This window comes from Nicrophorus vespilloides, unplaced genomic scaffold (assembly GCF_001412225.1).
Source record: "Nicrophorus vespilloides isolate i.1.1-1 unplaced genomic scaffold, Nicve_v1.0, whole genome shotgun sequence".
Lineage (NCBI taxonomy): Eukaryota > Metazoa > Arthropoda > Insecta > Coleoptera > Silphidae > Nicrophorus > Nicrophorus vespilloides.
In genome coordinates this window covers 1-72089 of record NW_017098848.1, presented here as the reverse complement: position 1 = coordinate 72089, position 72089 = coordinate 1, and the positions used below count along the sequence as shown (strand labels likewise).

Sequence of the window (72089 nt, the reverse complement as noted above, 5' to 3'; positions counted from 1 at the left end):
CGTAATTCCTTGCTCCAGTTTATATCCTAGTCTATTGTCGCGGCCGTAGTAAACGGTCCCAAAGGTCTGCAATTAATCCAGCGGCAATCCCGGAACGGTTAGCGGCGGGCTCGAATAGTTGGCGGTAAAGCCTGGGGAACGGTTAGTGGTCAAACTCTGGGGGGCTTCACAGATTCCGCAAGATTCCAACGTTACGCCGCAGCTATTCACCAGCAATGTATATATATACATCGTGTGTATGAGAGAGAGCGAGAGAGAGAAAGAAACCGCCCCTTGGATTGAGATTAAATTGCATAATTACTACCAGGACCGGCGCTAAAATTTATGCCGCCGGCAAGACATGCATTTCCTGCCCCTTATAAAATGATTTTGTACACATTTATGAAAATTTGTTGCCCATGGGGAAATACTCAGTGTGTCCATTCAGTAGCATTCACAATCGATAACATAGAGAAATTGTCCAGTTAAATTACTACTTCAATTTGTGAAAATGTTACAGTATTTGATATTTATATATTAATTGTGAAACAATGCTGAAAATAGAAGGCAAGGAATATCCAGTTTACATATCTTATAATATGCTTACTAAATTTCTAATTTGAAGAAAAATAAATGTTATAAAATTTATGTTTCATTACAAGCATTGTTTCGTAAATAGTTTTTATTTTTCAAATTTCAATTATTTTGATTAGTAAAGAATATAGGTATTGATTGACTTTACTTATCAAAATACTAGTAAAGTAAAATATATATATTAACTGTTACAAGGTCATAGATCTTTCCGTTAAAAAATACTACTTTCTTAATTATTTCATATATTTATATGCAACTTAATGCTGAAAGTTCATTATTAGTTAATTTTGTACAACAATTAATGGACCATGTATATTGTAAATCAACACAAATATTTTCGAAACAATTTTTAAATAATTAGATATTTGGATTTTTGTCTTCTAGATATCTATTACTTATCTATTTCATAATTTTATTACTATACATATACATATATACGTATATTTTTTACGATAGACAAAAATTTTGAAAATAGTTGAAATTTTTAAGTCCATGTACAAATGGACTTGGAAAAATACAATTTTCAATTGAATTCTATATTTATTTTAGAATGTTTCGTATCATTTTTATACTTTTGTATTCTATTCATTCACATTTATGGATAAACAATTTCATTTTTAATTGTACCTTTATTTTTATTCCAATTTTTGTAATTTATTGTTGCAATAAATATATATTTTATTTTGATTAACATTTCGTTTTTTTTTATTACAATTTCTTTCACATTTACGAGGAGTAACGCGAAATCCTGAGAACAGTTTGAAGTCCACTGGTTTAAATTAAAGTAAAACATATATTGATGAACGGCCGCTGATTGATTCGAACCGCGCCGACTTTTATTTATTAATTTGCATGAAATTCCAATAAATATTCTTTGAATTTTGCATGTGTGTATGTATATGTATGTGTAGAAGCGCGGATCTCACAAACACACGCGCGATCCCATAAATTGCGGATTTTCAGCGCGCGCTGACATAAATATAGAGTTAATCGAAAAATGTCAATCACAACCACCGCTAAAATGCATTTTTGACCGGCTATAAAATATTGAAAATTAATACTAGACGCGACCCGTGCACCCCTCCACCGCCATCTGCCAAATCACAAACAAACAAAAAATAAATATAACCATGGAGAATTACAAATTCATAACCGGAAAACACTCTTTAAAGCTTCCCATGCAGCTTGTTTATTTGTTTGCGTATTTATTTATTGCCGATCGGTTTATTTCAACTAATGGAAATATATTTGTATCCACAAACAACAATAACAACAAACGCCAAAAAAAAAACAAATGAAATCGCAGAAGGTTTATCGGTCGCATAAGTCCGGAAAAGCGCGCTTACAAAGCAAACAATAAATGCGCATTTACAAATTGTTGACGCGCAAATCCATGCATCGGATTTGTTATAGAAAATTATGCGAGGCGAACATCAAAAGCCGACCGCCCCCCAAAAGCACGGGACGAGGGGGGTCCGGATTTTGCGTAGACACGGAGAGAGACAATGGAATCAACTGTGAAAATCGAACGTGGCGTTCCTCCCTCGAAAACATTACAAGCGCATTACACTTGTCACGGGAATTTTCGCAATCATTACTCATTCCCATTGCACAGATTCCACGTGGGATTTGGCAAATGCGAAATGGAAATGTAAAGGAACTGGGAAATGAAAAAAAAAACTGTGCAATATGATTACGGCCTCATTACGGACGAATTCGCGCTGACCGCAGCGGGAAAACATAATGCCGCGGCATTAAATGACGGCTCCAGATGATTCGGCATTTCTCGTCGAATGGGAAACGCACGCGATTTCTATTTCGTTTCCGTTGGTAATCGCACACATCCAATCCAATGGTCAACGGTAAAACCGTTAAGTTTTCGTGCGAGAAGTCCCCGAGCCCGAAGAGGTTCCAGGAGCCGGAAGGGATGACCGACGTTGATCTCAGGCGGCTGTCTCAGATCAGCGGATGCTCCGGTAAGTAAATCATAACGACACAATAAATAGAAGAATATTTAACGATTCTTCGACAGACTCTAATTTCAAAAAGTACGATCCCAAGTCAATGAAAAAGAGGGTCTTCAAAGTTTTCTTTATTTTGGCCTCGATTGGCTTGGCTGCCACCATCCTATTCTTGTTGATCACCAATAAAGGTAAGGAAAACATCAATGATATTATTTTGTAACTTAGATATAGATTTATTTAATTTCAGTTTATTCTAAATTCAAAATCGAATTTTGGAGTTAAATTCAAATTATATTGTAGACGTGCAATCGATTACTTTAATAAACTCCTTTTTCTTTATTTTGTTATATATTTCAATATGTGTAGTTTGAGTATAATAGTTCAGTGAGCAAACTGTAAAATAAAAATTCTATTATATTTTTACAAATATAGCATATTCCAACATAACCTAATTTAAATGATATTATATACTTATACCACCACAATATAAGAAGCAACCAGCTTTTAGATTTTTTTTGTCAAGATAGGTTGCACCTTATACTTGCGGAAATACGGAACTTAATTAATAAAAAAATATGAATCTACATTTAGCATTGTAATTATTGCATATGTTACGAGCTATGCTGTTGTTGAATTTGTAATTATAAAAATTTCCCGACAGAAATTACCTAGTTTTTGTATAAACTACCTAGACCAGCACTCATCAACTTTTTCGTCTACGATCCAATGAAAATATAAGAAATATTTCGCGGACTTGTTAACATTTAAAACATAAATATAAAAAAATACGTAAATAGTACATTAAGTAAATTTGGACCTAAATCATGTAGTAGCGGTCCGGTAAAAATGACTGCAAACTTATTATTTATGCATCTAATATATAATACTAATTCTAGCTGATTTTCATTAATTAGCATTAATTATAAAATTATAGGTCCTAAATAGAAATAAAATTATAAAATAATTAATTTTCAGGTAATCAACTGCGCGCTCGCTACGAAACTGAAAACTTTAATCAGTTAGTGGCTTATTATCGCGACAAACTGCAACGATGCAAATTAACCGAGAGTCTTGAGGATTGTTGCTCTTATCTGACGGAGAATAAAAATGAAATAATCCTTCAAGACTGCTCAATTCCACAAGTTCTGCAGGCCGTGGCAGAACATGAAGCAAAATTCATAGAAACGAACGTCTTGCTGCTAGACGATGATTACTACTATGATCTGTTCGACGATGATATGTTCCCCAAATTTCTAAATAAAAAGTCCATCGGTTCAATCCTTAAAGCTCAGAGCACAATCGACGATTTTAAGGTACCAACCATTCACGATGACAATGTTAAACTGTCATTGTATAACACCTCGATCAATGTAACATCTCCAATCCAAAAGCGTCAAACTGAAGAAATTGAGAATGTGGAAAATAAAGAGATTATAAAAAGTTCTCCTATTGTTGTTGAACAACCCAATGAACGTGATGATACAAGTAATGTTAATGTCCAAGTGCACGATGCCATTGATTTTTTAAGAAGATTAGAAGATGAAAACTTAAAGTTTATCGATGATTTGAATATACCAAAAATTATTCACGAGGAGAACAATAAATTATTAAGAGTTAACAAGGAGAATATTGATAGGATAGAACCGTTTTTTGCAAATCCATCCAATGTTAAGGCATCATCTCTCAGTGATGAATCCGTTTCAATTAATTCCAAGAAAATTATTCCTTTTTTCCCTGATCAAAATTTTCCAAATGAAAATCCACAAATACGACAAGCTGTTGACTTTTTAAAGAGGTTAGAGGAAGATGAAATGAAGCTTCTTGATTCTAGGAAGAAAAGACAGGTTCAGCAAATCCTGCACCAATTCCCACCTGCAAATCATTTTCCTCCAAACCACTTTCAACATAACAGACCTGAATTTCATGGTGGTAGTAATTTTCACAAAAATCCGAGCTTCGTTCAAAGCCAGATTATACAAACAGTGCAACATAATGAATTTCCGCCACAGGAGCCGCACAATTTCCACACTCCCACTCATTCCAAATCAATGCAATTTCATGGACAAAGTCGGATGGATCCACCGCAAGAACCATTAGAGTTTACCATAAATCCTCCAAACCAGGAGCTTTTTAGACATGACGAAAATGTGCGGATGGAACATCCTAGCTTCCCGGGATTCTTTCCGCCTGCAAATGAAGAAAGGATACATCCAAAATTAGAGGAGAATAAAGGTCAAGTAATAGAGATACCAGATGAACCTGTACCTGACTCTAATTTGGGCGCTCCTCCAAAAATGATAGGATACTTTCCTCCAGGTAGCGTCGAACGGATTAAAACGACACATAATAAAAATGGCGACATCGAAATGCCGATAGAACCTAATCTTCCTTTAAAGAATGGAGATTATAATCCGAATTTAGGAGTTAGTCCGCATTTTCCATCGTACTTTCAAACAGACATTTCAGAAAATATTAAACCAAAGATGAATTTAAACCAGAACGTTCCTAACAAAAAACCCGAAAAAACTGAACCAAACTTAGGAAATGGCCCGCAGTTTTTTCAGCAGGACCTCTCTGAAGGAGTAAAACAAAAAGTTGAATCTGGGGATGACACAAATCTCTCATCCCATTTTCAATTTGACCTTTCAGAGAGGGTATCACCTAAAATTAATACAAAACAAACCAACGTCAATCAATCATTGAATTCACAAAACTCGTCGGATATTGTAGCAGCCATCAATCCAAAATTACTTAAAGAAAAGCAAAATACGTCGTTCATGGATTCAACACTGAGAATCAGCGCTGATAATAAGATGGGTCAGTTTTCACCAGGAGGAGATGATCAGATTAATCAACAGAATTCCGCCAATCTTAACTTTGCTAATCAAAGGCAATGCGTTCCGTCGTATTCACCGCCTTTGGGTTCTTCCTTGCCAATCATGCAGCAGCAAGTTCCGTTCTCCTATGACCCTAAATACGCTCAATTGATTCCGATTTCTCTATCTCGAAACCAACCAAATCCGTACGTCATTAATCCACAATACAGTTACATGTCTCCAACTTATAGCGCCATTCTCACTAATGGTAACATGATGGGTGCAAACACAGGTATTTCAACATCCGGCCCAGGTGGCCAATATTTCGTTTGTAATCCTATTCAACAACAAACTAATCATGTTGCCGGAATGCCCGGAGTTGAAGTGAGAAATGCTGATTTCCAGATATTAACTTCAATAAATAAGTAAGTTTTCTTACTACAGCATTTATGTGCTATATTGTATGTTTTCATTAGAGGTACTAGAGCTTCGGATAATTGCGCTTTTGGACAGGAGATGTGCGCTGACAACTCTAAATGCATCAAAATTGAAAAGATATGCGATGGAGAAGTCCACTGCCCCGACGGAAGTGATGAAGTCTATTGCAACTGTAAATCCAGGATAGCTCCTTTCAGACTGTGTGATGGATATTTGGATTGTCCAAATGGGGAAGATGAAATTGGCTGCTTTGGTAATTTATTCATATTATTATCATACTTTCACAAACTATATGTTTTTTGTTGATATTTAAGAGAAATCAGCAATCCATTCTATTTTATAGAATAGTTCAGAACGGGCGGCCTTTTAAATGTTTTATTATATATACAGAACAAGTTACATTTTTAGATAGTTTGAGTTGCATACACTGCTTAAGCTTTAGCTCTTTCAGAATGCTGAGTCAGAACGGTCGGTCAATAGTTCTTTGTATATTATTTTACAATAAATTTTGTTTATCATAATTACTTAAAACAAGCTTACAAATATATAGTTTGATGAATTAAATGAAAATCCATTTATAAATCTTCAATAATACCAATTACCATCCAATTGTAATTTAAATGATGTAGTTTTTCTCAAATAACTTTCTTCAATTTTTTTATGTGTTTTCATGTAATATTTAATATGTTACATATTAGATGAATATGATTATTAGTAAATTTTAAATGAATTAAGTATCTTGATGTTGGAAAATGTGGTCTAGTATCACTGACAAGTATACTAAATATATTTATCATATTTAGGATGTACTCCAGATTCATTTAGTTGCGACGATTGGACGCAACATCGTCCTGCAACTTGTATTCCTTTGAGTCAAAGATGCGATGGTTTTGCGAATTGTCCAACCGGAAAGGACGAGCAAGATTGTATCGTGCTGCTCAACGAGGTTGAGAGTTCCGAAGATATTTTTAAAGTTTCCACGACAGCTGGTTTCTTGCATAAGAACTTCAAGGGAAGATGGTATCCGGCCTGCTCGAATTCGGAAACGTGGGCTGTTCAAGTTTGCAGGAATTCGGCCGGTCCCAACACGCTGTAAGATATATCCCAGTATATTTATCCACCAGTTTCACCTGACGTTCGTGTTTTCGTCGTTCGTTTTTCAGACCGCCGCTAACGCACATGATCCCAATCAATTACGAGTACAAAGGTTCTTATGCAAATGCACTGCCGGAGGAGCAAATTGATATTGTTGCGAGCTGCGTGGCGGACAGGGCCGTTTACGTGGAATGCCCGCAGCCAACTTGTGGAATGCGAAGTGTAACAATGAATCCTTATAGGCAGGAGGAGGTGGACACGAGCGCCGAGGAAATAGCAGCTCGTTTCCGGCCTGCAAGGGCTCTGAACGAGAGCGAAACCATCGTGGGAGATGGGAGGGTAGTCGGAGGAAGAGCATGTCAGCCGGCTGCCTGGCCATGGGTCGTCTCCATTTACAAGAACGGCGCCTTCCACTGCGGAGGTGTTCTCATCAGCGACACGTGGTTAATAACGGCCTCCCATTGTGTGGAGAAGTAAGAGGATAGTTGTCGCTGCCTTCTGGCGACTTCAATTGACACGATGTTCATGTTGTTGTTGTTATTCTTATTCTTCTTCAGGTATTGGCAGTACTATTACGAGATCGAGCTGGGAATGCTGAGACGTTTCTCGTACTCCCCGATGCAGCAAACAAGATTTGCCTCGCACGTTATCCCGCACGCCGACTACGACAGGGCCAATCTGAAGAATGACTTGGCGTTGATGAGGCTTAATGCACCGGTTAAGTTCAATCGCTACGTGAGGCCAATATGTTTACCAACAGAATTCACGGCGGGGCAGAACTACGACAAAGGACCTATTCCTGGAACGATTTGCACCGCCGTTGGATGGGGTGCCACCGTTGAACATGGAATTGATCGTAAATATTATTAATGATAATGTATATACAATAAGACCTCATTTAGCGCTTTCTTGATTAACGCGGTGTACTCAATTATTTTATTTACTATATTTTAATTCATTTAACGCTGTTTCGTTTGAATCGGTAAATAATTTACTGTTTGTTTAGTATTAAAGATTGGAAAAATTCTCTTCCAGTAACAATTGTTCTTAGACGCGATTTAATAATCCTGGTTTTAATTAGCGTTTCTGGAATGAATTATGTTCCCAACCCAATAGGTATCACTGTATTTCTATGTCAGTTTTGAATATGTAGCTCCATCGATTCCTTATAACCTTTTATTTGAATGTCTAAAGTATTTCGATGACTTTGTCTGATTTTTATAAATGACATCCTTGTGATTACGCATATGTAATGTAGCCGAATCAGATATAATTGGAAGACAGTGCTTTCAGTAATACGAAATTCATGAATATATTTGCCTTTAATGATTACGGTTCTATTTTTGCGACCAAATATTTCTTATCGATCCCACTCCATTAGATATTTCTTTTTGGTCTCAATATCGTATTTTGTCATCTGACTAATTGGTACTATACTAGGCGTTTGATTTTCCTCGTTATTATGAACATTAAACTTTTCCTTTCATACCTTAGATATATATCTTAGTTGAATATAATTCAAAATAGTCTTTGTTTTAAATTTCAAATTTTCAAAAAAATCTTAATTGATCATTCATTAATATATCTGAAGGTTGCCATTTCATACAATTAAAAGTGATGTTTTTTTGTATTAAGGTATATTTAGTACTAACTAACTAACTATATTGCAGCTGATCATATGAGGGAAGTTGAAGTTCCTGTTCTGCCTATCTGCAAGCATAAAGAAGACGAAGATGGTCACGAAATATGCGCCGGGTTGCTTGAAGGAGGTCGGGACGCTTGCCAGGGAGACAGTGGTGGTCCTTTCCTCTGCAGGAACCCGAACATTCCGAACCAATGGTACCTAGCAGGAGTGGTATCACATGGTGAAGGATGCGCCAGACCAAACGAACCTGGAGTATACACCAGAATTGCACTGTACAGGAATTGGATATACGAGCACGCTAGTAAAATCCATCGAGCGATTTGTATGGTGTTATTGTTGTAATTCGCTAAATTTCAGAGGACGATATGTTGCCGCAAAGAAAACCATTGTACCATTGTCCCGGCTATGTTTGCAAAAGGATAAACAAGTGCATACCAAAGAAGAGACGATGCGATAAGATCGTGGACTGTTTGTATGGTGATGATGAGGTGGACTGCGCCAAGCGTAATTCTATTTCGTCGCTGTTCAAGCACGCCGTGCGACACATGATGCTGGACGACCTATCTAGATCTAACGGAGAAAACGCCAGCGTGGAAGTGACTTCTCCGATCGGAGATAGCATCGCCCCGACGGCGTTCCAAATGGAAAACACACCAATAACGGATCCGGTGAATGGCTTGGCTTCTGTAAAGGATGACACCTCATTTGCAAGTCCGGCCGGCCTATCTGATCGGAACGAGTTCATAAGTAACACTACTGCTTCGCTGCAGCGGCTAGATGAATCTTCCGTGAAAGCGGTCCGCGATCCTTTGCAGGATGGTCGCTTCTTGTGCACCAGGTTAGCTTCTGCTGATCATCGTAGATCTATGATCTATATACTACTACTGACTGCTGACTGTCCGCTCTTTTCTCTCTCTGTCTCTTCTACAGGATGCTCGAGATCATACCGCTGGCGAAGAAGTGCGATAAAGTAATCGATTGCCAGGACGGCACCGATGAGGAGTTCTGCACTTGCTCGGATTACTTGAAAAATACCCATCCCGAGGCCATCTGCGATGGAGTTACCGATTGCAAAGACCTATCCGATGAAAGCAATTGCGGTTAGTCAACTTCATCTTTCATTAAGCTAAAAGTAAAATCGCGTACACTATTTCCATTCCAAAATATCGAATATAAAAATATATTTCCAAAGTTCGGATAATATAAAATTGGAACGACCACAAAATAAATTAAAATGAAGGGAACACATTTTACTTATTATACCTTGAAAATTTTATAATTAAGAAACAATTAATTTAACAATTTGGATAAAATACAAAATCGTGTAGTAATCTAATTTGAATTTAATTTGTGATTGAAAATGCCTTCTAGTTCTACTACTCTAACTTATCATCTGCAAATCTTTTTTACCTCGCGACATACTGGGCGAGAATTAAATTGTTTCGCGACACACCAAATAAAAATTCCAACAAAATTAAAAGGACTAAATTTTCTGATCCTGATAATGATTTGGCAGACACTGTTCTAACTGTACCTGTCTAATAGAATCAATAAGACCAATCTAGACAACTTTAAGTTTAAATTAAAGGTTATTTATTTATATTAAAGGATATTTTGATTCTTACTTTAGAAATAATTCAGTTTGGTAGTAAAACATTTAATTTATAACTGCTGGAAATAATTAGCTCATTAAAACCATCAGCAAATTATACATGGGACGCATATTACAGAACTGAAATAAGCAATTATTATAAAATTATATATTCTCATAATCCAATCCATTAATAATTACAATTTGATTGGAACATTGTATATAATATAGCAGTAACTCGTCACATATTCGTGAAAAAAGTACATAAAACTTTGTGGTTTCATTTTCACTTTTTTATTTATAGTTGCTTTTTCTGGAAAGCGGCTCGGTTTCCATTTCAAAGAATGCAAAGTAAATTTTAATTAGTTTCGACGAGCTGTGTTTCTGGTTCGCCGCGAGCGCGCGAATCCATAAAATTCGAATTCCGCGCGAAACATGCGGCGGCCGCGAGTATAAGTCGGCGTGAATTAACGCTAATAAAGAGAGGCTTTACACTTAATCAATTCGCGATGAAAATGAACTGTTTCAGGGAACTGCGCGTCAGATGGAGAGTTTTACTGCCGGCTCAGCAGGATTTGCATACCGCTCGAGAAGAGGTGCGACAACACTGTCGATTGTCCGCAAAATGAAGACGAATGGGATTGTTGTAAGTATATCTTTTTTATGAACTTTCAAGTTACGATAAGTATATTTAGAAATTATTATATTATTATATTTGTGAAAGCTGAAAGCTTTTAGTAAAAATTCGACATGAAATTGAAATACTACTAACATTATTTAATTCAAGATATTGTATTTCTTTATCAAAGGAGATTTCATTGATTATTTTTTTAATAAAGATAAAGAAAAATAATTATTAAAGATATTAAAAAAAGTTGCAAGAAATTATATATATATATTGTTACATTAAAACGTAATCAAAATTCATTCAAAAAACAGAAAATTTATTTAAAACTTTACTTTAAGAAAACTTGAACCAATGTTAAAATTGATCTTCATGATCAGGAGAAAACAGAAAGTAACATGAATAATTGTAGTCACGTTGCTTCAAGAGGTATAGCCATTTCTATAATATATTATAAATCCAAATACCGTCTTTATTGTCTAATATCTAGTTTTATGTTAGTGTTACTAATATTGGTAATCGTTGGTAGTCCTGGGTATTAGTACACCGTTGTTCGGAATGCATTCATTTTGGTAAATACATGGCAATTTCTGTTCTGGAGCCCCGTAATTGCGTGAGGCCCTGATTTGAGAGGTGCACAGCTATAATTCTACGTTTTGTCTGTAGTTGCCCTGAGCGATAAACATAGGATGGTGCTGGACGCTGACCTCCGACCCGAGCTGAACATAAAAGGTGTTCTGGCCTTTAATCGCGTTGGAAATTGGACCCCGGTGTGCGGTAATTTCACGGGCATCGAGGGAAGAATAGCGGCGGACGTTTGCGTAACGTTGGGCTTCGCCGATTACGACAAGTACTTGCAGATGGTCGTGGCCGATGGACCCTTGCCAATTGCCGGAGCAGGCGAACGCCCGGAAACGGAAGCTACCGCCAACAGCACCACCTCCTGCACGGGTTTGTACGTAAAGTGTTCTAATGTGACGATAAGCGCAAATGAAATTGGAACGGAAGATCAACTGAACGTTGCGAACGACATCCACAATTCGCCCTGGAACGCCGCAGTTTATGCTAACGGCGATTACAAATGCACTGGGGCAGTCCTCGACATCGACTGGATACTAACATCTGTTAATTGTTTCCCTGGGATCCTCAAGTGAGTCTCTGCGTTAAGTGTATTACTTTTATTCTACTTGACAAATCGTTATTTCCAGATTGGATCAGAACTACGTAGCCGTGTTACTGGGTGCCGGCAGGGGTCATTTCGTCGTCGGAGGACCCCACGAGCAGATCATCGCTGTTGGCGAGTCTCTTAGGGTCGGCCAGAGCGATGTAGTTCTTCTGAAGCTCCGTGAAAAACTCACCTTCACCAGATACGTGCGACCGTTGCACTTCCAACGAAAGTAAGCGCAGAAATCTCGAAAAACTGAAATCGGCATTCGCATATTACACTTACACTTCATCTATCCATCCCCCTTTTTTAGGAGCGATTTCGTGCGGTATAAGGAAACCTGCGTCGCGATGGGCTCCGATCTTAATCTGACCGCCAAAGCTGTTTTATTGAAGCCTGTCCAAAATTGTACGACTGGTTCGAGATGCTTCAAGCGATTAGACGTTCCGCCGCCTGAATGTAAAGTACGCTATATTCCACTACAAATCTTTATTACCTCTTTACCCCAAGACATTTTCAAATTCACATATACAAAGCAATTTATTCACATACATTATTTCACATAAGGACAAAAGGTTTCTATTGATCAAGATTTTATCCATATTATTCAGTTTACTTTTGAAATTCTATTATGTCTAATATAAAAAAAATATTAGTTACAAGTTTCTTTGGATATTATATAAATACAAGGAATATTTAGTTCATGTACTTGAAATAATCGAGTATAAAATACAGGTGTCCCTGAATTTACGTGGTACCAGTTTTTTACGTGTAAATTAGAACATAATATAGGTGGTATTTTTTATACATGAAATTAATTAATGAAATTTAACGTAGCCCATTTTTTTCCGTGAACCTTTTATAAAAACAACCTATTGTACTTGCTTATAATAATGCATATATTTAAACATTCATTATTTAAAACCAATCGAACTTATCAACGGTATCAATTCAATGCACAGTAAGTAGGCAACCTTTTTACCATACTTTTTATTTCAGACTATATTATTCGCGTAAGAAAAATCTACGTGGAACGAAAAATCACGTAAACACGGGGCTTTCTATATAATTACAGTGGAATCTCACTTAACGAGCATAATCCGTAACAAAATTTCCAAATTTTTACTCGTGTAGTAAGCGTTCAATTTTACGAGTCATTTTTCTTACAATTATACAGGTTCCACTGTATATATTACTTGGTAAAAACTTTAAGATTCAATGATTATTCTTTGAACTACTTACATTCATGTTTACACGAATGTCTTTAATATATTCACAATATTAATAAATACAGTATAATGAATAGGTTCTTATAAGTATTTATAAAGTAACTAATTTTGAATTTATAATTATAAATTTTTAAATGTTGTTAGGAAAAAATGCAGGTATTTTAAAAGCAACAAATCTCAATATACACAGTCGATGATCAATCAGAAAAGATACGTTGTTTACGATGCAGAACGTCATATATCAATAATATTAATTGCGAACACTGGAGTATCTTCTTGATCAAACTAAATCTTGTATCACGTTTGACTGCTTTCAATAGAATGATAAACGGAATAGCTTCTGTGAAAATGTAACGAATACATTGTTAGTCGCGGCATGTCATGAAAGAAAATATGAAATGTGATCATATCATTGAAGGTGGACAATTACAAAAATCCCTGGAGCGGATGCATAGTGTGCGACTCGGGCCACGGATTCTACCCAGCGGCGGTCTTCGAAGAAGTGCGCGGAGATTGCGGCTTCACGAAAACAACCTCCTTCCCAAGTTTATCCAACATCAAACGGTTAATACACCAGTATCTAAGTAAATCTAAAAAAGCAAACTATCCGGGCTTCGGGCAATTTTTCATTTTATTCTGTCTCGTTTGTTTTGTTGAAATTACCAGAACGTGCCACCTTCGCAGTCGAGCCCCCGTCCTGCACCGGTTTCAGATGCAAATTGGGCAAGTGCATCGGACCGGATAAGCTGTGTAACAGGATTCCTGATTGTCGGGATGCCGAAGACGAAACAGCGGAAGTTTGCGAGGATACGGCCAGGCAGTGCCATCTTACGGACACTTGTCGTGAGTATAGGTTCTAGTTTTCTGTAGCGCCTCAGTGTGTGAATGGAGGAACTGGTGCTTCTAGTTTGCAACTTGGGTGAGATGCGTTGCGCCAATGGAAAGTGCGTACAGAAATCTGTATTCTGCGACCAGAAGGATGACTGCGGCGATGGTTCCGATGAACCTGACAGATGTACCTGTCAGGCTTACCTACGTTTGGCAGATCCTTCTAAAATCTGCGATGGAGCAAGGAACTGTCTGGATAGGAGCGATGAAGATAAAGAAATCTGTAGATGTACTGCAGGACAATTTAAATGTGGTTTGTGAGTATCTTCTTGAAGATTTTTTTATATTTTAGAAACATTAACTCTTGTATACACCTCAATAAGTACATTATCATGAATTAAGCCTAGATTAATTTAGAAGCAGTCTAGATATTTCCGCAGTTATTACAATAATACAATACTATAAATCATTTTACACAATATAAAGTTAATAAATATGAATCATTGTATACATTTTAAATGATAAATTAGTTTTATATCTTCTTATATTATTCAATTACAACATAATTCATGTTTTAATTATACATGTTTGTGTCTTTAATTATTTATAATATTGTATAATTGTTTCAATAAATATTTTTAATTATTCAATTTCAAAAAATACTGTTTACAACAACTTGAGGCGATCAGACCGATACTCTTTGATAACTTTGAATACAGTTGAATGGCACTCATGTATAACGATGATGATTTGCCAAAGTAACAAGCTTAACATCATATGAATTTACACAATTGTATACATGAATAACTTTGCAGTTGATGGTCATTTATAAATAAATGGTTCGAGCAAATACATTTATTAATATTACAGTAACATAATAATAATTACTTTTATTTTTAATAATAAATCATTTAAATTATTTTTTAAAGCTATTTTTATCAGAATAATATAAATAATAACGGTAGACAAAATAATATTAAGTATGTAATCATTTTCAACTATCCAATGATATTAAGAATATATACAAATAATATTTTTCTTCAATTATGAAGATCTTAGTGACGATGCGATGCGAAAAGTTATTGTCGAGAAAGTATATAGCTAGGATGTTTGTGCCTATTCAGGTATTTATTGGTATTTCTCTCAATGTTTTTTTTTGTACTCCCTCGTATATTCTCTTGTTGAATACGTACCATTCAGTCGAAACATTTCAATACACTTACAGTCATATCTCATAGGTAAAATACTACGTTCCTTCCAAAGAAAATAAAAAGCTTGATCGAACAAAGAAAATTAAATAAACTTGCATACAAAGTGAAATCATTAGTTGTTATCATTTTTCAACATAATCTTCTAAAATTTCGTTTCATTGTATACTAAATATCTCAGCAAATTATAAAAAATCTTTGATTTCTCAAGCAAATTATATACTTTTTTTAATGATGGAAAGTATAATTATATTTTTTAAATGAAAATGTTTCTTAGATTAAAATTTCAATAACATTAGTTATTCGCTCAAAAAATTTATCAATTATAATGATTCCTGATTGTTTTAAAATACTTATTTAGTACTGTTTTTGTAAATTTAGTTGTAAACTTGCAATTAATTGAAGACAAAAGCAATACAACTTTATCTCGAGGCTATATAAAGCTTCGAACTTAATGAAAGGTTTATATAGATCGGGAACTTAGTTTATGAGCACAATCGCCTTCACGAGGATGACAAATGACCCATTGTTCAGAACACAAACTCCGCTTATAATCGGCTAATTGATGCGCTAAATGTCGTTTCTTCATTGTGTTTACGATAATTTTCGCACCCTCAAATTGCGGAACTTTACAATAAGCAGTTATGGCCATCGGTGAAATAAAACTCGCACGTAACTATTGCGATCGGTTCCGGTAGATGGCGGCTCTAACGAGGATCAATTAGGCCGGAGGAAGGATCGATTCCGTACCCGTTGCTTAAACTAATTAAAAAGAAAATCAAGACGGAATGATTCGTTGCACGCTAATAGTGCATGGAGATCACAGTTATAATTTGTTTATCGTTACTGGCGCGATGCTGTCAAGATAATGAGAGATAATAACTTCTATGAAATGATTCCAGGACACCGTATTGTATATCTAATGACATGGTGTGCGACGGATACAAGGATTGTCCCGACGGCGAAGATGAACATCAGTGCGTGTCGCTGCAACCGCTCAAAGACAAGTATGATCGTACAAAAGATCCGAGTAGGAACTCCTATTAATGCTTTTATTTTTCTATACCACAGTTCAAATGCCGGAGAGGTTCTGACGCGAACTCGCGGTGTTTGGCATCCCGGATGTTTTCCGGAACACTTGACCACCAGCGAACTGGAGGGCATCTGTGGTACTCTTGGATTCACCGGAAGCAGCGCTTCCTACCTGCATACGAATACGAGCTCGATCGATGGGACAGCTAGCAGACCGCTGATCGATCGGTTCAATTTCTTTTGGATACACCGGATGGCCGGAAGCGCTAAAGTCAAATTGGCGATGCGCACCGGAAGCGAACCGTTCGTCACGTTCGTGCCGGACCCCAGCTGTCACCGGTTATTCATTGAATGTCTTTAGAAATAAATCACTACAGTATCTTTATATTTGTTTGTACATATTTATTTATATAAAACCCTTTTCTAATTCAAAACAAATAACCTATTTGCGTTAGCTTTTGGTAGACTTATTCAGGTAGAAATATAATTTCCATTTACTTGCAAAAAGATATGAAGTATTCTACATTTATTTAAGAAGACTCAATATTTATATTGTTTAAAATAAAAACTTCTTAATTTCCTTCTTTTTTACATCATATATTGTTCACTAACGTATTGTTGTAATAAACATAATTTTAAGAATAAAAAGAAATGAAACTTCCACATATGCAAAATGTATCAAATAACGATTTAATAATATCAAAATTATTTCGTACTTAAATGTTTTAATATAGGTCAACAATCTTGAATAGCTTCAATTATTTAAAAAAAAAGAAATTTAATTTTGCAAAAAAGCAGAGCAAAAATGTTATAACTTGTAACAGATGGTTCTCGGTATATAAACAAATTTAAGCTCATAAATAAAACTTTCTGAAGACTATATAACAGATGCGACTGCGAGTCATAACTAAAATGAATAACATTCAAATCCATAATTTGTTACTCTATTCAAATCATCTAAGACACATTCAGTTTTAATGTTTAGTTAATTGGTATGCGCAATGTAGTCTTTCTGTTCTTCAAATTTGTTAAAATATATGGGCCAGGTACAAAATATTCGAAAAATGCATTTAATGTGTAAATACATTCTAAAATCTATTTAAACCTATGAATATAATTATTGGGAAGAACCTAGTAATTGTTTTTGATTCTCAGTAATTATACATAATGTTTCAGACAATGATTAAGACAAATAATTGATAATCCATGATACATCTCAAATATTTATGTATTTGAGCTGTTGATATATTTTTCACGGGTCTATCAAAATCCCAATCCCGACAACCGATTTTGATATTGTCGGGATTTTGATACAATCTAGATTTTGATACTGTCGGAATTTTGATACAGCCGGGATTATGGTTGTCGGGATTTCGATTGCCACCGATTTTTAACTAATATATTTGCATTACTCTCATGACTATTATTTGATACTGTTTTTGTGATATGGTGACACATATCTATCTTTTCAAAAAAATTGTAATGGGTCGCGAAATGACAGCTTTCAACTGGTTTCAAAGTGAACTCTCTTGTAGCAGTACAACCACAAACAAATATGTTGGGTAACACGGCTAAAAGGTTGAGAAACACTTCTATGCAGCATTTCTGCATTTTTTAATTTTCTGCATTTTAAAATAATTTCAAACATTATACTTGCTACTTACTAATAATTATATGCTGTTTATCTAAATAGACTATAAAATTATTTCATAAATTAGCACTTCTTTTTTCAATCGAAATCACCTAACAGTAATTTATCAAGATAACCCATGTGAAGTTAACATACATATGAAGAAACATAATCGTCGGCTATTTTATTATTTTAAAAATCAATGCTAAATATTATCACGATTTCTTAACACATAAAAACAAGCAAATATACTAGTAGGATATTTGCATTCAATTCTTTGAAGGAAAAAAGTATTAGAATATATTAAATAAATATAAATTTATTAAACTCCACACTTTTGAATATTTATTTAAATTTAAATCAAGTACGATTGATGCAAATGTAGTTATTACTTATGCATGTGCATTAATCATCTCTTATAATTGTACATGTAAATGAGATAGTTTCTATTATTAAGATAATTGATATAACAAATGAACACAATTATTACTCATCTAAAGAATGGTTGTATTGTAATCAAAATAATTATAAACTGCTGTTTAAACATTACAATCCTCACAATAAATTTGATTAAATCCTTCGTGTCCAAAAATATATTAAATTTCCAAAGCATAAGAATCCTCACAGACATATCAGAGTCAACACAATGCAAATTTAACGATGTTTGATTCATTTTACGCATAACAATTTTCTGTTTTTTTATTATCGTTTAGCGAGAAAGTGGGAAACGCTTTCGAAGGCCGCCGTGGCTCTGTGTATATTTTTTTCATTATGACTGAAGCTATTAGCTTATTAATGGTGCATTCCAAGTACAAACATTAATTTGCTAATATGATATATTGGAGGCTAAGCTCCGAGATTGAATCTGGTGTGTAATTATGTCTTAGCAGTGAATAATGCCGGAATGCCGAAGGGCGTTGCTGGGCTCGTAAATTACGGCGTCTAAGAAAATCTATTTTCCCTTAACTTCGGACCAAAATGGAAACATATAAAGGAATGCTTCTACAAAACAACCCTGTTGGTCTCACGCCATCAGTGAATGGACAATAATTAACACTTTGTTTTGTTTGAACTATGGGCAACTATATTTTTTTCAATATATGTTTCAACCAGATTTTATTATTTTTTAATTTGTTTTCTTATTTCTAGAAGAACTCATATTTGTTTCAAATAAATTTCCATTTATTTCACATTGACATAAAATATAAGTACAATAAAACAAAATGTGTTCGTTTCTTAAAATAAACCAAATAGAATTATGAAGATAATAATTTATAGTAATTGTTCTTCAAACTTAACAGGTTAATCCTTATTTCTTGAGATATTCTATTATTAAAAAATTCATTACAACACTTGACTAAATAAGTTTGTAGGATGACTAATAAAACAACAACTTTTGGGCAATATTCGACATTATTCATCAACATAGTCAAGAGTGATACATAACTTCCAACGTTTCTTTAACATTTCGATACCTTTCTTGTAGAAACTCATTGGAACTAAATCTCTTGAGAATTATTTTTAGGTCTGCAAACAGGTAGTTGTCGCTGGGAGCCAGATCTGGAGAATATGGTGGATGGGGAAGCAATTCAAAGTGCAATTGCGTTTGTGGCTGATTTGGACGGCTTGCACCCTTTGACACTCAATTGACAACCGATTTAGTAGTGAATCCAGGTTTCATCCATTATTACATACCGCATGAAAAAAATCCTCTTATTTTGCTTAAATTCAATCATCAATTCGTTGTTGTTTTTGGTCCACTTTGAGCTTGAACGCGGAACTAATTTCGAACAAAGCTTTCTCATGATCAAATGTTCATGCAAAATGGTGAATACACTGCCTTCTGATATCTTCAGAATGTTAACTATCTCACGTAACTTCAATTTACGATCGGCCAAAACCATTTTGTGGACTTTGTTTAAGTTTTCTGTAACAATTGCGTTCAACATCATTTCTGTCTGTACGACCGCGTTTAAAATCAGCAAACCACTTCTATATCATTTGTCTCGATGGAGAAGTGTCCCCATAACACTTGCTTGAACGGTATTTTACTTATGAAAAAGCAGAGTTTTATCAATACACAAAATTCAGATATTTCCATTGTTTTGAATATTATAAAAGTAGCGTCACTAAAAACACTGTAACTTGTGAACTAAAAGTCAGATTGTAATGAAATTTTGATAGGCGTTAATGTTAATATTATAGTTATTATAGATAGTATAAGACAAATTTCATACATTAGTATCATAGCATATGAACATATAAAATGTGCTTTTTAAAATTGTTGACAAAGTTATATATCAATATCAAAAAAAGAGTTTGTAAAAAAAATATTTTTATAAGTATTAAAATTTTAATATTAGTAAAAGAAATTTTGGATCTGTTTTTCAAACTCTTTAAATGTAATTATATTATGATTCAGTTTTGTTAAAAATGTATTTTTTTTTTCATAAAAATATTAAAAATTAGATGATATTATATAATAATAAAATAAATTGCTGAAACTATTTTGAATTCTTGGAATTTTATTAAATATGTCAAGGACTTTGAAGATCAGATGCGAAACCTCTGATAATAACACGCTTTTGCGGTTCATAATTTCTTTTACCCCGATTTTACACGAGCGCTCGAATCATGAACATTACTCTTGCATACGGCCTTTATGGTCTCGTTATAATAGCCCGAGCTGCAGACTTATTATGCTTTATCAGGGCCACGCCGGTCGCGCTAATTACATTTATTACATTCTCGAACCACATTTTTTCTTCTCTTACGTTTCACACGAAACAATGACAACGTTTGCAATATATATGCAAGAAAAAAATGAATGTATCAACTAATTTTGTTATTAAAATAGTATACCCTTAATATCTTAACGAGTGTAGAACATGAAATATTTTTGAAAGTAAAATTTGTACTTAAATCTGGAAAATACGAAGTGCTAAGTTATTTGATTCGCTTTTAATTAGCTTTGAAAGTTGAACTATTTGTATCAATACCGATTTTCCACATTCCTGGTCTTTTTATTTGAATAATGCATTTTATAAATATAATTATATAAATATCTTAACGCGTTGCTGTTCTTGATTTTGTATGTGGAATTGCAGGAGAGGAATTATAAAGGTGTTCGCAAGGAAAGCCGGGCGCATTCCGACCAGTGTCGCAACGATAATCTGCAACAATCAATAATGTTTAATTCCGATCTTATGCGCTAAACATTCTGTTGTGCATACATGCATTGATCATTACGTAAAAACCTTAGCACATTCATAAATGACAGCCTTATTTATTCGCAGTGGAAAATGCACAGATAACAAAGTGTAATATGATTAAAAACATCTGGATTTATTGCAGATGTATTCTATAAGTAGAAAAATAAATCATAATAATATTTCTTGAAATAGTTAAAAGTATTTACATAATAAAAACAATATCAAAAAATACCTGTAATAATAATATAATGTACAAAACTAAGATCAAAACTATAACAAAACTTTTCAAGCTTTAGTTTGTATTTATAATTAGATATTATTTTTCATTAATTGAAACATTTTGAACTTTTTTTGCAAAGCAGATGCAGCAAATGCAGATTTCTAGACGAACGAACACACATTATATAAATCTCACAGAATAAAATGGAGCAAATGAAATAATTATATTTTGTAATTTAATGTAATTACTTTATGAATTTGTTGTACGGATAATTAAAATTTCATGTGCTGAATCTCCACGCGCATTTTCTTTTTGTTAATTAATTAATATTTCTAACGCGGTATTCGCTAACGGTACTGAGTTCCTATTCAATTGAAAAATTGTATTTAAATTACGGAAAGAAAACTGTCGGTTACGAACTATTGCTTTTTCGATTAAACGCGTCGAGGTGTTTGAACTATCCGTTATGGAAAAAAACGTATCTAATTGAAAAAAAAAACTAATTACAGATCAGACTAAGAGCTAAGACTTTTACAATCTCTAACACTTAAAATAGTTCTGTAAATATGCAGAATTGGTTGAAACCGGACAAAAAACGCATAAAAATAAACTTTACTTTATAACAATTTTTAGATAAAAAGGAAAAAAACGATCATTTATGAAAAAAAATATTAATTGTATGTACTATTTGTTTTAATTTATATTTATTTCTATTTTGTCAATAAAAATTTAGTTTGTTTTATCATTTTCAAACCGGATTTTTTCAACAATTAATCAGGACTGATCGAAGCAGCATTATGCGAGGTATTGCTGTAATTGTAAGTGTTTATACAGTAAATTCTAACAGGCAAGAATTTATGTTTCTTTGATTTTTTTAAATTATCAAAACTAGTTTGTCGGTATTTATAATAAGAAAATTAAATTGCAAACAGGAAATTCAGTTATAAATAAGGTAAAGACGTGTAGTAACATGCTCTATAACAGTTATAACTATCAGTTTCTAACGTTTCCATTCATTTTTAATTAAATATTCAATTTGAAAATAAAAAAAAAACAGTCAAAAGTTACTCAGTATTTCTGTCTTTCATGGCAGGGTTTCCTGCTATGTTTAACAGAACACTGGTGAGAAAACCTGGATTGAAATAATTACTAAATAAATAATGAATGTTTGTTCTTATTTTTTTTAATATTGATTATGTGTTATTACCTACCCTGCAAAACAAGGAAGGTGTTCCGAGAAATTTTCAGGATATACGAAGTGTTCCGTTATAGGAAAAGTTTGGGAAACCCTTTTCTATGGTAACAATTTTTCAAACAAAAATTAAGAACATTTTTTAAACTCAACTTTTTTTTACCTTAAATAAAAAAAAATACTACTACTTTTGTAACAGTACAAATAAAGTCATTTATAATTGGTGCCAATATATGACGTGATACTTGCCAAGTAACGTATCTTACTAATGTGAATAATAGAGACAAATTAATCTGAAATCAATATTTAAAGCTATACATTTATTATTTACTTAGTTCCATGTATTTGGATTCTCTTTTTCATGTGTAACAATACTAATATAAGCATTTCTAGTTGGTTCTCACATATGACGTTATACTTTCCAAGTGACGTATTATGTACATGTATTTGGATTTATTTTTCATGTATACCAACTTAAGATGTTTTACTGTGAACAATGAAGCAAATGAATCTGAAATTAATATTTAAAGCTCTACATTTATTATTTACTTAGTTCCATTTATTTGGACCTCTTTTTCCATGTGTAACAATACAAATAAAGTCATTTATAATTGGTGTCCACAAATGACGTGATATTTGACAAGTAACGTATTAAGTAGATGTATTTGGACCTCTTTTTCCATGTGAACCAACTTAAGATGGTTTACTGTTAATAATAGAGACAAATGAATCTGAAATAAATATTAAAGCTATATTATTTACTTATTTTGTTTTCGTTATTTGTTAAAATAAATAAACATACTGTATAGACATGTCTACTAACTTAAATGATGTATAAAAGTAAATATGAGAACGAATAGTTTGACAAGGTTAATACTTACACACTACGCTTTAGTTTAGAAATACTGCGTAATTTAATAAATTCATTACACACAAACCTTATCTTCGATGAAATTTTTAACAAAAATAAGAAAATATTTATTAAAATATATTCATTTTAACTTACATTTTTAAAAGAATAAATAAATAAAATGCAAGTCAAATAGAAATAAAATTCACATTTATTTCTTCTATAAAATACTTGAAGCGATCACATATATGTTTACAATAAATACTGATTAAAGTGTTTGTTAAAGAAATAAGCAAGAAAATATGTATTAATTATTATAATACACATAAAGAGATTTATTATTCATAATTAGACCTTGCAGGAAATAGCAATGCTGGCATAACTCTTGACATTTTTTCTCTCTCTCTCTGCAAACTAATTTCCGATTACCTTATTATTGTAATTTTACGTAATTGCTTTAATATAAAAGTAAGGTCACTGCGAGTAATATTATTATTATTACTTTTTTCATGTCTGTTCACTCTGTGTTTGTGTGCGAGTTTTTTTTATTTCGCATGCATAAATTGTTATAATAAGTATTCTAATGAATTATTATGTATTCATTGAAAGTGGTGAACTATACACACATACAGAATACTGCGGGTGTTGAGTAACATGGGTAAATTGTATTGGAAACTTGTGGATTCAAATGTTACAGGATTTTCTTTTCTCAGCATAATTTTCCGTGCTTCCTCACTTTCTCTACACTATTGGAATTGAGCAATTCCTTTAATAGAGTAAATTAATAGAATAGAGTAGTATGAAGTAATATAAAAATAATTTATTGGTGAGTATTAGAAAATAATTTACAAATTATTTTAAATATGATATTAACAATTAATCCAATTTAGATATCTATTCACTTTAGTGATTAATATTTGCAAGTTTACTTATATAGTATATATTTTCTTTAATATTTGATCTAATAAGAACATAATTACGCTTTGTTAGAACTGAAAACGTAACAAGAAATTTCTGTTTTGAATTAAAATTATTAAAATACATAAATTTATCATATATATTAATTTATGATAAAAGATGTATATAATACATATTATTTGAGGGCATATGGTCAATAGCACTTTGCAGCAGTTAACATTTTGTTTCGTTATTATTATTATTATTATTATATGGAAATGTTAAATTATGTTTTTTTGTATTGTTGCAATAAATTATATTATTATAATTCTTCACTTTTGGTGGTAGCTAAGCATAACACTTTTATATCTTTTTAAGTGGACGCACAGAAAGAGGAAATCATCCATGAAATAATATTCCTGATGAATCATACAATTAAACTTATACATCTAATTTACTTCAATATCCTGGTTACAGTATAATACAATTATTTACCAGAATAAGATAATCAAATTATATTCATATAGTATTACTAAAATAAGAGGTAATAAATCATGAAATGAACAACTAAACTTATCGAAAAGTCTTAAACATTTATGGATCTTTAAAACGTTTCCATTCATACTCTATATTGAATAACTAATTATTTATTTATCAATTTAAATGAATATACATCGAATAATCAATTCAATAAATATAGATGTTCTAAAAGTTATTACGTTTAAAAAAAATGTCAATCAAAGTAGATGCTGTTTATCAATACCTCGCAAATTCCGCGATTAGCCCGGTTTCAAACAATCCGGAATATTTGCCGACAACCGTATTGCTGGATTATATTTTATAATTTCTCAGCTCAATAATACTAACAATAACATTTTCTATCATCAGTTTTCTTTATGGCTTGTGTGACATACAATGAAGGGTTACCAATTGCATGACCATTTATAAATACGTAATACGACCATCTCCATTTATTTGGCAAGGTCTGCAACTAATTGCAAGAACGTGAGGTTCGAGGAAAGATATTCCCACGCCGAAAAGGAGGTTTATTGTGTACGGTTTTTATGGCCTCCGGATGATCCCAACCGAAGCCTAATCCAAAGGAGCCTGCTATAAAGAGAATCGCAGAAGGTGCGAAAAATAGCCACCGATAGAAAGAGAAACTTCTCAGCTAGTTTTTAAAGTGAATCACGATGGAATCTAGTGTTGAGCCGATGGAAATTTGTTGCAGAACGCGCGGCGCATCGGCAACAACATTCCTCCTCGGCCCCGCTGATCAACGGTTCTCTTAGGTCGATGTCCGCCCAATACTTATTACATACGCACATTCTTATGTATTCTCCATAGGATATATGTATATATACACAAACACACACAAAACACCGAGGACTAAATCAGTGTGTAAATGAGCCGACACGGACCGTAAATGAAGAACCTAACCGCACCTGAAAAACGTGACCTATGAGACACACATTCTAATGACTCCATAGTTCTTGCTTTGGAATACTCGCTATAATTAAACAAATATGATTTGATTGGTAAATGAAGAACGGTCAGACGTATCAAAAAATGGTATTCGATAATTTTGTTGAAGCTCCTCTGCTAACGGTGGTCGGAGATGCAGCGACGTCGCAATGAATACCTAATCATTAGGGTAATTGGGCACAGGCCATAACCATAACTGGGGGCCCCATTTCCAACGGCATTATTCAATGATCGGATCCTCGCACCATTTGGCTTTTGGCCAATAACGCTCTGTGCAGCTCGATTCTTTTTATTATAACTTCATAAACTGCGCGAGTCAGTTAGTTCTTTCGAATCTGCGAAAAGAGCGAATAATATGATAATTTAAGTAACAACATCAATACTATTAAACCAGATTTAAGCTTAATCAACCATCTAAACACCCGAACAATACGATATGATAAATTAGCTCTAATTCGTAAATCAATAATGAACCACTTATTTTTAACACCAAACAAATAAAAGCCAAGTAACGGACATATTAGTAAATTGTAAATACATGTTTATATCACCACAATAAACTAATTAGCGTAAGATACATTTTCTCTATCCGATTATAAAGTAATAGCAAATCTGTAGGTGTTGAAATTCCTTTAACCCAATATATAAAATTGGTAAAAGTTATTGTTGTAAACAAATAGTGTGAAGGTGTAATATAATAGCTTGAAAACACCTGTCTTTTATAAAGGGTCGCAAATGCAAATTCTGAAGCAAAACTCTCTTTTACGACGGAGGCAATATCAATGAAAAGCCTAACTTTCTAAAATTCACGGCTTCAACTACGTGTTGAAAAGGTCCCAACTAATGACCTGCAGATTATAACACAAATATAACAGTTGGGAATTATTTTTTATTATTTCCATAAATGTAATACCTATTGGCGTTAATCCAATAAATTGTAGATTTAAAATGACGTTGGATTCTATAAAATAAAAAGATTTATAATGAAACTATGAATTGAATTTTTATTAAAATTACAACCTATGTAATTACAAACTTAATATATTACAGACTTATTAAAATCAAAATATTCTGAAATTTAAACCAAAATGAATATTAGATAATATTTATCTATTGAGCAAATACATATAAAATTATAGTCTGTGCAAATCACTACATGTAAGAAATCCAGGTATGGCTACAAAAATGGAGAATAAATGTCAATTAATCGATATCACCGTCACTACGAGAAATAGCTATTGCTCTCGAGTAGCTCTCAATGGAAATATAATACCGACGGATAACAAAAGTTAAATATATGGGTATCTAGATAGAATATTGACCTGGAAAGATTAAGCAAAAAGAGAACAACTTGAAATTAAGTTCAGGAAAGTCTCGCAAATTTCAAAAGAAAATAAACCGATGATGTATATTGTAATTTTAAAACCTATCTGACCGAATACAATTTTGGGGAGGATTACAATCGAAGAGACTTAGAAGGGTTATTGGTAATCTATGGTACATTAAAAACAGGAGAATTCACGAGGATTTTCAAATGGAAACAGTTGAGAAATCTATTGTAAAAAAAAATCAGTAGCCGATACGAAAATAAGCTAGTTAGGTATACAAGTGTATAAGCTGTTAATTTTCTTAACAACAGCTTAACCACTGGTCCATCCCACTGAAATTCAGTTAGTAAATAATTTAAGCAATGTTGCCAATTTGCTGAATAATTTATTTACAAAATAGATTGTATAAATAAATAAATATCACTAAATATTCAAAAATTCTGGTCGAATTTGTTAAAGTAACACGTATAAACACCATATAGATTTACGCATTACATAAATCCAATTAGAAGAAAACCATATTAGAAGAAAACATTGTATAAATATGATAATATAATTTAAAAAATAGTTTTTTTTTTCATTTAATTATGACTCATGTAACGTTTGAAACTTCCCAATTATATCTGGTTAAATTCAACAAAAATATACCTGAACCTATCCTTAAATTTATCTACACAGTAAATCTAAAAATATCAAATAAAAGAGTATTTGCAGATGACACAGCATTATTTTCTTAACACAATAATTTAAGCCAAAATATTCTGAAGATGTCTGTGGCATTGGCTGTCACAACAAAGTCAATGAAATAAAATAACAAATAATAGATATTACTTGGAATTATCCGAATTATAAAAATTTAAGAAAATGTTAATTAAAGTAACTTCTTTTTTATCTCATCATTATTTATTCATTCCGCCAATACACCGCGCTGTTTAAAAGCGCATTAATTAAGAATTTTAAAATTGCATATAGAAAAGACGATCATTTATGTACAAAATGTAATAGTACAAATGTTGTGTACTATAATTTTTAAGGCCCTCAATTATTATTTAGTTACCTTTAAAATATTCAAACCGTACAGATAGAAGCCGCACTATGCGATGTATTGCTGTATTTTTGTACTAATATATATTTTAATATCTAATAGCTAATGATTTTTTTTTATTTCTAATGAAGTACAAAAATGTCAGATGTCTACATATCAGAAAAGGTTAAAATATTTGAAGAAACAAATTGCATTTTTTTATAATTTACAAGTTTACAAACGAAATAATTACATGATATGTATAATTGATCATAATGATTTGTAAACATTGAAATCGAATTGTATTTTAATTTTGGCAGCTTTATTGTTAAGCTTATTACGCTATAATATTTAAATACATAAATCAATCACATTATGCGAAATAATAAATTCTTTAATTTCTATAATTTTACATCAAAAAGTTATTTCATGTGAACATTTTAAACTCTTTCTACACGTTTTTTTTAAATAAATTACAATGCTAATAGCATTGACCTAGCTAAATAAAATATATTAAAGGTTGTATCAGAAATGAATGAAATCCAAAATATCTATTTTACGTTATTTTAAATGTCATAGCGAAGACACGTTTTCATAATTTTATAGTATGATTCATTAATTTTCTAGTATTTTAAAACAATATTTAAATTGTAAAAACAATACTAATAATTTTCAAATATATAAAATATATTCAATATGATTGTTTAGTCAATTTGAAATTGTAATTTTATAAATTTATAAAAAGAAGATTTGTGAAATAGGAACGTTAAATTGGTTTGTTTTGATCGTAATAATTGTTTACTAGCAGAATCAAAATGTCAAATTCGTGACGCATGGAGAAAACATACAAATCATTTTTACAATGAAATATATTTAAACATTCTTCCGAAAAACGTGTGCATTGGATAATAAATTATACAATTATGAAAATTAAATTTAAAATTGATTAATATAAATAATATAAAATAATTATTTTTATTTAATTAATTTAAAAGATTATATTATATGATTAAACATTTATTAACAAAAAAATGTCGTTGAAATGTGTTAGTGATGAAAAATTGTCCGAATATTAATAACAAGACTAAAAATAGTAATAATATTATTATTCTAAGGTGTATGCGTGCACAGGTATCAATGACTTACCTGTGCGGCGCAAAGTAGGCAAAACTTGTTTCTCCCACTTACCTGTCTTGGAGTGTAAGATGCCACCTGAGTCTCAGTGTTGAGTTGCCCATGCCGAGGTGAGGTCGGCCAGGAAAGACACTGAAGAGTCTAAGAAAATATAAATAGAACAACGAGCAACAGTACATAGACAATTAGAAGCGAACCGAGATTACGAATACATAATAAACGCGTAGTGTAGTGTGAACATTCTTCCCATGTACCGGTGGTAAATACGGTCCAAACCAGTGAAACTTAATTTAGGAATTTCGCATGTGCTTGCACCTATCCAACTGCTGAGAGAGAGACACTCGAATTCAAGGTAAATATCAGAAAGCTCCGAAAGCTGGCGCGCCATTCCGAGAACTCAGGTTTCCGACCAGAAAACCCAAACGCGCCCGGTAATTACATTTTCATTAAAAAAAAAGAGCAGAATTATGAATCACCCATCCAGAAATAGTTCATCCATCAAGGCTAACCGCGGGGAAGAAAACAACTTTCATTACGAGATCGTTAATTTCTTAATTACTAATTAAAGGAAATAAATAGAACAAATATTGGTGGTGCTCGATGATGCGTGAAAGCTTGCTTACATAAGGTCGCTAGCAATTTCTTTTCGTTTCATGGAAACAATCCGTAATGCGGGCGCGATTTGTGGAGAGAATTGGAAGCGAATCGCATTCGGGTTGCTCGCGTGACGCATCGTTGGAGTCTCTCCGATACATAACGGTTTTATCGCCGTTTGAACTTCGGTAGAAACGTTTCGGTTTTGAATTCCTTTTGAATATTGAATTGCCCGCATTGGAAGGATTTCATTACCTTGGAATCCACGAAGATTCCATTCGTTACAGGCCGGCAAAGTCAATGACAATATTCGTCGTCACTTAATTTCTTGAATCTGACTGTTAAAGCAGCACCATTTCTATATAAACATCATTTGATTGTATAACTAAAACAAACTTTATGAACGGAATTAAAATCAATAACTACTGTTATGTAATGGAAAGAACCTATTCCTTATCTTATTTACGATCTAAATAAAACAATAGTTGCCTCATTCGCAGATGACGCATATCTAATAGCATATCATAGTTATCAAGACTTAAACAGTAAGAATTATAAGTAGTTATGCAATGGAAAAATGGTTACCTAAAAACATGTTTATTAAAAATGTGACAGTTTGCGGCTGGGGAAAATTACTAATAATTGAAAACGTTCATTGAATACCATGCGGTTTCGTAAGCAGTAAATATAGATTCAATGCTACATTGAAAATATAGAGAAAGGAATTCTTTGTTAAATACATATTACATGATAGACAAATATAACCAATGTGAAGAAGTACAAATAACTGGTTTCTCAATTATTTATTGACAATTACGTTATTTAATTTATCTGAATATTATAACTATTTTGCTAAACAAACACTATAATTTTCCATCATTCAGTTTAAAAGTAGATCGAAATTAGGTATGAAAAGTTTGAAATTAGTTTGTTGTATGTTAGCTTGATTAGCAACATTTAATTAAGTTTATATCAATTATAATTATATTAATACAGTTGGTGTATGAATAATAACTAGAAACTTGTTGATAGATCTACGCTTCATTAATACCAGGAAGAGTTCAGGAACCCACATAAACTTAGAAGAAACTTGCTTGATTTGCATAACATGCGGGATTGTAGTCAAAGCGCTAAAGTTAAAACGAGTAACATTGATATTGTATATAATAATATTAAATGCTATTAAATGAACAAAGAAGAAGGGATTGTCATCGAATAAAACTTAAATATTTGTTCTAAATATCAACCCTAACAGAACTATAAAAATGAATTATGAAGAAAATTAACATTACTTGCATAATTATGACTATTAAAGAAGATGTTGTAGCAATCATTTAAAACATATAAATTTATATTGAGCAGTAATTATTATTTACCTAAGAGATCTTGAATTGTTTCTAATAGCCAATTATAGAACAATCTCATTTTTATCTGCAAAATATAACATAAAAAATATTTCCTTATGATTTGTTTCAGATAATAAAACTAAAAAGTTCTTCAATTTGAAATGTTTATATCACTTAATATAATTCTTATTTCAATATTGATGATTAAATTACAAAAATTGTAGTTGAATACATACGTTAATATAAATAATATTTATTGAAATTTACATTATACTTTTTGTAATATTTTTTTAATATTATTATGATATTTATTATGAATGTTTATAATGTTAATCGATTGGTAAATTATGGGAAATACCAACATCTTGTCTTATATGAATAAAATATTAAAAATAATTGTCTAAACTATTAACAATTGTGAAAACAAAACTAAAGTCAGTTCGTTATTTTTATTTTAATAATTGATATAATTATACTATTCAAAATTGGTTCTTAACCTTGAGAAACACCAATTTTTTTACCCAATTCACAAATATTGTTTGATGGTAATTTGTATTTCCTTAATAACAAATTTGAATTATTATATAAATGCAGTTATATTACATAACTAATTTTAATCTTTCCATTTTTTTATTATTTCTTGTAATATGTTTTACATTTTGATAAACTAATATATAAGTTAATAACTTTTTCTGTTGTTAAAATTTTGGGGATTATTATATCCATGACGTAACTATCATAGACAATAGAACTAAAATCGACGGAATCAGATTTAGTTTTATGAGCGTGGAACTCAGGTTTGTGTATAATATCATGTAAATTCTTGAATGTTGGGTAAGAAGATATAGAAAGCAAAGTAGAAAACCGGATTGGCTAAATTCGAGTAAATATATATAATTCTTAATTGCATTAAAAATTACAATTAATTTGTATGTGAAATACACTTATTTAAATCAATTAAAATAATTAATTAATATTAAAAAATACTTTAAAGTATATATGATATAATTATTGACTAAAAAATGTACATTAATTACTTTCATTATCGTACATGGTCGATTCGTTGTAGTTTATTGGGTTGTAATACAAATTATAATGAAATGTGATGTGTAGATGTTAGATTGTTAAAGGTGAACAAAAAGGAGAAATAGAAAATTTCACACACTTCTTTTCCCATTAATTGGATTTGTCTAGAACGTAAACAGACCCTGTATTTTATGGCATAGCGAGTGCTCTTTACATAAGCCCCCATGTGAAGTGCTTAAGCAAGCATGTGTGAAGATGGATTACAGACTTAATTGGCAGATTCCCAAAGAGTTACGCAACAGTTTCAAAACGCGAAAAAAACTCTCGAAACACACAGACACAATCGAGATGAATTAATCCCATGCACCTCTCAGATCCACGTTCAGACGTTCGAAGCGTCGGACCACTAACTGTAAGATAAATATAGATTTCGAGTTATGCAGATGAGTTTAACCCGCAGAACGTGAGCGGTTTTTAGGAGGACCACGACGACAACGAAATGTCACACATACGGTTTTCCTGTTATGTGCTTTACTTTGAACACCTAAGTGCATGTCGTGTAGCAAAAACCGACAATTATTCACCATTTGTTTCTTCTGTGCATGGAAACGTTTAATGAATACCAACGACACCGTTGCACGGCCTACATGTATCGGAAGAAAATACAACGAGGAAAACCCTTTTACCACCAATCACGACACCGGCGAAGTGCGGAAGAGAGTATCACTTCTTCATACACATTTCGTACATGCATTAGGTCTTCCGGCCTTTGGAATTCGTCGGCGAGACGCGTGCAGGTTTTGACCCAGTAATTTGGAAAAGAGAAATACACACTCGCATACACATGTAATCGTGAAAGTTCGTGGAAGATATTCGGATGGCCTCTGGGCCATTTCAGTTTTGTTGGTTTCGGAACAGGTTGGATCCGATCCAGCTGATGATGATGATGGTGTACGGAGGAGGTCTTCGGAGAGAGGATGAGTGAGAGAGGCTCGATATTGGGGTGTGGCCATTTACATTCCTCCGCGACGATAAATGGAACGTAAAGAGCTCTGTGGAATTCCGCGTCTTTATGTTTACGGAACATTGTTTCCGTTCTGCGATTAATTTGAATTCTATCGTACAGTTCATTCTAAACGGTTTTACAGTAATGCCGCATCCAATAAATTCAACGTTACCCAATTAATTATAGTCCTCTCATTGATGAACAAACCCGATCAGTGCTACAACGAGCACTTATAAAACTATAAGCTTTAAACAATTATTTCTAATTGATACATGAATCTTCTACAAAACTATATTTTGTATCTAATAAATTTGAAACATTAAGTGTCAAATATTTGACAACTTGATTAATTGGTTGCCATAGTATTTTTTTAATAGTCATACCGAAACGTTTGAACAAATTGAGTAATGGAAATAATAGATAATTTTACAATTTTACATACATTTTAAGGTAGAAAGATGCAGAATGTGACAATAATTATGTCATAATCAGAGTTCCTTGATATTACCCTATAAATATTACTAATTAATATTTATTATTTCACGTAAGCATTTGTTGTTTAGTTTATGAAAATATAAAACTTTTCGTTATAACTGAGTAAAATAAAAAGATATTTATAAAACAGACAAAAGAAAACTCATTTTCAACTATCAAAATGAAATCAATTTACTTTTGAAATGTTATTTGAAAATTTCTGTGAATTTTGATTTTTGTTATGAAACTTAATGGTTAAACAATACTATTTCATATTGAAAGTAAAATTCTTGGCAATTCAATCGTGACTCATTTCTGTTGGATTAAAATTATTTTGATTTTGTTGAATTTTCAAATTTAAATTATTTTTAGTATTGTTATGAAATATGATAATATGGAAAGTGCTGTCTTGAATTTCACGACTTTAATTGTAATATCTACTTTCAAATTCTTCTTGTCTTTGAACCTAAGTTAGTTGCTTCTTTTATATATTTTTTTTTTCAAAACAACAGATAATAACAACTTGAAATACCGAAACCAATAAACGTAGATTAAATTTAAAAGCACGTAAAGCACTGAAGTACAGTCATAAATCTAAAAACGTATCGCGTTTGGCTATTTGGAAACTTCAAGGCAGCTGAAATTGATGTTGCCATGAACTTGCTGCGTAAATTACGATGATGTTCAAAAGGCTTATTATTGCCGCCCCGGTAAACAGTGGAAGTTAAATTAATTGCGTTTAATTAATTTCATAATTCCTCGCGTTCGCTGCACTGCCTCTCCTGTTTGCAATTAGTCTTGGTCAGGATTGAAACGTCGACCGAAAACGTAATTATCTATAGAATTAGATAATACCGTGCCTTTTCAAGTTTAATTAATTCATAGATATATAATTATATGCAAATATATTATTTATAAAACCGGAATACCAATATGATTATTCAATTTTTTAATGAGAATCTCGGTTTGTTTAAGACAAATTATGTAATATTTTTAAAGTATTTAGATATATTCAAATTTACTAATTCATAACGATTGTAAATACTTGTTTTTTATTCGTAAGATTGAAGAGATTTATGCTATTAACACGGGATAAGTAATTGAAGCAAGCACAACAAAATCTGGATTTACAGTTACATGAGGCTAATGGAAAAATGATGAGGCCTCAGACAAACATTGTTCTCCTTCGCAATAATTCATTTTAATTAAATTCAACAACAAAAAAAAAATAACAAGATCGTTATTGTAATACGTTTTTATTACTTTGTATAATTAAATAAAGCGCGAGTCGTTGACTTCAGAAAATCGTTTGTGATTAATTGCGCGAAATGCTAATTCCAGTGTCTAATTGCATCTAGTTTCTGGTTCGGTTTTCAAAGTGCAAACTGGAAAACCACAGTTAGATGGCAAATGGATCTTGCTTGTTTCAATTACACGTTCTGTAGTGGTGGAGCTGCTGTTGTTGTTGCAGTTTCTGTCGATGTTTTTTCTTGTATCCCATCAGCAGAACCGACGGTAATTCTCCTTATTCCTCGTCATTGTGAAAGTTAATTGCTTGCGGTTTTCCACTCGATGCGGGAAATGAAACGAGATGAACGGCTTCGAAAATAATTTTTCACATAAACGCTCGGCATCGAAATCGCAACGATGGAAAGCCAAAATTTTACAAAACACTCAACGAAACAAGGCATTTGTCGCAACGAAACGAAAGTTCAGGTATCTGGAAAGTCGCTCAAAAATTGTTAACACGTCCGTGTCAAGAAAGTCGCAGTTTTTTTTTATTTCTTTATTGTTGTCTCGTCCTTTTCCAGAATATGTAATAAACTGTTATCAAGAGACACGAATGGAATGTTATCGACTTTTACCTGTCGTTTCGTATTATTAACCTGTCCGAAGCGCTATTCTCTGAGTTCCGGTTCCGCTGTTCTTATAAGGATTCGATGCGTCGTTTCGTAACAGGTGCATTGTCATTCTTTTGTTTAAGGACAAAATATAATTATTGCTCTGTGACTACGAAGAAGCGTATGAATAAATCAGCAATACGATGGTCCGTTAGTCGCGTAGCCGCATGTCCCGCAACCGTAATGAGTGTACACACAATTAACAGTAATTTTTTTGAATCATCGTGTACCAAAAATACCAGCAAATTACGGGACATCAAATACCAGATATAGAGGAAATGTATTATTGATTCTTGACCATCTTCTACAATTCCAAGACACGTATACATATTTATTTATTGTGACTAAATTTCATAATCATAATATTTCCATCATGTGAACGAAATTTAAGTAAATATAATATCGACACTTATTACATTAAATTTATCAATATCTAAATGCAAATACATTAACTATTTCTAAATAGGGAAGCAAAGAGGAAATCTTTATATAGTAACTTCCTGGTTTAATATTTTTTTAATTCATCTTTAGTTAGAATTACTTAATGTATTTTTAAAACCATATGAAGATTTTTTATGTAGAAAAATCGAATGGATTCATAAAAACAGCTTTTACTTTCAGACTTGAAGTTGTTAGAACAAACAAATCTTAACTATGTTTATTTACAACAAAATAATTTACATTGTTGTTATAATAGTAATGTTTGAGCAGAAAGACAATAGTCAATAGCACTTTGCAGCAGTTGAATTTCATTTTTATTATTGAATTCTTTTTTTAAATTTTGTAATTTTATTTACATTTAATTTGATTTAAATTTTTGTTGTTTTTTTAATCTTTAATTTAATTATGTAGTTTCATTATTATTTTATTAATTTAAGAAACGATCCAGTGACCAGCAGTAAATTTTAAAGCATGTTATCCAATTAATGAAAGAAATATGCGAATATTAAACGTTTTAATTGGCTTCTGTACATTGTAACGATCTGTTCGATTGCTCTTAAATACGTGTCGTTCAAATTGAGTTCGTTTCGAATTTTAATGTTCAGACAGGCTGAACTAGATCCAACAATTAGCGAACGTTGTCAAAAGAAATGTCACCGGCATTATTAATAATTAAAAAAAAGTGTGCGCGGCATTGAGCGAAAGGTCAGAAACCGAGGCGGAATTAATGTTCAGGAGAAACGTCTTGTCTAAGAATTTGGTCGGCGATAAACAAAATCTTTACTGCCGGACATTCCTACTCGCTCGGTAATTCGTGATCATTAAGCTGCGATAATTTCGAATAGAATTTTCCTAGGAAAAGTAAAAATTCATTACAGTGCATTTGCAAGTCACCTTTTACAATTTGCACAATTAGAAAATCCGCGGAATGCGAATGCGCGGCTCCTTGTTTTCCCCTTGTTGTTGTCGTCGTCATTTGCGGATATTTTTTTCTTCCATCGATCGCCCAGATATATAAATGTATTATGTAAACTTGGTTACCGGTTTTCTAATGTTAGCAGCAGTAACTGCAACCGTTTTCCACGTCGGAGAGAGAGTAGATCCGGCTCGGCTCTCTTCCTCGCTTCTTCTCTCCTCTTCACTTCTCTCGATGGATGCAAAGCCAAATGACCTACTGACACTCGCCTGCGCCTCGGAACGAGTTACGTGTAGACCTGCCACATTTAGCTGACTCATAACTAGCCCATAAATCGTCCAAGATAATTCTCCACCGCGGGAGAAGAGAACTGAACAACGGCCAGACAGAACAGACCATGCCACTTAAATTGCTTTCCTCGAGATAACCAACTCACGGTTCAAATCTTCTGTTCTGCCTTTCCAAGAACCATTCCTCTCTGGCTATGCTTCGACGATGATGCGCTTACAATTAGATGCTAATTTGAAATCGGACTAGCGCACTCGGAATTCAATACACCGTTTCGCAAAAAGAGCTTTCCTCGTTTGAAAATATTAACAGTTTTCAATTTAACATCTGTTCATAAATCATCCAAACTATCATTTTTATCAGATTATAACCATAAATATTTGCATTACTATTATTCTAGAAAGATTTATGTTTTGATTTAATATAAGAACAATATTTATTACAATAATTAAATAATAATACAAATAGTGGATTGTTTTGTTTTGTTACGTTACTTAATTCTAAATTTTTATTTTTCATATATTATTAATCATCTAAAACTTTTTCTAAAATTATATGATTTAAAGTGAAATAGTAGAAAATTATTCATGTGAAAAAATGTAGATAATTAATAACAATACAATTGGTGACCATGTTATATTTTCAACATATTTGTTAAAAATATTTTAAATATCTCAACCAAAATAACTTGAAATTAAAAACTCAAAAAATATAACTTACAAGATTTGCTTAATTGACTTGTTATATAAATCATTTTCAATTAATGTTTTTCAATATTTTTTGGATGCATAAAAACCGTATCCAACAAAAATGAAACTCCTAAGTTTCTATTATTTCAGTTTATCCAACAATGATCATTCTCGAAGCAAATATTGTTCAAACGTTTCAAACAAAAACAAAGCATTCTCTCTATGAATAATGAAAACGAAACAAAGGTTAGATCCGCTAACAATGGACCTTTTATTTTTCCTTCTTTCTTTCTTTTCTTTGCATAATCCCAATTTAGATCCGGAGGAGCGATAGAAAGCAGCGCCCCAGTGTGAGGTAACTCGGATTGTCTCCATCGTGCGTTTTGCCGGTTTGCCGGATTTCCGGGTCACAAAATTCAAATGTTCGCAACTCGTCTAATGCACGTTTTCTCTCCACTTTGCGATTACCTCAATTAAAGCATGCACTGCCTTTAATTAAAAGCGTATCAAGGCTTCTATCTGCTCCGCCAAGTTAATAGAGCATCCGAGATCTTGAAAACCCATTCGCCTAACATCATCTACTCTAACTGTACTGAGACACAAACGTGAATAATAAATTCAAACCATCATTTATTTTGTTTATAATTACTTTGTGTGCTTTTCGAGATCCTAAATGATTGCCATAAACACAACAATAAATATTCAGTGTTTGCTGCATTTTGTAACATTTGGTAGAAATTATATAACATCGATTAAGTTTGAAAAAAATATAAGTAAAATTTGGCGTATTTCTGTAAAATCATTAACAAGTACTGCAGCTCTGTGTTTCACGTTATTTGATATTGAATAAAACTAAATGAATTGTGCGGTTTATGTTTATTCAAATTTTATGTTCTTGATTTGTCCGGTTTCGAAACCATTTAATGAAAGATCAAGATCATTCGGTTAGTTTTATGAATGTAGGTAATCCGAAATAAAATTCAAAGTCAATGACATAATTCCATAAGAATTATTTAAGAGCAAGATGCACATTATTAGTGGTAATTGATGCAACGCAACGTGGACTTTCTAAGTGCAGAAATGCATTGAGATTCGCGCTCCATTTGCAACCACACGATGTGCTCCGTCTACATAATCTCACGTTATATTTTGCGCTTCTCGAAGAAGCCAGATATTTCCACCTATTGCATATAAATTATGCGAGAAACGAGGAAGATCGAATGACACAACACAACGGCCGCATCTATTCATTAAGCGAGATAATCCAAGCGCGAGATTTTTCTTTTCACATAATTTCGTGTAATTACGTCAGTCATTATAGGTGTTGCGAAGTCGGGAATGCATTGGACTCGATCTTTATTTAATAAATGAACATTGCAGAAGTCCTATTTATTTGTTGCATAACATTTCTTTATTACTATTGCTTGGACTAGAACTGAATGAAACAGATTTCAACGAATGGCAAACAAACATAAAATATATATTGAAGTTGTGCATAGAACTAGAATGAGTGGCGATCAGAAGTAAACCGGAAGCCGTTAACCTTTTACCACAAAATAAATGCGTATAATTACATGATTCGGTTTTGCGAAATGAAAGTGCCGTCGATTTTTCAGGATGCATTTGATGACAAATGAAATGGTGGAAACGCGCCGTATGAAATGAGCATTAGGAAGAAACGTGCAATTTCCTCTCTGTGTGCAAATCCTAATTTGAATACTTTGCGCCCATTCAATTTCTAATTCGATATAATAATCGATTTCAATTCGGCCTACTTTCTAGGAGTCCGTGAATCTATTGACCACAGTTCGCTTCGTTTAGTTTTCATTCAAATGCACTTATCAATGTTATTTCAATTAATTGCAATGCTTTACAATTTCTTACTTACATTTATTTGAATAAATTGATTAGCTTTAGAGTTAAATTATGTTTTTCAACATTTTTTATTTGATGACATACTTGAACTTAAGTAAAACTACAGCGATACACTTATATTATGATTGAATTTATTTTTGCAATTATTACGAATATAGACGTATTACATATGTAATAATTTATTATAGTTTCCTAAAATCTATTTTATAAATGTAAATATAAATTTTAGAATTATAAATTTTGTTGCAATATATTGATTATGATAATATTCATAATGTTTTTTTTTTGGAAATTAAAATAATGAAGCAAGCCTTTTGGAAATATTTGTATAATTAGCCTGAATAAATAAGGCAACTTATTATTCTATTTCATTTGTATTATTCAAATTAACCTCAATCCAGTTCCGCCAAATTAAGTATCGTAAATCTTATCCGCGCTCGAATCCGAAAACCAGATTCTTCTCCATATGCATACAACTGACATTATTTTTCTATATTAATTAAACGCTTTCTTGGCCTAGCCTTAGAAAAGCCCACGCGACGGGACAAGAAATCAACGGACATTATCATATTTCACTCCCATGTAATATGTGTGTTCCCTTCCTATATATTAGCATTGAGCCTTCACGATTATAAAGAAATGCTAGAGCGTGTACCGAGAAACAAAAAGCAAGGCTACGAAAGTCGTGTCTCCCAAAATAAAATAAAAAAAACAAAACAAAAGAAACAAATGATCCCACCCTTGTTACGCTGATCACATAAATTCGTTACGCAACAGAAATCTGTGAACAATTACGAATATGAAAATCGCTTACGAGAATCTAGCTGCAATGGTAGAGGGGCTTGCCAATCTTGGCGAGAGAAGATAAATCGTTGATCGCTGTGCGCTTGCATACTCGAAGTGGGTCATTGGTTGTGTAAGATTTTGCTTTGTAATTTTGTTTTTGGTTGTTCACAGCTCATGACAATACTCTGCTTTGAACTAATTCAAACAATTGGATTATTGTTTTATTATGTTTTTACCACTTTTTGATCAAATATTGATATAAATAATTGTTAAGTACATTTTGTTACACTATTAGTGAAAAATGAAATACTAAATATTTATATGAATCTGTTATAGTTAATTCTCTATATCTATAATTGTATTGTTTGTATTAAATATATACAAGCAGGATTTTCAATTCAAAATCAATAATATAAACTCATTATCTAAGATAATTTGTTAATTAACAAAGCTCATTTAAATATAATTGTTCACAAAACAATTGTGTATTTCATTAACGTAATTTGCTGGATCGATGTTCGTTATGATCTTCAGCTTAATGAATAGAATTTTAATACTAAAGTTGATCGTTATCTACTTCATTAAACTTCGTCAGATCATTCATCCAAGATGTATTTACTAACAAATCAATTGCCAATTACTTGCAATGTTTTCACATACGAACGAAGAGTTAATAAATCATTCGGTTTGACCACTTGAAATGTAGATTACGTGTGAGCGAATCATGGAGATCCCGTGTTATTAATTGATTGATCTGCGAGATGCAGACACGATGTGGACGTCCGATCCATTTACCACACGTGGAGTGCAGTGGCATGGGGCAAATGGATTTTTAAAGTCGCGTATTCGGAATGCAGACGTAAACCCTCTTCTGCCTGCTCCGCGGTATATATTCACCTACTTGCAGATTCCACGCACAATGACTGATTTATCTTCCTATTTACCGCACGCGGCGCGAACATAAATGGAACTTTAACTTGATCCTAAAATATTCCGCATATTTAATTCCATTCCATTACATTCTCAACCGAACAGGAAAATGTCTTCACTACAAGAAAACCGTTCGTTTTATCCGGTATAATAACCATCATCAGTATGCTCGAACTGAACGTTCCCAATCGAGTGACCAGCAGTCAACAATAACCTAACGATTTTATTTCTTTGTTTCAGGGCGATGTTGATACGATTACAGGCGGCCCTGGCGGTCGTCCTCCTGGTCGTTCTCAGGATTTCTTCGACTCAGGTAAGCGTAACTTACAAAATAAGATTAGGTTCAAAAGAAATGGATGACATCATAGGGAATTTAAAGATTCTTCTCTTAAACAGTAGACATATCTGCTCAAGAGATACAATCTCTTTAGAAAGCATTCACGAGCTCTCACAAACTTTAATTATAATGTAACAACGGCATCAGAATACATGAGAAGACGGAAAATTGCGTTACGCAACGACACCGTTCTTGTTGTTCGTAACTTGTAATTCCAGTAGGATCGTCTGAGAGTTTACTTTATTAATTATTTATATAATTCGTGTGCAATTTCAATATTGTTTTCTCTGTGTTACAGGAAACGGCGAATCTATTCACATGTCCAAACGGTGAGTCAACATTGCATTCTTAACGTGATTCTTTTTTTATTCTTATTTTTATTCGTCGAAGAACAAGGACATACAATCACCGAAAGATATATATATGTTTGTACAGACTTGAGATTGACTCAATCGAGTCTGTTAATCAGTTTTAAAGAATTTAAGGTGTTGCATTTTTAACGACGCGATGACTAATTTATGAGTGATTCAAAGCTCAATTATCTTAAGAGAAAGAAAAAAAACAATATTATATACAGAAAAAAAACTGGTTTTCAAATATTCATTTCTCAGGATACATATATTTATTTATATTGTACAGAATCAACATCCAAATAAAATTATTTATAATTTATATAATACAGTCGCTTAACGAATTTAATCCGTTCCAAAATTTCCAGATTTTTACTCGTATAGTGAAACATATTCAAAAATACACATAATATGTGTCTTCTCACTCGACACTCGTTATGCCAAAGGTCGCTCGTTAAGCGAGTCATTTTTCTTGCAATTCATTTTGCTAGTTAAGTTAAATGCTCGTTAAGCGAGGTTCCACTGTATATCAATTTTGGTACTAAATATAACGAATTTTGATATACTAAAGTTAACTAAATAAATATTACTTGTATTCATTTCAAATTCGTTATTTAATATTGATTTATTGATATTTTATAATCTTATTATCAAAGTTATTAAATAATTTACTAAATTTGTGTGAATCTTCAGATGAATTTATTCCTTATTCAATGAACATGGGTTTTTATTTTTTTCCTATATATTTTTAAAGCGTAATAAAATTTCCAATATCAAAGCAATATATGCATGAAATTATAGTATACGACGTTAAATTACGTTAACCTACTTCTCTAATTTTACATTTACTAATTCGGAGTGACATTTCCTCTTTAACGCTAAATTAAACTGCACTTTTCTAATATATGTTTATGCTCAAATTATGCCAATGTATAAGCTACATTTAGAAAATGCCATTAATATTAATTAAAGGTCGAAGACTAATTTGTTACGTTCTCGCTCCACTTTCCTCATTTAATTTTAAACAGATTTGAAAAGTTTTTCCATTGAAATTTATCGAGAAATCAAATATTTGCACATTCATACAAGTATAAACAAATCAATTATTCTCATTAATTTATCCAGTTATTGAAATTTTAAAGAAGTTAAGCAACGTTAAACAATTCTGAATAGATGAGAAAAGAGACAATAGCATACATTACACTCGGAATTCGTGAGAAAATGGCTGATTCAACTAATATTTAACGTGTTAATTGAAAATTATACAATCAATAAGTATAAAAAATATGTCATATAAATTAGTTTTGAGATGGAACTTGATAAATAGAAAACATTTATTTACTTTATTGAGCAAGCATGATTTCTAAAAAAAATATGTCTGGTTCGAAAAACAGTATTTGCCTGTATCTTCTTGTTTCACACAAAAAAGACAGAAATAAATAAAACGTTTGCAGCGTAAGTAAATGAACTACTGTATTTGATCATCCTCTTTTACCTGTTTGAGCAATGGCTTTACCTTGCCCACACAAAGAGTGTTTGCACGTTCCGATTTTTACCTGAACGCCACGGGCATTTTCTTTTCATCTCGCCTACCTTCGAGGAAAATTTTCCTTTCCATGCAGCCTCCATAATATGTGTATACGTAAAGCAGAATTGAAATGCTCGCAAAGGTCACACGTTCGTAACAAATTTATTATCTGGTAAACAAGTCTTGGAATGTTGATCGCAGATGGAATTATGCAGTCCTTCATATTGGCATCCACTTTATTTTTGGCGCAGAAGTTCTCGCCGATCTACGGAAATCTGCTGCGGATCGTACCGCCTCTTCAGTCACATGCGGACACTCCTAAATACCTTACTGTAAATTCACATTGTGTGAGGTTTATTAATATACATTTCATGACACACTTACTTACGAACGAGCCAACATTTTACGTGTTTATATTTACTGTTTGCGTTAGCATACAGAATGTGTATCAATCTGCATCGAATGGAATTAGCTCCATTTCTCTTCCTCTTTTTTATTCATTCATTATACATTTTTTATATTCCCATTAATTCGTGACGCGGCGAACATCAGACTTCTTCTCGAGATGCTGCTTGTTGTAGATATAGATCCCGTTAAATCTACGGTTACGGCCACTCGAAATATTAATACTATGTATGATGGGAGTTCAGGTTCTTCAATGAATTTGAATAATTCGAGAAAGCCCTTCCAGCGATGAAACAAGTCTGTGAGCTGTTTTTTCTTTCATCCAGTTATTATGCAATACTTTAAAGTCAGTGCTTTGAAAACACTGGTATAACATTGACTCAATGTTATGGTAATAGTGCAGTAGTGTTCGAATGCCGTTAAATATACAGTTAAAACCACACAAATACCGATTGATATGCATATATTCAATCAATTCGATTTTCTGGATCATTGCCAAGTATTCTGTAAAATGCAAATATAAAAGATAAAATAAATACAGCAGTTTGAAAACATCTTCAAAAAACTTATTATCTAATTTAATTACAAGAAATGCAATCGCTTATTTTCATTTAATACAAAAAAAAGATAAATTATTTTTTAAGTTATATTCACCGTACTGTAATTTTCACAGAATTGAGGTATGCGGCTATTTTACGGTAAACAAAAAATCGTTTACATGTAGTTTGGTAACTTAAAGTAACGGGAATTGTCTGCCTAATGCAATATGTTCAAGTTCGAGCCGGACTTTATGTAATAAACTGAACTTAACTGTTCAAATTAATGTAGCGGACAACAGAAAGAACTTCTTTCGTTTTGGCAGTAAAAATTTGTGCAAAATTTGGGTCACAATTATTGTGCACACACAATATATTAAATACTCTATGTAGTCTGTTAATGAAGATACATTTTTTTAATGTGTTGATGGTATTAGATGTTTGTTTATATAATAACAATTATTAATGAGGTATAACGATGTTGCAAATGTTCCAAACCAATTAATAAAGTAGAAATTTCTCTCAGTGTCGTAACAAAAGCAATTTTTCGTGAATTTAACAACAAGTTGCTGTATTGTTTCCTCGACCATGAAGAATGTTAATGCATCAAGTTATTTAACAATCCATCCTCTCGGATAGTCGGCATTACGTAAAGCTGCGAATTATGAATAATCGTTAAGGGACATATATGAAGAAATACACATTTTCGTCCTTGGACATTATAGCATCTCTACCCAAAGCGATGTTTTTTTTGCATAGAAAAAGTGCCTGTATCTTCCTGTTCGCATGCAAATGAGATCCGAGGCCGATTGCATTATTAACGCCCACCTCGATAATAACTTTATCGTGTTCTTGTCCGAACAATTGAAACGACGTCCACCACTGGTGATGCAACACGCACAAGCAGCTGCAGAATTCCATTACGTTTTGCAATTAATTGCCATTTGGAATCCGGCATATGCAGAGAGCAGAGGTGGCCCAGAAAATCGGACGCGCGATAATGATAAGGAACGGTACATTTTTATTAAAATGATGTTAATTACCTCAAACGTATATCTTTTAAACTGTTAAACCTGCTCATAGAAATTATGAACAGAGACCGCTATCATTATGGTACACGCTCGGCGCGATTATGTGCATGTACGTACCTGCTCATACCATCATTTTTTTCTCTCTTCTCTTCTTCTTCTCTCTTTCCGAAAACAGCAGGAGAACATCCATTGCTGACCCTGACATTATTATTCGACGTAAATTATTATTACATTCCAATTACCACGGAGACGATTTACCTCGTTCGCAGATTTCCAATAGCAAAAGCTAATAATAACACTTGGATGTTTAACGATCCGATCGTTTGTGGCGCAAATTTCTCCGCCCACGGCATTTTTGCATTGTCGGAAGTTGTAGGTTGAAGGTCGACAGTTACTATTTTCGATTCTAATTACACTAAGTGAAGCTGCAACAACATACAATGTCGTTCTTTTTTTGTTACACAAGAAGTTTCTGACCATATGGCATCAGATTTGTTAACCTAGTACACATATTTCTTAATTAATTTCCATAAATTGACAGTCAAGTGGCATATGTCAATAGCAACAATGGCAATGACCTAACTTAATATAACAAATTTAAGCTGTGCAAAATTAAACAAATTCATTGATATTTAAATTATTTTGCTAATTTATCACACATATTAAATTAAATTGTAAAATATTTTTTCACATTCTTAGAAAATAATTGTCAAACTAAAATGTTAATTGCTAATCAATTCTAAATTTATATTATGAAATAAACAAATGTTTGCCCCAAGCATGACACCTGTGCTAAAACGCTTTCTTTTAACGCCAAATATCGCCTTTCTCCTAAACATTTCTTCTGCGATCATCCAAGAAGCAAACTGTTGTTGATTTACAGTCAACGACAAACTCATGCAATTCTAAGATTTGCCGCTCATGGCACATAACCAGTTTTCTAGATGCATGGTATAATCTCTAGAATTGCACTTGAATTTATTGCTAATAAACTATGTAAATTAATTTTAAAATCTACATATTACAGTCTTACATAATTTATTAAAAATCGTTTAAAAAAACGTGAATTCTTGGAGAAATTTTGATTTAAACGAGTTTTTATTTATTTTTAGTAAAATTCATGTTTAGATTCATTCAATTTACAATAGAGATTTTACCTACTTAACGATCACGTATTTTCTCAGAAAAAAAATAGCATCTCGTATTAAATATGTTTCTATTGTTGGGTTCAGAATTTACGACAACTAAATTGAATGAATGAGATCCACTAACAAAAAGGTATGTTTTGTGTGTTGACCATGCGAATGGTTTTGGAGGGCAATTTATTGGATTGTGACCTGCACAAAAGCTGGTTAAATATGGGTTTAGCCTATGACAACCTGTCATTGTCGGTAGGTATCAAAGAAAGAAAGGTAACTCATTCATTCAGCAGAAATATGTTTACGCCACGTCAGCCGTCGTTCATGACAAAGAGAAGGAAATACATCTTGCACTGACGCAAGTCCTATTTTTAAAATAATGATTCCTACCATACGCAATTAAATTTAATGTTATATTAATTATTATTAATAATATCATCACGTATATTTAACATCAGTTAATTTACACTTAACTAATATTGTTAGACTTAATAGAACGTGTACTATAATTTTAAATAGTTGTGCATGTTGAATGGATTATTTAAAGGAAATTATGAATTGTTACTCAAAATTTTCGTTACACGTTGTGGAGGGCATTTTAAAAATGACGTATTCTCAAAACCAAAAACCGAGTCCGTTTAAAATCGTTTCACATTCTGTGTACATCGGGAAAAACAATATACCGTATAAATATTAAAATTGATTTGCTCATTTCGGTCACGAACTGAAGATACTGGTTTACGTATGGCTTCGCTCACTTCTTCCAATCGAGAATCTTCGATATCGCCTCATCCCTATTCGAACAACTAACGATAATTAATATTCATCGAGTAATTTACGTTCTGAAGATTGCTGATGTTAAAGGAATGCTAGTATAATTATGTTACAAACCTACTCTTTGTTTGAAATCTGATGGAATTATGTTCATGAAACAAACATAAATAATTTATTAGTCATCGTTTAACAACAATATATAGCTATAGTGCGGGTAATCCGTTCTGCACTTTCTGAAACCGGACTAATCAAGAACTTTAAAACCTTAAAGTAAAAAAAAAGATATTTTATGTAAAATAATTTTGTGTACTATTTATTTTCTTCATGTTGTTGAATTAAAATTTAGTTTGTTTTGAAATTTTCAAATCGTAATGTTAATTCGCACTGATCAATGCCGCACTATGCAAGGTATATTTTATTTCAAACCTAATAGCCAAAATTCTATAATGAAATCGAAGTGAACGCATGCAGAAAGTGAAAATCCTCTTCGCGAGAAATAACCTTTCGTGATAAATGTCAAAGAGATACACCTCAAAACTCCAGTTAAATTTAATATCGCTTTAAAAGTAATATTTAATTAAATTTAGCTATTAATTAATGTAAATAAATCAATGCACGTTTTAATTAATTTCACATTTAGTCGAAGCTGTTTTTGACTAAGCTTTACATTAACATTCGTTTTAAGCGCAATTATTCTTAATGAGAAGAAACATTCTGAAAGGAATATTAAATGCAGTTAGCTGGAAAACTAAAATTGCGTAACAATATCGTTGCATGTTTGCCACCTTTAAATTCGCATTTGGAATATTGTTACCTTTCACTTGAACATTTCTCATATAATCAAGAAACCAACCATGGAGGAAATTTAATAATACTTTTATTTTCAGTATTTACATTTATCAGTGACTGTATTTAATTTTTGATTTATTACGTTTTTCTAAATTAAAAATAATAATATTCAAATATTTAAAATATATATTTTTGTTTATATATCTGGACATATAGAGTTACATTAGTGCAATTTAGTAAACTAGATGAATCAGAAAGTGGATATGAATATTATTCGCTTGAGTAAAATAAGTTGAACATTGTGGCATATTACAAAGTTGATCGCTTGCAAATACCGCGTGAGCGCTCGATCATAAAACCCCGTACGCGACATTCAATACGAAAGCGATACGTAACAAACTGGATTATGATTATCGCAAGGAATGCAACCAACCTTCGAAGGACTGGAAAAGTGTCATAAAACGATCATTAGTTTTGGACTAATTGATCCGGCCATTGAAACCCTAAATGCTAGCGTGTCGCGCGCGACTTATCTTTCACTGAAAAACGCTCCGCCCGTGAAGTGCTCAGTCAGACATAAAAGAACCTAATAAATGCAATCATTACTTTCTCTCTATATAATTATACAAAAGACAGAACGTTTAACAAAAATTGAATCATATTTGATTGAGGAAGAGGTACTTTCATCCTGCGTGGATTTTCGTCCAGAACGGAAACAATGATCTCTTGATACTCCTCTAGAACAACAAAAAGAGAAGTTTCACTTTTTAATAATCCTCATTGTATGACTTACATAATTGATGCCTATCAAACGAATTTCATCTTGAATTGTCAAATGAAAAGAATCATAAAGATTTTGTAATATTCCATTTGGTAATTTACGTTGATTAAGAATGATTAAGAACGAAAAGATTGTTAAAATATGTTGTTATAATTATTGCTTTTTACTGCTACTTCCCTAACCTATTAAAACCATATTACGTAGAGGCTAATTTGTATTTATATTATTTTTTGTTTTGTTATTGTTTCAGGATGGGAACTTAGAGGACTGCACTGTTACAAATTTTTCAACATACGACATTCGTGGGAGAAGGCCGCGGAATTGTGCAGAAGGTCAGTGCTCTTGATTTTGCTTTGAATTTCACAAATATTTGACTTTAGTTTAACGGGACAAGAACTATGTTTGTGCTCGTTTCTCGGGAGACGTGCGCGATATATGTTGTTGTAGTTCGACGAACCGCAGGGCGAATTTTTCTGTTTTGCACGTGCCGGGAATTCGCGATTCGATGGTTCAACGTTGACGATCAGCAATGCGTGGGATGTGACTTCACGAAAATTCTCGAAGTGCGATTCATTTTTGATAAATTCGTGCCGAAATTTTCTATTCGGCACGTGTCTGCTCATTACCTATTGGAAAGTTGAACCAGACGAATCACCTGTAGCATATTCAAAACTCAAACTAATTGCCCAATTAATTTTAGTTCCTTTGATCTTGCCATCAAATCAATATCAAGTTTCGTTCCCGTTGCATAAATTAACTATTAAAACTAGTCAAAAAGTAATCAAATTAAATCTAAAAAATAATAATCAAACAAATAGCACAAATAATAAAAGTATATTATTCAAAATGATTATTTATAAAATAATTTATAATAAGATGAAGAAATTATTGATATTAGGTAAATTTTCAAAAATGCTAAACTAAGAAATCTCAAACAAAATTATACAGTAACTAGTAGAAATTTGGATGTATGATTTATGGATAGTACAAAAGTTTTACAAAATGTTGTTTTTTTGTAATTTAGGTATGGAAGTGACTTGATGTCCGTGGAATCCTTCACCGAAAATAATTTGACTGCTTCGATTGCGATGTCCGCCGTGTCCGGTGACCGTCGTGGAGTAAACCACTATTGGCTGGGTTTAGCCTCTTTGGACGACCTGAAGACTAACACCCTGGAGTCAGCTGCTGGTACTCTGGTCTCCCAATACTCAGGTGAGTCTTCGAAAATCGCCGATAACAAGAGAGAGAAGACTTTCTAGCCGTAAACCCATTTCGCAAAAGCGTTACACTTTTTTATGCTGCTCTACCTCTCTTTCTCTGTCTCATACACTCACTCACATATGCCCACTTATGCCCGTGTATTTACATTGATTTCACCGACCTGTATTATATAAAGTTATGCAGCGTGCATGCCGCGGAATGCCGTTCCGAATGAATTTCATCCTACTTCTGACGAAACATCAATCCGTTTTCAATTTACGTTTTCTTTTTCTGCATCTTCGCATCATCTTCGTGCGTATTAGGATTCTGGTCGCTGCAGCAGCCGGATCCAAAAGCCGGAGAGTGCGTCGACGTGACGCTTTCAGAGGAAAAGCAATCCTGGGAGTTGTCCACTTGCGAGAGTCTCCTTCCGTTCATGTGCAGAGCCAAAGCCTGTCCATCCGGCTCTTACCACTGCTCAAACGGAAACTGCATTAACGAAGCATTCCGTTGCGATAAGCAAGATGACTGCGGCGACTTCTCCGACGAAATCGATTGTCCTTCCAATTGCAACTTCTATTTGGCCAGCAGCGGTGACGTAGTTGAAAGCCCTTACTATCCGCAGAAGTACGCGCCTTTGACCAACTGCAAATGGACGTTGGAAGGTCCACAAGGACATAACATCTTACTTCAAGTAATTCAACATCCAACTGAAACAATGACAATTATTATAAATGTTACCATAAATATTTCAGTTCCAAGAATTCGAAACAGAGAAAACCTTCGATACCGTGCAAATCTTAGCTGGCGGAAGGACCGAGGATACTTCCATCAATTTGGCCACGCTCTCAGGAAAACCTGATCTCACAAATAGATCTTTTGTCTCGGCCTCTAATTTTATGATTGTTAAGTTCAGTACCGATGCTTCTGTTGAACGCAAAGGCTTTAGGTAATTCTCTATACTTGTGCTCTTAGCAACAAATCATTTAATTGAGTATTGTAGGGCTTCATGGAAGACTGAACCTCAGAATTGCGCTGGTAATTTGAGAGCCACACCACAGGGTCAAGTGTTGTCTTCTCCTGGTTACCCAGATCAATACCCAGGTGGTTTAGAGTGTTTGTACTTGATTCAAGCACAAACTGGAAGAATTATCACTTTGGAAATCGACGATTTAGATTTGGACGAAAGCAGAGATTACATTCTAGTCAGAGATGGCGATTCTCCTAAAAGCCAACCCATTGCTAGGTTAACAGGAGATTTGGAGAACAACCAAAGGATCATTATGTCTACCAGCAACCAACTTTATTTGTACTTTAAGACTAGTTTAGGTGACTCCAAACGAGGATTTAGAATTCGCTATACACAAGGGTGCAAAGCTACGATTATTGCCAAAAATGGAACCCTAAACTCGCCAGCATACGGTTTAACCAACTATCCAAGCAACCAAGAATGCATGTACAAGATTAGGAACCCAGGAGGAGGACCTTTGTCTCTAAACTTTGATAATTTTGATGTAGATAAATCCGATTTTGTTCAGGTATTTCAAAAATATATTTTTTCTTTATGCAATAAAGCTTACGCCTTCATAATTTTAGGTTTATGATGGTCCTACCACTAGTGGATTAAGGTTGCATGCAGGAAACGGGTTCACTTTTGGGGTTGCCCCTAAAATCACCTTAACAGCTTCCAGTGGTGAAATGTTGGTGCGTTTCGCAACAGATGCGTTGCATAACAGCAAAGGTTGGAACGCGATCTTCTCGGCGGATTGTCCACCGTTGAAGCCTGGTTTCGGCGCATTGGCGTCCAACAGAGAGACCGCTTTTGGTACGGTGGTGACTTTCACTTGCCCCAATGGCCAGGAATTCTCGACAGGCCGTCAACGCATTACCACGCAATGTCTGCCCAGTGGTAATTGGTCGATCACTTACATTCCGAATTGCCAAGAAGTCTATTGCGGCCCAGTTCCTCAGATCGATAATGGTTTCTCTACTGGATCTACTAATGTCACATACAGAGGTCAGGCGACGTACCAGTGTTACGCCGGTTTCGCTTTCTCCACGGGTCAACCCAACGAGAAGATCTCTTGCCTCTCCGATGGTAGATGGGAAAAGAAACCTGCTTGCTTGGCTTCACAATGCGTCGCTCTGTCGGAAGTACCTCACGCTAACGTTACCATTCTGAATGGATTAGGGCGCAGCTACGGCACCATTGTCAGGTTCGAATGCGAGCCGGGTTACATAAGAACCGGTCATCCGGTTATTCTTTGCATGAGCAATGGCACCTGGTCCGGAGACGTTCCCACCTGCACAAGTAAGTTCCCACAAATATAATCACGCATATATGCAATGCTAATGCATATTGATTTTAGGAGCCAGATGTCCAGAATTCCCAGAGATCAAAAACGGATTCATCAGTGATACTTCGAGAAACTACCATTTCAACGATGAAGCCCGAGTCCAATGTTACAAAGGTTACAAATTAATTGGTAACAGCGTCTTGCGTTGCGGCGAAAACCAGATGTTCAACAATCCACCCAGGTGCGAAGATATCAACGAATGCACAAATAGCCAATGCGATGTAGCATCCACTGAATGCGTAAATGCTCCAGGCTCGTTCTCTTGTAAATGTCGCAAAGGTTTTGCACCAACATTTGCCTGCAGACCTTCTGATCTAGGCCTCATGAACGGAGGAATAGCCGATGAAGCCATTACCGTTTCAAGCACCGAAGAGGGTTACACCAAGGGCGTAAGTTTTATTTAAATTAAATTGTCATTTAGAAATAATAACTGTATCTATGATGTGTAATTGATGTTGTGTTTAATTTTCTTATTAATATCACCAATAATTTTACAGATGGTTCGTTTGAATAATAACGTAGTTATGGGTTGGTGCGGAGAAAGCTCCGAGCCGGCCACCAACTACGTGATCATTGACTTGAAAGCACCGACCGTCGTAACCGGATTCAAGACAATCTCCGTACTGAGACCAGATGGAACTTACGCCTTTACATCCGCAGTCAGGATCCAATACACCGATGATCTAACCGATGTTTTCAAGGACTACAGACAAGGAAACGATGGTACGGCGGTTGAGTTCAGAATTCTGGAACCAACTCTATCTATTCTGAATCTTCCGAAACCGATCGAGGCGCGATACATCAAGTTTAAAGTACAAGATTACAAAGTTGCGCCTTGCATGAAATTGGAAATTATGGGTTGCACTAGATTGGAATGTGCCGATATTAACGAATGCGCCGTTAATAATGGTGGCTGCTCGCAGAAATGTATAAATAATCCTGGCGATTATACATGCAATTGCAACGTGGGTTATAATCTTTATACTCAAAATGGAACTTCCTCCTACTATATCGAAGATAGCGAAAATGGTCTCAGAGACGGTGACGGTAGACAAATCAACAAAACTTGTGTCCCAGTTATGTGCCCTGCCGTAACGCCTCCAGAAAATGGAATAGTTTTATCCACAAAAGTAATGATCCGACAAATTAAAAGCCGACAACAATCTAATATTTCGTGTTTTAGGAAAACTATTATTTCGGCGATTTGGTTAAATTCCAATGTGACTTTGGATACGAAATGACAGGTTCCCCAGCTCTCATCTGCACATCCACTGGGGCTTGGAATGGTTCCATACCTGAATGCAAATGTAAGCATAAAATCTTTTCTTCTTTTTTTTTCAAAATGAAGGTTTTATATGATTTTAATTAAAATATTTGCTTTTTAGATGCTAAATGCTTCTCCCTACCTGATGACAAAGCCGAAGGTCTTAAAGTATTGAAAGCCGACCAAACCAACGAATTCATACCGTTCAAGAGCAATATCACTTTGAACTGCGACAACACCGGAAGGCAATTACGTAAAACAGCGTCCTCAGGTTTCAGACAGTGCGTTTACGATCCAAAGCCAGGTTTACCTTCTTATTGGTTAAGTGGAGCTTTGCCGACTTGTCCACGCGCCGATTGTGGTCCACCACAACCAACACCAGGAGCTGAATACGGAAAATTTATAGACACCAAGTATCAATCGTCATTCTTCTTCGGATGTCAAAACACCTTCAAATTGGCCGGACAGAGTAACAAGCACGATAATGTTGTTAGGTGTCAAGCGAACTCCGTTTGGGACTTTGGTGATTTGAGATGCGAAGGACCAGTCTGTGAGGATCCGGGTAGACCGAGCGATGGTGTCCAAGTTGCAAGGAGTTATGAGCAAGGATCTGAAGTATCTTTTGGCTGCAACAGACCTGGTTACATATTGATAAACCCGCGACCGATTACTTGCATTAGAGAACCAGAATGTAAGGTGGTGAGACCTCTGGGTTTGGCTTCTGGAAAGATTCCTGATTCGGCTATTAATGCGACCAGCGAGCGTCCCAACTACGAAGCTAGAAATATTCGTTTAAATTCAGTTACCGGATGGTGTGGTAAACAAGAGGCTTTCACTTATGTGAGCGTTGACTTAGGAAAAGTTTACCGCGTCAAAGCTATTTTGGTAAAGGGCGTAGTCACCAACGATATAGTTGGTAGACCTACTGAGATTAGGTTTTTCTACAAACAAGCTGAGAACGAGAATTATGTTGTGTACTTCCCCAACTTCAATTTGACGATGCGCGATCCCGGCAATTATGGCGAATTGGCTATGATTTCTTTACCAAAATACGTGCAGGCAAGATTCGTTATCTTAGGTATTGTCAGTTATATGGACAACGCTTGTTTGAAGTTCGAACTGATGGGTTGCGATGAACCTAATGATGAGCCTTTGCTCGGATACGATTATGGATACTCTCCTTGTGTCGATAACGAAACTCCTGTTTTCCAAAACTGCCCACAACAACCAATTGTTGTTCAAAAAGATGCCAATGGCGGTCTATTACCTGTTAACTTCACCGAACCTACAGCTGTTGATAACTCCGGTAGCATTGCCAGGTTGGAAGTAAAACCGCAGAACTTCAAAACGCCAATGTATGTGTTCGAAGATACAGTCGTGAAATATGTAGCGTTTGATTACGATGGAAACGTTGCCATCTGCGAGATCAACATCACCGTTCCGGATAACACTCCACCACAATTGAGTTGCCCGCAGAGTTACGTAATTGAATTGGTCGATAAGCAAGATAGTTACGCTGTCAACTTCAATGAGACCAGAAGGAGGATTAACGCCACTGATGCTAGCGGCGAAGTTCAACTGACATTCATTCCTGATAGAGCCACAATTCCTATTGGTAATTTTGAAAACGTAACTGTTGTTGCTGCTGATAAATACGGGAACAAAGCTACGTGCCACTTCCAAGTCTCGGTGCAAGCTACTCCGTGCGTCGATTGGGAATTGAAATCACCTGCAAATGGAGTTTTAACCTGCTTAGAAGGTGATCGAGGATTACAGTGTATCGCCAAGTGCAATGATGGATATAGATTCACTGATGCCGAACCAATTAAAACGTTCAGTTGCGATTCCAAAACACCATGGAGACCAACTGCTGTTGTGCCAGATTGTGTATCTGAAGACACCCAACAAGCAGATTATCATGTCGTTGGTAGCTTAAGCTACCGTGCCAATGGAGCCGTAGGAAGCTCCTGCCTGTCGCAATACACTGATTTAATAGCACAATACTATACATCACTTAACGAAATGCTCTCGCAACGTTGCTCCGCCGTTAATGTCAACATGAAAGTCACTTTCGTTAAAGCTATTCCTAAGTTAGTGGAAGAAAATATCGTGAGGATTGATTACAGCATGGCCGTGGTACCAATCATCAGGCAATCTCAACTTTACGAGCTGTGCGGATCGACGCTCAAATTGATCTTCGATCTATCCGTACCTCATGCAAGCGCAGTAATTGAACCATTACTCAACATTTCCTCAATCGGTAACCAGTGTCCGCCGCTCCGAGCATTATCTTCCAACATATCAACCGGATTTATCTGTAATGTTGGAGAAGTTTTGAATAATAGCACAAGCAATGTACCGCGATGCCGTAAGTCATTACTACAATATTATATTATATTTAACTAATTTAATCAATATTCTTTTAGTGCATTGTCCAGCTGGAACTTTTGCCGGAGAACACCAACAGAAATGTACTTACTGTCCAAAAGGCTTCTATCAGAACTCCGATCGTCAAGGCTCTTGTTTGAGATGTCCAAGCGGAACTTACACTAGGGATCAAGGCTCAAAGAGCATTTCAGATTGTGTCCCGGTTTGTGGATTTGGAACATACTCCCCAACTGGATTGGTGCCTTGCTTGGAATGTCCAAGAAACAGCTACACCGGAGAACCACCTACTGATGGGTACAAGGACTGCCAAGCGTGTCCTGCCAACACATTCACCTATCAACCGGCTGCACCTGGGAAAGATAGATGTAGACCAAAGTGCGCTCCGGGTCAATACTCCGCCACAGGTTTGGCTCCATGCTCAATGTGCCCAAGAGACTTCTTCCAAACACTCCACGGTCAAACTACCTGCAAGGAATGCCCAACCAATATGAAAACTGATAGTCCTGGATCAATCAGCAGAGAAGATTGCCAGCCAATTCAGTGCACCGAAAGCGCATGCCAACACGGAGGACTTTGCGTACCCATGGGTCACGGAATACAATGCTTCTGCCCTGCTGGTTTCTCGGGACGTCGTTGCGAAATCGACATAGACGAGTGTTCTTCTCAGCCTTGCTACAATGGAGCAACCTGTATCGATCAACCTCAAGGTTATAGATGTAAATGTGCCCCTGGATATTCTGGAATCAATTGCCAGGAAGAAGGAAGCGATTGCAGAAACGACACTTGCCCAGAAAGAGCTATGTGCAAGGATGAACCTGGAGTCAACAATTACACTTGTCTTTGCCGTTCGGGTTATACTGGAATCGATTGTGATATCACAGTAAGTTTATACAATAATAAATATAGATTATCGAAATTAATTATTTTATTCCATTAAGATTGATCCATGCTCTGCTAATGGAAATCCTTGCAACAACGGAGCAAACTGCGTGGCGCTGCAACAAGGAAGATTCATGTGCGAATGTTTACCTGGATGGGAAGGCCAAACTTGCGAAATTAATACAGATGATTGCGCAGAGCAGCCTTGTTTATTGGGAGCTAATTGCACCGATTTGGTAGCAGACTTTAGCTGCGATTGTCCTTCCGGATTCACCGGAAAACGTTGCCAAGAGAAGGTCGATCTGTGCAGCAGGAATCCTTGTATCAATGGAAATTGCGTCGATAAGTTGTTCTATCATCAATGCGTCTGTAACCCAGGTTGGAGCGGAGAAGCTTGCGATGTTAACATTAACGATTGCAATCCTGATCCTTGCATGAACGGCGCCGTGTGCGTCGATGGAGTCGATGATTTCTCATGCACATGCGAACCTGGATTCACTGGAAAACGTTGTCAGCATACCATTGACTACTGTTCTTCCGAACCATGCCAGAACGGCGGCTCGTGCACCGATCAAGTCGATGGATTTACGTGCAAATGCAGACCAGGTTTTGTCGGACTCCAATGCGAAGTGGATTTCAACGAGTGCTCAAGCGATCCTTGTAATCCAGTTGGAACAGAAAATTGCGTAAACTTAGATAACAATTTCAAATGCATGTGCCGGGAAGGATTCACAGGAACTTTCTGTGAAGAGAATATCGATGATTGCAAATCTGAACCTTGCCTGAACGGAGGTTCTTGCAGAGACGAAGTTGGCAATTACAAATGCTTATGTCCGCAAGGTTGGAGCGGAAAGAACTGCGAAAAGGATATCGGAACGTGCCAAAGTAAACCATGCCAGAACGACGCTAAGTGCATAAATTTGTTCCAAGACTTCTTCTGTGTGTAAGTATTTATTATCTTTCACATTATTATGGTGGATTTAATATATTTTTATTCTAAAAACAGGTGTCCATCTGGAACTGATGGCAAACAATGCGAAACTGCCCCAGAACGTTGCATTGGCAATCCGTGCATGCACGGAGGAAAATGTCAAGATTTTGGTTCAGGTTTGAACTGTTCTTGTCCATATGGTTTTGCTGGAATTGGCTGCGAATACGAATATGATGCTTGCCAATCTAACGACTGCAAGAATGGAGCAACTTGCACCAATCACGGAAGCGGATTCCAATGCGTTTGTCCACCCGGATACACAGGCACTTTCTGCGAGGAAGATATTGTAGATTGTAAAGAGAACTCTTGTCCACCAAGTGCCACATGCATTGACCTCACTGAGAAGTTTTACTGTCAATGTCCATTCAACTTGACCGGAGAAGACTGCAGAAAAAGTAAGCTTATTTATACAACAATTATAAATAAATTTATAAACTAATATAGAAATACATAATCCAGATGGTTGTACCATATGATCTTAAATAGTTACAAAATATTAATATACATTATTTTCTTTTAAGCTATTTCCGTCGATTATGATATGTTCTTCAGTGACGCTACTAGGAGTTCGGCTGCTCAAGTTATTCCATTCTACACGGGATCCAAGTCTAGTTTGACCATAGCCATGTGGGTTCAATTTACCGAAAAAGACGAAAACGGAATATTCTTTACTTTGTATGGAGTTTCTTCCAAGCATATGCCTAACGATAGGAGGGCTATGGTTCAAGCTCATTCAAGCGGTGTACAAATATCCTTGTTCCCGGACATTCAAGACGTCTATTTGAGTTACCGTGACTATACCACCATCAATGACGCCCAATGGCATCATATTGCTATAATGTGGGACGGAGAAAACGGCGGAGAATTGAAGCTCATCACCGAAGGTTTAATCGCAAGCAAAGTTGACGGTTACGGAAGCGGAAGGAAACTACCAGAATAGTAAATTATTTTAGCTTTCTTTCAAAATAATATACTTAACTCTTACATATTTTTTCAGTGGTTGGGTTACTCTGGGTAAGCCGCGTTCAGGAAATCCTAAAGGATACACCGAAAACGGATTCCAAGGACATTTGACCAAGGTCCAAATATGGGGCCGTGCTCTTGATGTAACTAATGAAATCCAGAAGCAGGTACGCGATTGTAGAACTGAACCAGTTCTTTATCGCGGATTGGTTTTGACTTGGGCTGGATACGAAGACACCACGGGCGGAGTGGAGCGTATAGTACCATCACACTGCGGACAAAGAAATTGTCCTTCTGGTTACTCCGGTCCTAAATGCCAAAACTTGGAAGTTGATAAGATTGCGCCAAAGGTGGAATATTGCCCTGGAGATTTATGGGTCATTGCTAAGAATGGTTCTGCAATCGTAGCATGGGACGAACCTCATTTCAGCGATAATGTAGGAGTTGTTAAAATTCAGGAGAAGAATGGACACAGACCCGGACAGACCTTGTTGTGGGGTGTCTATCAAATCGCATACGTTGCTTCTGACGCCGCTGGAAATACAGCTATGTGCACTTTCAAGGTTTCCTTGCTATGTAAGTTAACAAACCAAATATTTCTAATTAAATTCATAGTTAACAGTTAAGGTGAATATATTCATGATATTTTTTGTGTTTCAGCTGAATTTTGCCCTGAACTTCCCGATCCAATCGGTGGTCTTCAAACGTGCAAAGATTGGGGCGCGGGTGGTCAATTCAAGGTTTGCGAAATTGGCTGCAATCCTGGTTTAAGATTCTCCCAAGATGTTCCGAAGTTCTACACCTGCGGCGGCGAAGGTTTCTGGAGGCCCACTTCAAATCCGACACTTCCGATGGTGTATCCTGCTTGCTCAGGTAATATGAAAGCTTCGGTTCAATGATATATTTTATACTAAATTGTAAAATTTGCAGCTTCCAAACCGGCTCAAAGAGTATTCAAGATAAATATGCTGTTCCCAAGTTCAGTGCTCTGCAATGAAGCAGGTCAAGGTGTACTCAGGCAGAAGGTGCGCAACGCAGTAAACGGTCTGAATCGCGATTGGAACTTCTGCTCTTTCTCCATCGAGGGTACCAGAGAGTGTAAGGATTTGGCCATCGATATTTCTTGCGATCACAGGTCCAACAGAGTTACGCGCCAAGTGAACAACAATAATAACGAGGAAGAGGATGGTGGTACTTACGTTATCGAAGCCCAAGTTCCAGTTCAACCGTGAGTACAAAAGTTGATTTAAATATGCATGCGATCTGATACACATCTATTTGTTGTTTATTTGTTTGTACTCTATGTTTGTGTATTGTTTTATATGTCGTATCACTTTGAGCATGTTGTAGTACTCTCCTAGTACGTGTATGTAGTTTAGCACCTAGCATGTTCCATTGTAGAAATAACCGCCAAGGACGGCAGCATACGAGTGACACATACAACATTGAAATCTCCTTCCCGGCCATCAAGTAAGCACATCGTTTTTCTTCCTTTCTCTGTTTGTTGTTGAATACACTTTGCATGCGTAGAAACCAATCCAATGTAAACTCAATACTAATTTTACTTTAATCCCCAGCGATCCTGTGATCAACTCCAACACCAACGAGCGCTCCAACGTGCAAAGGCTTCTGGAGATGTTAATCCTGGAGGAGGATCAATTCGACGTAAGGGATATTCTTCCAAACACCGTTCCAGATCCATCTTCATTGGTATTGGAATCAGATTACGCTTGCCCCGTGGGTCAAGTGGTTATGGCACCTGATTGCGGTAAATTTATATTTAAATAAATACTAAGAATAATAAATAACTAAATATATTTTTGTTTAGTACCATGCGCAATTGGAACGTACTACGAGAAGAACTCAAAGAAATGTATTGCTTGTCCTTTGGGAAGCTACCAAAGCGAGTCGGGTCAATTGCAATGTATTTCATGTCCAGCTATTGCCGGCAGACCAGGTGTTACAGTTAGTCTTGGTGCGAGAAGTGCAGCAGATTGCAAAGAACGTTGCCCAGCTGGTAAATACTACGACGACGGGGCTGGTCTCTGCAGAAGCTGCGGCCACGGTTTCTATCAACCTGAAGAGGGTGCTTTCTCATGCAACATTTGTGGATTGGGTAAAACGACCAGGACAAACGAGGCTGTTTCCGCTAAGGAATGTCGCGATGAGTGCTCCAGTGGAATGCAATTGGCTTTGGATGGTAAATGTGAGCCTTGTCCAAGAGGTTCATTTAGGATGCAGGGAGTCCAAGCCGCTTGCGAGAGCTGCCCGCTTGGAAGAACTACTCCAAAGAGCGGTGCTTCCAGCATTGAAGAATGCTCGCTTCCAGTTTGCACACCGGGAACATACTTGAATGGTACTTTGAATAGTTGCATCCCTTGCAAAAAGGGATGGTATCAACCAGAAACCCAACAAACGACTTGCGTACAATGCCCGCCAAATACAAGCACCAAAGGAACAGCTGCTGTAAGTACTATTTTTAAATTAAACAATACTATTTTCTGCTGCTGATACAAAAACTGTATCGATCAGTAATTTTTAAACACTTTAATTTTCTTCTAAATTATATTTTTCCTTTTGAAACTAACTTGATGAAATTTTATAGACAAGCAAAGCTGAATGTACGAATCCTTGCGAGATGCACGGTCCAGAGATGCACTGCGACACCAACGCTTATTGCCTCTTGATCCCCGATACCAGTGAGTTCAGGTGCGAATGTAAGCCAGGCTTCAACGGAACTGGAAAGGTCTGCATGGACATCTGCGACGGTTTCTGCGAGAATGAAGGACACTGCGTGAAGGACGTTCGAGGACAACCCTCGTGCAGATGTATTGGCAGCTTTACAGGAAAACATTGCGCTGAAAAATCAGAGTTCGCCTACATTGCCGGAGGAATCGCTGCTTCGGTGATCCTGATCATCTTTATCGTGCTGTTGATCTGGATGATTTGCGCCAGAGCCAACAGAAGGAGAGAACCTAAGAAGCTCCTGACACCAGCCACAGATCAAAACGGATCTCAGGTTAACTTCTACTACGGTGCTCCGACTCCGTACGCTGAAAGCATTGCCCCGAGCCATCATTCCACCTACGCCCATTACTACGATGACGAAGAGGATGGTTGGGAAATGCCAAACTTCTACAACGAGACTTACATGAAGGAGAGTTTACATAATGGCGTCAATGGCGGAAAGATGAACAGCCTGGCAAGATCAAACGCCAGCATATATGGAAAGGAAGACTTGTACGACAGACTGAAGCGTCACGCCTACCCTGGAAAGAAAGGTGAGATGTTAGTATGCTCTAAGCTATGAATATCCATTAACTAATATCTCTTTTCAGATAAAAGTGATAGTGACAGTGAAGTAGGCCAATGAAACAAACCAGCAACAACCATGAACTTATCCGACACACTTTTATAATTATATATATATATTAGGTATATATAAATAAATTTTCCAACGATCACCCATGTTCATGCTATCACCAATTTCTGGTCAATACTTCTTCATGCTCAAAACATATTTAGAATCGAAAGCACTGCCGCGGCGAACTCAAAAAAAAAAATTTTTTTTTCATTATTCACGAACCCGTTTTTATTGACACATCGTTTATGATAAAAATTGATTCCTGAATGAGCATCGAATTATAAATATATATATATAAATAAATATTATAAAAACCGAAACAATTTATAAATATTATAAAGAGATTTTTTTTTATGAAAGATATGTACTAAATTGTTCTATTGTTGTTTCATATTATTTATATTAGCTAATAGACGTATTATTATTTTATATTTATAGTACATTAATAATTGTTTAGTCAATTTATATATTACGAAAATCATATTTTTTTTAAGAGACTTGATCGTTTTTATTTTAATTGTATGATCATTCGACATGTAATTTTGTACTTAAGTGAGTGTGAATTGTGTATATTATAGACTATATAAATGTTTTGTATAAATGTTATGTTAGATGTGCGTTAAAAGAATGAGCGAATTAATAAACTGTTAATATTATTTTTTATTTATTTTCTTAATTCATCCGTTTCTTTGACTTTTAGTAAATAAAAATATACTTTCACTTTCATCAATGTCAACAGGTAAATCCACATACTAGTAAAACTCAATATATTCAAATAAAACGAAATAAATTATCAACATTCAAGAAAGATTAACAACAAAATGCAAAAATATTTAATTATTTATTTTTAATCTGTTTTATGAGAATACTGAAATAACTGGAGTTAATTGTTTATTAGTTACTTTAAAACAATTAGAAACCAAATGTAAGAAAAAAAAATCAATTAATTTACCATATATGGATTTTTTTCTCGAATATTTTAATAAATGTATTTAAATAATATATGGTTTGAAAGACAAAATAATTAAAGAACACGTCGGATGAGTTACAAAATTATTGTTTTTAATTAGTAATTTTAATTATTGCTTTGATTAATTAATCTCATTAATGTTATTAAAAGTGATTATTATTCTACAACTTTCAAGTATTTTGTAAATAAAAAAAAAACATTGCAAATGTGGATATTATATTACATCGTAATATCTAGATTATAATTTTACACGTGACTTTCATTTACTTATACGAAATTCTTAAAATAATATCTGTTTTAGTTTAAATTTATTTAAAGTAAATATACTTAGTACCTTCCTTCTTTCAAGTTTTAATGAATGAGGATTTAGTGTCAACATGATCTAATTTATAACTCAAACAAAAATCGAAAGGATGTTCTGTGTAGGTTTTCATTTATTTGAATTGTAATATTTATTTCACATTTAATATACATTTTCTTATCTCTATTTGTTTCTTTTTGCTTGACTACACTATACCTAGCATAGTAATGTTCTGACATTGTCCTGGATAGTTTAATATCGGACTAACAAAACTAGGTTACAAAAGTATTCATTGTTGAAAAGAATAAACATAATTAAAACATAATTTTATATACTTATTATAAAAAATTATTTTTAGTTTGCTCAATTGAAATTTAGTTTGTTTTGAAATTTTCAAACCAGAGTATAGTGATGCAAATTACACCATGCGAGGAATTGGTTTCACTACATTAGACTAAAACACATGTAGGAAATCAAGATAAATTGTTATAGGAAATATAATAATCAATTATTGTAAATTGTTTGTTATTAACAATCTAATTATATATTTTTCCATGTTATATGAAAGTTTTATTCTAAATGAAAGGACTATAATAAACACAAATTTTAGACTATTCATTGATTTGGATTTATATATATTTTAAATAATTGATATGCCAATATATGCGTATTCTTGAAACATTTTCTGTATCCTTTTATTTTATAAAGTATTTTTTTAATCATAAATTCTATTATTACATATGCATTGTTTAATGCCAATGTGATTCTTATTTTATTAAGTTGTTAAAATAAACTGCAGTTTTGGTGTGACCCAAGCTTTTATTGATTGTATTTCAGTGTGACTCAAGCTTCGGTCCTGCACGCAGGCCAACTGCTTGCAGTCCGAATTCTGTCAAATGGCCTGGATGTTTACAAACAAGTGTAGCCCGGTATGAAGATGAACAATCAGTTGTTCATCAGTGAAATAAAGAAGAGGAAATCCCTATGGGATTTGCGGAGCGACGTATATCACAACAGGAAAGTTGCGCTGAAGGATTGGCGTGATATCGCGAACCTCTTCAAAATAGACGGTAAGGGAAAGCACGTACTGCCCGTCTTTGTCTGCAACCAAAGCTCTCTAAACACATTCTAGTCATGCAAACACCACATAGCGTGGCTCGGTGTAAGCTTTAGCTCAGTCTCTCATCTAGCGCAGATTCTTTAATCATCTTTAATTAAGTTAATAGACATTTACAAGTAATTAATTTATCTAGTTTATGATATAATTAATGTGAAAATTGAAAAAAATTAATAAAATTAAGATATACGTGTAGAACATTTTAAATTAATCTAACGCAGTTTCTTTAAGCTTAATTTCTACTTTCTTTAATAAATCATTAACTAGACACTATTATCTGATTTATATTGCAATTAATGCAAATAGGGAATGATATCATTTATGTAAATGCTATAACAAATATAATTAGAATAAGATAAACTGATAGAGCATTTCATCAATTTAAAGTAATATTTCTTAGATTAAAGTCAAATACATGTAATTTGATGTTTCTTCTTTTTATGAAAGCTGTAGCAATTAGTTTGATTTAGAGTAATTTATTAGATAATATAAACTTTATGGAAAATGAATATTATCTTAAAAAAGAGTAATATTTTCAGTGAATTTGGCAAAGAGAAAGTGGAAACATTTGCGAGATACCTTCCGAGTGGAACTAAGAAAGAACCAGTCGTACATAACGTCTACCATCGAGACGCAGCCAACTTGCTGGCCGCTGTACGACGACATGGAATTCCTAGCGCCGTGCATAAAGCAGCGACAACTGAAGAACACCAACATCAAGATCCACACTTCACACTTCGTGAAAATCGAAGAAGAGAACATCAACGAGCAAAGCCTCAAAGACCTCTCGTTCATCGAGGACGAGGCCAATTCCTCGGATTCTGATAAATCTAGCGAGGAGTGTTCCACCCGCGACGAGGACGATGAAGATCTGCTGTTCTTCAAAAGCTTACTACCTTCCATCAAGAAACTCTCTGATAAGCAAAAGTTTCTCTTCCAGCTCGAAGTCCACAAGAGCCTCTTCCAGTTTATCTACGAGAAATAAAATTCACGCAATGCTAATGTTATTTATTAAATAAAAAAATATACATATTCAACGATCAAGGAACGTATGTATGATTCATACATACATACACGTATAAAAAAATGGAAATGTAAACAAAATGTCAAATATCTTGATGTTTCAAATATTATTGAATGAATTAAGGAATGTCATGGTTAATGATTATTTTTTTTTATTTTTTAGAGTTTTCTGAGTAAGTTTTAAATTAAATCATAAATCTATGTGTATCTTTTTTTTCTAAACCCTGTAATTCACTTTTTTTAATAATCTCTAAATTTCAATCACCATTTCCATTTGGAGGCGTACGTGTTGTAGCCTTGTCTGCCGTAAATGCCGCCGAATTTGCTGGGTACATAGCCGTTAAATTCGCCGTTTAATGGGGAATTTATGTACTTGGATAATTTATTTCGGAAATGATTGAAAAGTATTGTTTTAAAAGGATGTTGTCCTTGATGGATGGGTACATTTTTTAATACAGGCGATGGAACACCGACGTGTTTTATAATCGGGTACGGTTTTGTTATTGGCACTTCGGCTTTGACTGGATCGGGAACATTCACATAAACCGGAATTTCGATGGGTACTTCTTCAATAATTTTCACTGGAACCGGATGGGGCACAGGTACTTGCACTTCCACTTTAACCGGAACCGGATACGGTTTTGGCACAAACACTGGGTATGGGTGAGGAACAGGTACGTGTACTGCCTTTGTCACGGTAACCCTATACGGCTGAGGCACACGAACTGCTACTTCCTTCGTAATCGTTATAACTCCAGCACTATTTATTCCATTATTTTGCAACATTTGTCTTGGCCGAAAGACGGTGTTCGTTCCGAAAACCCTTTTCTCGATCGCCAGCCCTCGGATAACCGACGTCTTACCCAAATCAGGTACATCGTCCACATCCTCGTAGGTCTCGTAAGACCTCTTCTCGATCCGGTGAAAGTCAGAACAACAAACACTGCCCGCAAGAAGCAAAAACTAAAATTACAAATCAATTAATCGAATGGTTTTACACTTGACGTTATTCTCCTCACCAAGAGCGACCTCCGCATGTCGAGGCATTTGATTGAATCACATTAAATATGGGTAATCTCGAATTTATACTGCAAATTACTATTGCACAATTGTGATGCGACTATTAATACAAATAAATATGCAGAAAATTTCTCTTTTTTTTTGTCTTGCAGATGATCCATCATCAAATATTTGACCTTTGTAGCGAAGAAACCTAAAAAGTTTTCTGCACATTTGATCTAATGCAGTTTATTACGATTAATTTACATATATTCGTCATAAAGATAGTTTATAGATTTCAATTTGTCATTAGTTGTTATATAATAAAATTTCACTTTTAACAAATTTGTCTTTGCACTTTTGAATTTAAATATTTTATTTTCGATAAAAACATATAAATATATATAAAGTTTACTCGTAAATAAAAAGATTATAAATAACCACTTGCAAAAAATAAAATATATATTTTTTATATAGTTGATAAATATTTCTTAAACTTTTTGGAAGAATATTAGTCTTAGAGTCAATATACCATACCAATACTTCAAGACTTTCAAGAACTTACAGAAAGACAAACGATGAATTCCTCCTTGCTATGATTCACACAATAAATATTATTATCAGTAGCTATTTGGAATTCTTACTATGTATTTAATTTATTATTAATTACTTTTCTTTTTATATTATTGTTTTAGTAATTACATAATTATATTATATATAATAAATAATACTAGTTTTAACGAGTTCATACTCTTTTCAGATATTTTATATTTGTTTATGAAAATTATGAATATTACCTTCAATACCAAATCTTTCACATCATTTGTGACTTTAGCTTTTTAAATTATAATAACTATTATAATATTTATGTTTTATTTTTATTTTGGTGGTATTTGAATATGAGCGAGGTCAATAAAAAAAGATTGTATAAAACTATAAATAAATATTATGCAAAATTCATTAATGCAGCGAAGAATGAATAGTTATTTAATATTAAACCTTAGTTGATGGTAACCTTTCTCTTGCATGTAAAATACAAAGCATTTGGGTGTGATCATAAGTTACGCAACACTCTTAAAAAAAGCTATTGAATAGTGACTTGTGCATTTTATTTATTTAAATAAAATTAGTTAATTAATGCAACATATGAAGCAATTCTAAAAAAATATTAGTAATATGTTACGGGTATTTATTTCTTTTTTTCTGTATTATTTAACAGATAAAGGATGAAATGGATAGGAACGCTATAAAAATTACTCAATGTATCAATTTTAATTGATTTTATTAAAATCAAATATATTTACAAGTTATATCACTTATTTTTCTTTTGGTGAATTTTATTCCATTGTTATTCACCACTTCCAGCTGGAAGCGTAGCTGTTGTATCCTTGCTTTTTGTACATGCCACCTTCTTTGCTGGGAATGTATCCGTTGAAGTCGCCGGTAGAGGATGATTGGTATGAGTTTTGGAAGTTCTGCACATTAAGTCCTTGAGCGCCATCAGCGCCGAAACTGGATTGACCGTAGGAATCGCCTCCGCTGAATCCAGCGTCTCCAGAGTAAGAACCGCCTTGGGAACCTAAGTCGATGGTTTGAGATTGGAAGTGGCCACCGGAGGAAAAGTCATCACTGCCACCGGAAGAGAAGTCAGAGTGTCCACCGGAAGAGAAGCCAGCGTTACCGCCGGAAGAGAAACCACTGCTACCACCGGATGAGAAGTCACCGAAGTTTCCTCCTTGTTGGATACCAGAGCCGAAAGATTGAGCGGATCCGGATGAGTATCCACCATCGACTCCACCTTGGAAACCAGAGGATATACCTTGGGACTGGTAACCGGCGGAAGCAGCTGGGGCGTAGTTGACTTGGCTTTGAGCGGATTGAGTGTTGATGTGGACTGGGACCTTAACATACACTGGGGTTGGTACCTTTACTTGAACTTCTTTCACTACCTGGACTGGGTATGGTTTTGGAACAGGTACTTCGACCCTGACTGGATGAGGAACTTTTACGTAAACAGGTACTTTAACTGGTACTTGGTGGGTGATTTTCACTGGGTATGGTTTTGGGATATGAACTGGGACCTTCACTTGGACTGGTACTGCGTACGGCTTTGGAATGTGAACTGGGTACGGTTGTGGTACTCCAACTTTAACTTCTTTTGTCACGGTAACTGGGTACGGTTGTGGAATGTGTACTGGAACTTCCTTGGTCACAGTTACAATCTTGTTTTGGACGATTTGATGACCTCCGAATTGACCAGCAGATGCACCTCCATGAGATTGACTGAAGGATCCACCGAAACCGCCTGCGCTTTGTCCAAATTGCTGTTGCACTCCACCGAAACCACCGGAGACTTGACCGAATCCACCGCCACCTCCCAAATGTCCAGAAGATCCATCAAAACCGCCAGAGACTTGACCGTATCCACCGCCACCTCCCAAATGTCCAGAAGAGGATCCTTCAACAAAACCGCCAGAGACTTGACCGATTCCTCCGCCACCTCCTAAATGTCCAGAGCTTCCAAATCCACCGGATACTCCGCCGCCAAAACCTCCTGAAACACCACCTCCAAAGTGACCGGAGTGATGTCCATCGTGATGGTAGTTAGAGGCCGCACAAATGGCGAAAGTTACGCACAAAACCTAAGCAATAATTATATTTTAATAATAATAATATAAGCACACAAATACTTACCAAGAATGTGTTCATCTTGGACCAGGCGATGGTTGAATGATGATACTGTTTAACGACTGTTGTCTTTTATAGCAATCCTATTGTTAAGTCAATAAAAGTTCAAGATCAGAGGTTTCATGTTAATATACAGAAACGTTTAATTTCTATTTTAACCTTTATACATTTTAATATTGCCTAATATAATATTTGCATATATTTGTGGATTCATTATATAATTCAATGTTGATGATGTTACCAAGGCAAAAATAAATAATAATATAGTCAATTAAAATATATATTTTAAATAAATGGATAACATTCTTAATTGAAACCAAATATATTATACTACTTTTTAGATGTAATCAAATTACAAATTGTAAGAACAATTACAAACGATGCACTCAAAATATCCTAATTCATACTAATCCAGTGGTTTCCAAACTTGAAGTTACTCAAAAGTATGTAATCATTTGGCGCCTCCACTTTCATAAAAGGAACGCGCATTACAGCAATATGGATAAGAGCACAGGAATGTTTCTATACTTGCTGGATTCCCCAAACATTCAGCTTTCATATGCATATATTGGATTCATTTTATCTATTATAGTTTGAAATGTGAAAACACTGCTTTTTCGAACGTTTTAATTGCAATTTTTCAACTTTGAACGCGTATTACAGCAATATGGATTATGTATTACAGAGCACAGGAATGTATCTATACTTTAGCAGATATTAGGAAAATTGCTCACTGCTACTCCCTAGGGAGGCGCGCTTCACAGTTTGGAAAACGCTGTACTAATCACATACACAATTTCGTTACAAAAAAAGGGTAGTATAGTACAAAATTTCCCGATTTTTACTCGTATAGTGAAACACATTTTCCCATATAAACTAATGAAATTACGATAATGCGTTCCTTGCCGAAAAAAAAGTATAACTTGCTCTCGAATTTTAATAATTTTGCTTTTTATATCTATGGTTCTTTCTATTCTTTGGCTTTTTATTCGGAGAAATGCAAGTGTTATTAAATTTTGCACAAAAAAAACACAAATAACATGTCTGAACACAAGGGTGGAAATTTTGTGATCACAAACAACACTAAGATGCAACTAAAATGACCACTAACACCAGGAACTATTTTCCAATTCACACATGGTGAAGTGACTTTATATTTGTTTATATTACTTGTATCAATTCGGGGACTTGGTGGAGATACTTTTAATATTTGTTTATATAAAAAAGCGTAAGTGTGTTTATATATTATAAAAATGGTTGTACACAATACATTTGTGTTTTGCATTTACAGCAAACACAAATTATATTTGCAAAATATATTCCGCTTTAAACAAAGTTGACAAAGAAAATTGAAGATTATTAATATATTCAAAAATACACATAATATGTGTACACAAGTTTTAACAATGATGTAGAAGGCGCGCAATCTGGGACTTCTCTTCTCATCGTCACTCGTTATGCAATTAATTTTGCTCCTTATGCGAGGTGCTTTTTAAGCGAACGAGCTCTTGCTGTTATTTTTTTAGTAAAAATATAAAATATAATTTTTAGCACAAATTTTATTTATTTGGACTGTATAAGATTTTTAAAAATTATATACTGTATCAAAATGTTTAATATTCATTTCAAAATAACGAAAATCCAATTACTATCTCACATATTTCAAGATTTTTTATATATAGGTATTTAATATTAATCTTTGAAGCCGAATTAAAACAAAAAGTGCTACTAATATTCAACCTTCTTTTCTTTTACCACATAATTAAATTCGTAGATTTTTTCAATTATGATGATAAAAAAGTGCAAACTTTCTTTGAAACAAATAAAACGCACCACATATAGCTTAAGTTTCAAAATTGAATATACACTTTTTGTGCTTTGGACTTTTTTCGAAAATAATTTAATTTAATAACTATCGTTTGTATGGCATATAATTTTATATTACGGGTTTTACGTTCAATAAACATTTTTCAACAGTTTTATTAGTAAATATTTTATATATTTTTTCATGAAATATACTTAAACTAATGTGTTTCGTATTTAAATAAGTTTAATTGGTATTTTTTGTAAACTAATAATATTCATCTTTCATTGAGACCAATTACAATACATACATATGTAGACAGGCGTTGCTCATTCAATGTATCACGATCCAAAATTTGGTCACATTAAATGTTTAACACGTTAAGGACGGCGCTTTTCGGGTTGTCTGCCCCCAAAAAAATTTTCGTGGACGCCTATGGACTGAGAGAAACGTCAAATATCTTACGTCAATTATAACCTTTAAACGTTTAAATTTTTCTTATACATTTTTTAATGATATTGAAGCAATTTATAACAATTGTGGGAAAAATATTAAAATTTTCATAAAGTTGTTAAATATTGCGCACAGTGTTATGATCACCAACACTGTGTATCAAATGTTTATGAAGATGTTCTAAAAATAAATAAACATTTGTATT

At 34.2% G+C, this 72089-nt stretch overlaps 5 protein-coding genes across 6 annotated transcripts; 3 read left to right on the top strand and 2 right to left on the bottom strand.

Annotated features, from left to right (window-relative positions):
• The first annotated feature begins 2411 nt into the window (after positions 1-2411).
• On the top strand, positions 2412-16594 carry LOC108563355 (serine protease nudel-like). Its single transcript, XM_017922007.1, has 19 exons — positions 2412-2549; positions 2606-2725; positions 3513-5778; positions 5830-6044; positions 6595-6883; positions 6955-7359; positions 7444-7742; positions 8557-8832; positions 8889-9369; positions 9462-9631; positions 10652-10768; positions 11414-11897; positions 11956-12144; positions 12226-12376; positions 13560-13725; positions 13808-13984; positions 14049-14286; positions 16080-16184; positions 16249-16594. The coding sequence occupies exons 1-19, from the start codon at positions 2426-2428 to the stop codon at positions 16568-16570; spliced, it is 6594 nt and encodes a 2197-aa protein (XP_017777496.1). The 5' UTR covers positions 2412-2425; the 3' UTR covers positions 16571-16594.
• A 12670-nt stretch (positions 16595-29264) lies between these two features.
• Positions 29265-62802, top strand: LOC108563354 (sushi, von Willebrand factor type A, EGF and pentraxin domain-containing protein 1). 2 transcript variants are annotated; one of them, XM_017922005.1, is made up of 25 exons: positions 29265-29533; positions 41694-41766; positions 42089-42119; positions 49374-49455; positions 50148-50335; positions 50647-51017; positions 51079-51272; positions 51327-51861; positions 51920-52634; positions 52693-53069; positions 53178-53810; positions 53864-53987; positions 54066-56312; positions 56371-57212; positions 57271-58154; positions 58218-58597; positions 58724-59141; positions 59200-59741; positions 59826-60038; positions 60096-60393; positions 60567-60635; positions 60743-60933; positions 60994-61631; positions 61771-62446; positions 62504-62802. In XM_017922005.1, exons 2-25 carry the CDS (start codon positions 41698-41700, stop codon positions 62536-62538), a joined length of 10752 nt encoding a protein of 3583 aa, XP_017777494.1. In that variant the 5' UTR covers positions 29265-29533; positions 41694-41697; the 3' UTR covers positions 62539-62802. The 2 variants fall into 2 exon arrangements, with proteins under 2 accessions (XP_017777494.1, XP_017777495.1); XM_017922006.1 differs by lacking the exon at positions 60567-60635.
• A 1846-nt stretch (positions 62803-64648) lies between these two features.
• Positions 64649-66001, top strand: LOC108563351. Its single transcript, XM_017922003.1, has 2 exons — positions 64649-64870; positions 65457-66001. Exons 1-2 carry the CDS (start codon positions 64732-64734, stop codon positions 65900-65902), a joined length of 585 nt encoding a protein of 194 aa, XP_017777492.1. The 5' UTR covers positions 64649-64731; the 3' UTR covers positions 65903-66001.
• Positions 66002-66154: 153 nt separating this feature from the next.
• LOC108563352 (MAGE-like protein 2) lies at positions 66155-67211 on the bottom strand. The gene is made up of 2 exons (XM_017922004.1): positions 66960-67211; positions 66155-66903 (listed from the first exon to the last, which is right to left on the bottom strand). The coding sequence occupies exons 1-2, from the start codon at positions 66975-66977 to the stop codon at positions 66202-66204; spliced, it is 720 nt and encodes a 239-aa protein (XP_017777493.1). The 5' UTR covers positions 66978-67211; the 3' UTR covers positions 66155-66201.
• Positions 67212-68291: 1080 nt separating this feature from the next.
• On the bottom strand, positions 68292-69648 carry LOC108563350 (keratin, type I cytoskeletal 9-like). The gene is made up of 2 exons (XM_017922002.1): positions 69634-69648; positions 68292-69581 (listed from the first exon to the last, which is right to left on the bottom strand). Exons 1-2 carry the CDS (start codon positions 69646-69648, stop codon positions 68292-68294), a joined length of 1305 nt encoding a protein of 434 aa, XP_017777491.1.
• Positions 69649-72089: the final 2441 nt, after the last annotated feature.

Coding starts and splice junctions, on each gene's coding strand:
- LOC108563355 (XM_017922007.1), top strand. CDS start 2,426: ATGGTCAACGGTAAAACCGTTAAGTTTTCGTGCGAGAAGTCCCCGAGC. Junction 2,726..3,512: donor CTTGTTGATCACCAATAAAG/GTAAGGAAAACA, acceptor ATTAATTTTCAG/GTAATCAACTGCGCGCTCGC. Junction 5,779..5,829: donor ATATTAACTTCAATAAATAA/GTAAGTTTTCTT, acceptor TGTTTTCATTAG/AGGTACTAGAGCTTCGGATA.
- LOC108563354 (XM_017922005.1), top strand. CDS start 41,698: ATGTTGATACGATTACAGGCGGCCCTGGCGGTCGTCCTCCTGGTCGTT. Junction 59,742..59,825: donor TTTCAAGGTTTCCTTGCTAT/GTAAGTTAACAA, acceptor TTTGTGTTTCAG/CTGAATTTTGCCCTGAACTT. Junction 60,394..60,566: donor GCCCAAGTTCCAGTTCAACC/GTGAGTACAAAA, acceptor GTTCCATTGTAG/AAATAACCGCCAAGGACGGC.
- LOC108563351 (XM_017922003.1), top strand. CDS start 64,732: ATGAAGATGAACAATCAGTTGTTCATCAGTGAAATAAAGAAGAGGAAA. Junction 64,871..65,456: donor GAACCTCTTCAAAATAGACG/GTAAGGGAAAGC, acceptor TAATATTTTCAG/TGAATTTGGCAAAGAGAAAG.